General features: G+C 41.9%; 4 protein-coding genes across 8 annotated transcripts in view; 3 read left to right on the forward strand and 1 right to left on the reverse strand.

Annotated features, from left to right (window-relative positions):
* The window catches only part of plekha6 (pleckstrin homology domain containing, family A member 6), a 111,439-nt gene extending 110,092 nt beyond the window's left edge, over nucleotides 1-1,347 (forward strand). For all 4 annotated transcript variants that reach the window (XM_063215387.1, XM_063215386.1, XM_063215384.1 and 1 more), the window contains one exon: nucleotides 1-1,347. This exon is cut by the window's left edge and continues 1,532 nt beyond it. The gene's annotated coding sequence lies outside the window, so the exon portion shown is untranslated.
* A 1,432-nt stretch (nucleotides 1,348-2,779) lies between these two features.
* On the forward strand, nucleotides 2,780-7,084 carry golt1a (golgi transport 1A). Its single transcript, XM_063216455.1, has 5 exons — nucleotides 2,780-3,179; nucleotides 3,574-3,665; nucleotides 4,184-4,362; nucleotides 5,729-5,792; nucleotides 6,711-7,084. Exons 1-5 carry the CDS (start codon nucleotides 2,942-2,944, stop codon nucleotides 6,750-6,752), a joined length of 615 nt encoding a protein of 204 aa, XP_063072525.1. The 5' UTR covers nucleotides 2,780-2,941; the 3' UTR covers nucleotides 6,753-7,084.
* A 12,450-nt stretch (nucleotides 7,085-19,534) lies between these two features.
* csf1a (colony stimulating factor 1a (macrophage)) lies at nucleotides 19,535-30,842 on the reverse strand. 2 transcript variants are annotated; one of them, XM_063216457.1, is made up of 6 exons: nucleotides 30,636-30,842; nucleotides 27,211-27,339; nucleotides 25,448-25,510; nucleotides 24,524-24,658; nucleotides 21,631-21,826; nucleotides 19,535-20,999 (listed from the first exon to the last, which is right to left on the reverse strand). In XM_063216457.1, the coding sequence occupies exons 1-6, from the start codon at nucleotides 30,666-30,668 to the stop codon at nucleotides 20,677-20,679; spliced, it is 879 nt and encodes a 292-aa protein (XP_063072527.1). In that variant the 5' UTR covers nucleotides 30,669-30,842; the 3' UTR covers nucleotides 19,535-20,676. The 2 variants fall into 2 exon arrangements, with proteins under 2 accessions (XP_063072527.1, XP_063072526.1); XM_063216456.1 differs by having other exon boundaries at nucleotides 24,524-24,694.
* Nucleotides 30,843-32,245: 1,403 nt separating this feature from the next.
* optc (opticin) lies at nucleotides 32,246-59,418 on the forward strand. The gene is made up of 8 exons (XM_063216458.1): nucleotides 32,246-32,319; nucleotides 40,721-40,845; nucleotides 46,821-46,988; nucleotides 49,043-49,247; nucleotides 49,491-49,649; nucleotides 49,965-50,167; nucleotides 51,536-51,631; nucleotides 59,141-59,418. The coding sequence occupies exons 3-8, from the start codon at nucleotides 46,821-46,823 to the stop codon at nucleotides 59,300-59,302; spliced, it is 993 nt and encodes a 330-aa protein (XP_063072528.1). The 5' UTR covers nucleotides 32,246-32,319; nucleotides 40,721-40,845; the 3' UTR covers nucleotides 59,303-59,418.
* Nucleotides 59,419-62,253: the final 2,835 nt, after the last annotated feature.

Here is a 62,253-nt window from a genome sequence, read left to right on the forward strand (position 1 = left end):
AGAAAATGTCTGCTAGTGCAAATACGTGTCTGAAGATGGGCCGGCAACTTCAACTGCAGAGACGACATTGATAAATGACCATGGGATGAGGATTGGATTAGAGTGGATACACGTGATATGGGGGAAAGCATCTCAATGAGGCTAAAGCATTTATCACTGTGCCATTACTGGATGGAACTGTGCTTGGGCAAGTCGGATTTTTCTTTTGTTGTTGTTGATGATGTTGATGTTGATACATGAATCCTGTTTGTTACGGATATTACTATTGTATCTATTTTTCTATGTCTATGAACTCCTTTTTGATGTGTTATGATCAGCCAACACTAGTCCTGACCGTTTGAAAACCCAGCTGTCTGCCCATTACCGGTCTTTCTACCTGATTTGTTTACAAGGACAACCTTTTTTGTCATGTCTCAGCCTCCATATCATGTCCCAAGGCATTGCCTCATCGGCTCCCTAAACAAGCCCTGCCATACAAGTTGTTGGCCTATCGACCACTCTTGTGTCTCTGTGGTAGAAGATTGAATTTGTTGTGTAGTTCACGCCACCTGTGTTTTCCTAAAGCGAGGTCTCTACTAAAGTGGGGTTTTTCAGTGCAAAGATCTGGTAGGATTCAGACACACAGAGATGCTGTCTTTCATTTTGCCATTCTTGCGCGGTATCATATCATTATTACAGAATATACAAAACTGTACCTACTACAGGAAGCTGAGCTGACTGTATCAAAAACATCATATTTGAAAGTTAAAAAAAGAGAACGTTTGTACGATAAAGTAAGTTTTATTGATTACGGGAAAAAGACAGACGTGAGTCTAAGCTATATTTTTTATTCTCTTTGAGAAGGTATAAAAAACAAAGGTCAAGAAGATGCAGTAAATATTTTTTTAACCATGGAAATTTGACAAACAAAGAGAAAGGTCAGCGAGTTTAAAAAAATAATCAAGAAGAAAGTAAAGATGTTTCTCATTTTTCTTGTACTGGGAATACTGAATACAGCAGATATTTTTAATTTATTGATTCTAAGAATTTACTGAATGGCTTTGGTCAGAGACAACTGCAAAAAAGCAAACATATTTTTGAGTAATTTGAGGGAAAATTGATGAGTTGAAAAAAGCAAAACATTCACTGAACTGTTTCCACGGTTTGTAGCATTTGAGGCCAAGTTGGACAAAAACTACAAAATGAGTACATTGGTCTGTGTATATATTTATGATCTAGGCTGTATATGTATAAAAAATACATGTTGCTCTTTTTGGGAAAACAAATTGCTTGAACTATGCAAATATGAATACACACGATAAATATGCTTGCTTTAGAAATACCCTCATGCAATAAAGTGAATGTATACTGTAGACAACTTGTGGTTTATTGAGAGAACAGGAATCACAATTACATTTTAAGTGGCATGTGACATATTGTGATATCAATACATCACTAACAAACAGCTTTGATTTATATAACTCAAACAGGCCTGGAACACTTTTGCCTCTTTTCCAATGCCAGTTTTCTGGTAGGTCTACAGCTCCACACAGTGTGACTGGGCCGCGACTTTTTACTATTCGAATAGTGGCAGCTAAGTCGTGCTGTGTTGAGCTGTAGGCCTACCAGAAAACAGTGGAAAGGGGCATTTGTGGATCCCTCTCTCATTCCACACAACTTTCATTCCACATCCTTTTTAGGATCGTTGACTTCCTCATGACGGAAAACACTGATCGTAGTAATCATTACAAATTAAAATCTGCATTGACTTTGTTGTTTTTAATAAACAAATGGATCCTTACCTTGTCTGTTATGTCGATGGCCAAAACTAGTCTTGGTCTGTATCAGACATGTCTATCCAGTGTCTGGTTTGGATCTGGTTGCCACAATAGCCTGACTCTCACCAGACCATCCTGTATGTCCACTCAGCTTTGTGAGCTCGCACAAGGGTCTGGAGGACCTTCGGATTCCATCTGATTGCAAACAAACAAAGCAGAAGAGCCAATCAGGATCGCAGAATTTTCAGAGATATGACTTATTTAAACGCAGTGTAGAAGGGAAAAATAACGCAACAGTTGTTTCAGCAACAATGGCCATTCACATGGACACACTGATTGACATTGATTCTGTAATTCGAACTGTATTTTTGAATCTGTGAGGAGTTACAGTAACAGCTCCGCAATGGCAGGACAAGTGTTTCCTCAATCACGTGTAAGGATTTTTAAAAATAAAACCACCACTGAGGACATCTACACCCACGGTGTAGCTCCAGATGGAGGTCGGTGGAGCAAGGTGGAACCCATTCATCTGACAAGAGTCAGGTTCCACAATAACAACTCTGAGAACTGAAATGCTTCTTCTGTGTCATAACGTAAATCAAACCGTTAGCACAGAGCCCATGTTCTAACCCTCACCAAAATTGTAAAAGCTATGTTTAATCTGTTAAGGCTCTGGGTACTGTCATAGCAATGTTGTTATGATGTAGTTCAGTATTTTCAGCAAAAAGTGACTAGGCCAACCGTCAACCCCATCTGCAGTAAGGCTTCAGCCCATGAGTGAAGTTTGGCTCATAGCCAGTACAGCCAACTACGTCATACTTTATACATGATATTATCAACACATTTGCTTGGATTTGTGTGTAGTCCTTAAAGTAAAAAGGAAAAGTCTTGTTTTACTGCATGCCATACAGTTAAAAGAATTAACTATTGAACAATGCCATGAATGGGCCTACATCCCATGGGGACCCAAGGTCAAGTCCGGCCTAGCTGATTTCCCAGCCCTGCAGTCTCTATACCCCACTCTATTTTTGTCATGATCATCACTGTCCACAGTAAAGTTTAAAAAAAAAAAGAAAAGTAAAGGTAAACTGCACTTAACATAGTTTTCGCATAAAGAATACCAAACACAGTATCTAAAACATGATTGTATCTGATATCAGTGACCCCATTTGCTATTGAATTGTATGTCCTTTAGCCTAAATCCATTGATTGCGATCAGCAACCCAGTGCGTCAACCCAGTGAGTTATCAGGGGTGAAGAGGAGCACTGTATGTGTAGGTTCCTGTGTGGTTAATGTTCACGTGGCGACTGGGATAGTTAAGTTCAAAGGTCAATGCTTAAAGAGTGGTATTACATGCAGCCTGAGGACAGATAGAGTCCAAACACCGGGAAGTACAATGGTCGCAATCACAGAGTTTCAGAGTAAGTCCCCTTTTTATGACAAACTATGTGATATTAACCCTTACCCATGTTTAGGTTACATCCATCGGTCAGCAAATGTAAGCTGTGGATAGTGACAAAGTCAAGTCATTCTAAATGTGTCGAGTTTCTAAAGCATTTCTGCTCACAGTACAGTAGTAGCTATTGTGATACGTATATATTACGTTATCGGCTTGAATGAAAGACTGTTGTCAGTATAGTGGGGTTTTTTTTCATTTTGTAGTCTACCATTTTGACGACAGGAACTCACATACAGTGTTTTGACACATGGTTTAAATGAATGTAAAGCAGCCTAACATAGTTTAATGTGCTCTCTCCGCACGCCTTTGAACCTCCATGGGCTTGTCCATAATGTTGTGACATGGCTCTCTCGAAGAGATCGGAGTTGGGCTGGTGGGCTTTGGAGTGTTTTTTCTCCTCTTCGGTGTCCTGCTGTACTTCGACTCTGTGCTGTTGGCATTTGGAAATGTGAGTCCATCTTTTTTTCCCCTCAGCTATTGTAGCATCTCTACTGACTGCTAAGATTTGATGATGCATTCATTCATTCATTCATTCATTCATTCATTCATTCATTCATTCATTCATTCATTCATTTACTCACATTCTAGTAACTCTTCATTGAGTAAAGCTTATATCTACTGTACATGCACTATGGAATGATGAGCACACAAGTTTAATTCATACACAATGAAATAACTGTTTTTGCCATTATTGCATTATGGCTCTATGTGCCACATATCAGACATTATGGCTACATACTAGTGTAGGCCTGGACTAGTAATCTGGCATACAAGGAATTTCTCAGTGAGCTAACAGTTTTCAGTGGCTGATGCTGTTGAGGTTTTTTTGTATTTTGTTAGAAACCAGCCGACAATTTAGAGCGGTTGCGCAAAAATGCCCGTTTTTTTCTAGTCCAGCCCTACTATTGTACACATACTGTAAACTCACACACTGTGTGTTAATTTCCCATCTCTGGTCATCCCAAGGTGCTATTTCTGGCCGGCTTGGCCTTCATCATCGGCCTAAGGAGAACAGCACATTTCTTCTTCCAGAGACACAAGCTGAGGGCCTCCACGTTCTTCCTGGGCGGGGTGGCTCTGGTGCTGATGCGCTGGCCCATCCTGGGCATGGCTGTGGAGAGCTACGGCTTCATACTGCTCTTCAAGTAAGATCATCATATTATGAGCTAATGATTAGGGATGTAAATAATAATCGAAATGTATCGATTCATGGATCCTACGGCCGACGATTTAATCTAATCCTATCACATTGTGGGGCATTCTGAAGTATCGAAAATAATCTAACTGCTGGCCCCTGTCCAATGCCCTTGCTCAATAACATGATAGAAGTAGAAAAGTAATTGGAAAAAAAATAATCGAATCGAAACGTATCATATTGTATCGTATTGTAGGGAATTCCTAGGTATCGAAAATAATCAAATCCCAGCTTTAAGAAATCGATACCATATCATATCGTCATGGAGGCTGTGCTTTACACCCCTACTAATGATTACAATTATGAGCAGGGACTGGTGCAGGAATAAAGAATTTAATTTGGGTCTAGTACTGTACTGTAACTGTAGTGTAGGTCCCTTGAGTTATTGGCTTACTTCCTGTTAGATTCTTAGAAACTAATCAGATGTGGCCCTGCCATGGCCTATGGTAGGACCGGCAAACAACACGGGTCGGAATCGAACCTGGGTCGCCGGCACAGTAACCCAGGTTCGATTCCGACCCGGGTTATTTGCCGGTCCTTCCCCGTCTCTCTCTCCCCACTCATTTCCTGTCTCTCCTTCACTGTCCTGTCACAAAACAAAGGCACAAAAGCCCTGAAAAATATCTAAAAAAAGAGCATCATATTGTGAGCATAATTATGAGCAGGGGCTGGTGCTGGAAGAAAGTGCTCATGTGACAAAAAATGTTGATTTGGGTCTAGTACAGCTAGTGCACTGTAGGTCCCTTGAGTTATTGGCTTACTTCCTGTTAGATTCTTAGAAACTAATCAGATGTGAGGTAAAAGAAGCGCCAAGATTGTAAAGCATTGCTTTTCTACACATTAGCTGTAGAGAAGACAGTTGTTGCTGGCAGGGACGCTGACAAGGTGGGGAAAAAGGGGTCAGTTCTCCCGGGCCCATGGAGAGTGGGAAGGAACCCAGAATTGAATGTATTACGTGGGAGGTCCCTCAGATGACTTCAGCCCAGGCCAGACCAAAGCTACAGTGGACCTGGTTACTGGTTCTGTATCTGCTAAATGAGTATGTTTTATATCTAACTTCACAATTGTTGTGGTGGTACATCATAGCCACACATAATACAGCTGCAGTGAGCAGGCCCCTTTCAGGCTTACAAACTGAAAATTACCAAATTAAAATATTTGGTATAATAGTGCTTTACTATCCCACCTTATGATAAGGCCCCGACAGATTAGTGTTTTGCCTTGTGACCTTATGTGCAGTTTTTATGTCACTGATTGTGATATTTTATTAGAAATAAATAAACATTAATGAATAATGATGCTATTTGTGTCTGCAGGTCATTCTTCCCTATGGTGTTTGGATTTTTGGGATCTATGATAAATATTCCAATTCTCAGCTCGGTAAGTCAGCTTTCTATTTTTGTTTCACTGTGTAGTTTTTGTTGTGGTGGAGGTATGGTGAAGGTAGACTCAACATATAATGTGTTTAACCTCTGTGATTACTAAATCCACCACCATATGGAGGGAATCACAGCATCCTTTGTACAGTACTGTAAGCTGTTGGAGAAGTTGCACACTTTTATTCAGACACATTCCGAATAGAGGAAGTTGTAACCTTATTAATATGGCAATGGTTTTAATCATTAAAATTAGATCATATGATGCTCTGTGTAAGATTTTCAGTTGTTTATTTCCAGAATTCATGCTACCCATTCACTAATGTTACCGATGCTACCCATTCACTGCCATCAAATTCAAAGTAGTCATTATGACTGGGAAAATTGCGCTTTTCATAGCCTACATGAAAAGGGGGATCTTCTTCATGGTCCGCCATTTTGAATTTCCAGAAATAGGCATTTTTAGCTGCAAAACTTACTATGCTGTACATTGATCAAATTCATAAATATTAGTTCATTGTTTGGTAAATATTCAAGAAAGGTAACAATTTGGCAGTATACGGCACAGTTTCAAAGAGCAGCATAGTTGCAGTAGGCCTACCTTTTTTGACCATTTGACCACAACTGCATGTTGAAATTGACTGAAGTTATCCTTTAATCTTTTTTAGAAGTTCTATGCTTTGCACTCCAAAATGCATTCATACATCCGGACATCTGTCCCTTATTATTAAGGGAGAAATAATCTTCATTCCTCTAGCAAACCAGGAGCGACTGACCAATGTCACATACAAATAAGAGGGACTGTCAAACTGACAAATCAGTGTTAGCCGTATTGTGAGTGGCAATTTGATTGGATTTTTAAAACAATGTAATGGTCTTGCAAATGGAATGATCTTGCATTTATTCTTCTGCATTTCTTCAGTTCTTCAACAGTTTATCAGGGAGCAGTTCGTCTATGGTGTGAGAGCACTACAGTGAACAGTAGGAGTCGGCAGGGGTCAGGTGGAGCCCAGTCCAGATATCAGAAAGGATATGCACGTGCACAGTAAAAATGCAGCGTTAATTCAACACTTTAAGAGTACTCCGGGACCAAATCAACTCTTTAAGTGTGGAATTAACAAAAAAAAATGTTTTTACTGTGTGTTTACTTCGCACATGGACCTGCCAACATCATTGTGGGAGTAAGACTCACCAGACATTTACACAAGACTTTAAGTCAGATACACAAACATTGTATGTATTTATGGTAATCATTTTAAAGTTGTATTTATGAAGTTTGTAAATAAAGAAACCCATTCAAATGCCTTCATGTTCTGCTGTACTGTATTTCTTAGAATGTTTTAGTGAGCCCATTAGATGTTTCAACTCTGTATCTGCAGCAATGCATAATTTGAAAAATGAAAGGCTTGCATGATATATCAATCCATCGCCTCTGCTTTTCTGATCCAGATCATGCGGTCCATGATAGCTAACCCTATTTGACCTCACCAAGTAGCTAAATGTCAGGGCTTATTGCAGCTAGAGTTTCCCACATTTTTTTAGAAGTTTTAAAACACTAAGTACTTGAGCCTATGTAGTAGTACACTAAAAATGTATACATAGGCCTACGATAATTGTATAGGCCTACATAGAGTATTTTGTCTGGCACATGCAAATAAAATGCTTGCACAAAACCCATGTGTGAGGTAAAATAGTGCATGTACATGTAAACTTTAAGTGATGATGTGAGACCTATTTCTGAATATTGCCTGATACTTACTTTGTACTAGTTAGGCCTAAGTACTTCTTAAGAGTTTTTAGGAAACATAGACAATAATGATGGGCTGGACTATGTCAATTAATTTGAGTATAAATTGGAATTATCATTAGAAAGAGAGAGAGAGTGTGCACTATAGGGTTGATGCGAGTTACTCCCATGTGAATCTCCAATGATAACCACCAATGGTGGAGCGAGCATCAAAGAGGTGTCAGTGAAGGCACCATGTGGCCACAGATTCGTTTGAAGTGTGTGCCGGCCCGTCATCCACGCCCACCATGTCCTTTTCCCTGCCACCCACATCCACATGCTATGTACATAGCCCAATGCTTCACCGCCCTACGTCATTCCAGCTACATCCCTATTCAATGGTTAATTCTACTGTATAAGCCTGTATATACAGTAGCATCCATGCCTTTTGATTTATGAAATAGAGAACAGCCATGTTTCACATGAATAACAATTGTACAGCCATGCACACTGACTCAAATATGGTTATGGCGAAGAACAAACAGAGGATCTGTAGCGACGGGCGCTGAGTCTGCCACAGTTACTATTTTATTCATGATGGTTGAGTGTATGCGAGGTGTATGTGACCACACCGATACAACTTGACCTTCCTGCAAATCCCTCCTGTACACTCCATTTATGAATGATCGTGATGAGTATTCATTGGACCAAAATGAAATGCATTGTGATAGTAATTAGGAGCCAAGCAAGAACACGGGACCCTTCCAAAAATCTTTGGATGGAATGTTTCCAATCATCAGCCGGATATGCAAAGGAAATAGAAGGAAGTGTGTGTGTGTGTGTGTGTGTGTGTGTGTGTGCGTGTGCGTGCGTGCGTGCGTGCGTGCGTGCGTGCGTGCGTGCGTGCGTGCGTGCGTGCGTGCGTGCGTGTGTGTGTGCGCGCATGCGTGCGTGCGTGCGTGCGTGTGTGTGTTAGGAGGTGGTGGGAACTGCCATATCATATTGGCCCACCTGTCTGTTCTCAATGGGGAGTTCATGACGCAGACAGCAGTCACATAAGACTTGTGAGCGGGACAGAGGCAATGACAGTGTGAGAAGGGGTCTGCTGCCATAGGTCACCCGACCATCACAGATCAAGGTAAGTCAAATGTGAATCGCCTCTTGCTTTGAGTTAGCAACATCAAGGCAGAGTAGAGCTGAATCCATGATGGCAGGATAGTCCCCATCAGTCACTAGGTTTTACCCAGTGTGTATTTTTTCTTCATGCGTCCCATTCAAATGTTATCTTTGTTATCTATGGATGAATATGGCATATTTGCTAGTTAAATGTATCTATGTACTGCATCAGATGGCAACAATATGGACTGGACACATACTGCCATTCAAGCTTTGTCTACTTCAATGTGGGGATGTGCCAGGATATACTGATTTAAAGGAGGGTGGAAGGAAACCGGACTGTTCTTACTGAAGTTAGAATTGTAATTTTCTTTCCACGTTACTTCAACGCTCATGTGTTTGGCTCTCTAGTAAGATATTGAAATTATGAAAGAGGAAATGAATGCTTGCAGTAAATGAGTACTTGCAGTAAATCAGAAATGAACTACTGTAAGTCCCTGTATAGTATGTTTCAAATCACTCTGTATGTTCATTCCTTACATGTACTGTTCCTTTCATTACATACGTTCATCCATCACATGCCATTAGTCTTATGGTGTAGCTTTAGGTATATCCTTTTTTTACATGAAAATGAACTCAAATCAGAAGCGTCTTTTTAAAAAAAGTTGTTCTTTAAAGTATTCTATTTTACTCTTGTACTCTTGTACTCTTACTCTTGTAGCGACACCATTCAACCAATGGCTTCACAGCAGTACATTTTTGCAGAGCTAATTAAACACTGAGAGTGGCAAAGTAACATCAGAGTGGAACTGGTCCCATAGTACTCTGTAGGTGCTGGATCAAGTGCTGGGGACATGTTACTGTGTATTTGTTGAGAATCCTTACCAGAGCACTACGCTACATCATGACATCGCAGATAGTCTTAAGTAACGACTTGGTCATTGTCATTCTGGTATAGCAACTAACTCGACAGGGGCCTTGCATTAGGAGTTCAGTAAAAGTGAGTGTGAACTGTGTTTCTAAGTGTGGTTGAGGGCTGTGTTCTGCAGTGATGAGCTTAAGCAGATAAGGAGAGAGAGAGCAGGAAGGGCCCTGGTGATCAGATGAACTCTGGAAAAAAACACCTTCAGCCTCAACATGTCATCATGTACGCTACTCTACTCAAACACCCATTCTGAATGAAAAAGAAATGGCTTAAACTTGTTTCAAATTGATTCACTGGCTATACACGTCATACAGATTTGCATGAAGCAATACGAAATAGGCTACTTTTATGTATCACACACACTATAGGCCCTACACATACTGTGCTCATTCTATCTTGTGTTTATGTGCTGCGGTATACACCTTGTAATATTAGATGGAATGTGTATGTGTGCCTTACTCATATAATCAATTGACCATCAATTAACCACGTTGATGTGGCATATATATACAAGACGACTTCTCAAAACCATGTGTAGTATGAAGCCTTTTTGGAAGCTTCATGGGTAGGCTGTGAAAAATAATCTCAAATAAGTTTACTCAGTTCCTCATTCTACACTACACTACAGTATTTTCTGGTCAGAGGGAAAAGGGTGTGGGCTTTGGTCTGGTAGCTTTAATGTAAGCTTTGATGATTTCTTTGATTTTGAGAGAGAGAGAGAGAGAGAGAGAGAGAGAGAAAGAGAAAGAGAGAGAGAGAGAGAGAGAGAGAGAGAGAGAGAGAGAGAGAGAGAGAACACGAAAGACAGAGAGGGAGAGAGGGGGGGGGCACAGATTGTGATTGAGAGATGGAGAGATGGAGTGTGTGCTTACTTGTTATGTCCTATAATTGTATAGCCCTTGGGTAACACTGTACTTCACGGGTATGTGCACATATTCATAAACTACATATAAAGCATTCATGACTCCTTCATGAGACATGACTCAACATTCATAACAACCCTTTCATGAAAGTTGAACGTAGAATGACAAAATATAAAAGTTGAAGTTGAAAAGTTTTTGTTCACATCTGTTTACATCACATCTGAGTTAATGCGCAAGTCAAAGAGAGAACATGGCCATAGAGCACTTTAATTGATTTAGTTTATTGAGTTGTATTTCTTTTGTGCTGATGTAACCATAGATGATGATTTCTGATCTTTGGGTATGTGCAGTCCAAAGGTTTAGGAAGATCATAAGCCAAGGATGAGAAATGATTTTCCACATTGATGAAAGAGTTGTTATGAATGTGTGAGTCATATCTCATGAAACAACCACGAAGGCTTCATGTGCAGTTTAAGACACCTGCTATGAATGTGTTATGTACTTAACCAGCCACCAAGTAAAGTGTTTCCATGGGTGTGCGTGCATGTGTGCGTGCGTGCATGCATGCGTGTGTTTGTGCTTGTGTGCGTGTGTACGTGTGTGAATACTATTTTCAGGTGATTCTCACATCCTGTAACCTGAAGATGCCATATCTCCTCCTGGCGATGCTGATTACTGCCTGCCTTGGTCAGCCTGTACCAGCAGGGGATCTGGAACAACCCCTTTACACTGATGGTAATTTACTGTTTCACTTTTCAGTCATTAATATAAAAATATATTGAGTATGTAATAAAATAAAAATAAATAGCAGTAAATAAGATACGTATATAAAGAAAATGTCTGCTGTCTGGAAGACTTGTATCCATTTACCATAAGCATAAGTACTGCACATCTTTTGGAAGTTGAGAAGGAATGCGCACATCACAGATTAAGGTGCAATTCAGGAGCTGATACAGGTTTTTGACTGAGAGGTCCACACACATAGAATACCTCAATGGTCCAAACATAAACCTGCCATACAAAGAAATACAAAAAAGGATTTCAAGTGTGTGGACCTCTCATTCTAAAACCCACTGCTAATGAAAGTGCCTGGGTGCTCTCATAGTAAGCCTACATAAGGTTAAATGTTTAATGTAACCTTTGTCTTGGGGAACACTTTCAATTTCAAATGCTTTGTATACCGGTGCACAATGGTTTTGACCATATGTAGAAAATTCTGCTGTACTCTAGATTCTATGTACTCTAGAATCTTTTGTTTTGTGTTTCCTGTAAACCCTTCAGCTGAAAAGCAGAACATTCTCAGAATACTGAGGGCCACCATGCTGGGTCGAGAGGCCAGGTCGTCACTGGAGTTTAGTCCATATGTCCTGGAGGGAAAGGAAAATGATGTAGCGGACAATATGCAGATGGCTGGGAGGCTATGGTGGCTCTCTCAGGACACTGGTGGCTCAAAGATGAAGAAGAGGAACAGTTTGTCTTCCTTCAATCTGAACTCATTTGGCCTACGCTATGGTTAAATGAACAGACAGTATCCATGCAAGTCACAATGAGTTTTTACATCACACAAAATGTCAACCGTCAACATCAATCTCACATTACACTCAAAATCAATTTTATTCAAAAATACATCATACTGTACAACGAATTTGACGTGATGTTAGTTCTTTATTTATACTCAAAAATGTGAAACATTTAGTAATATTGTATGCATTAACACAATATAGACTGGATTGTGTACATTGAGCACTTGACTAATTGTACATTGTACAGATATTGACCAAATCATTTTCTTCTCTATTGCTTGCTGCTTATGAACCCTGTTACTAATAAAAGTGTATGTTACTTATGATGTTTGGTTAGTTCATCATGCAATATTGGACATTAAGCCACTGTTTGCTTGCTGATTGTAGTGCAAAACATATACAGTATATGCTTGATGTAGGCCCAACTACTGTGAGGAATGTGTATTCAAGATTACAAAATTACTTTACAGTATCTTGAGAAAAAATGTCCTGGACATACGTACAGGGTACTACCGTGGACTTAATACAATATTTTTTTCTGGATGTTGCTCAATAACAGTGGAGGGTTAGGTGGACATCTTTTCCTCTTCAAAACATGCCGTGCGGGATACAGTGACAGAAGGCCTACACAGTGGCATAGTTTTGAGATTATGTTGACATTTACTGCAAGGACACATTATGGATATGATACTGTATAATAATAACCAAAGGACTTTATTTGAAGGACTACATGTAGTAGGCAGGCCTAAGCAATTGTAGTCCTCTATCACTCATTAATGCACTGAACATGGCCGTTTCATTTGTAGTTACAGTAGCTGACTCATACGGACTATGATTGGCCTTGATGGGTGCAACCTGAACACAGCAGCAGGAAGGTGTCAGATTTGGCTACCAGATACATATCAAAGCCACAGTTCTTGGTTTGAGATGACACAAACCCCCAAACCTAGAGCCCAAGCCTTTATGGGGCCCTAAGGAAATTTGCATCCGGGGCCCCCCATACCACCACCTACTCAGCATCAGATGCTTTATAAGATTAATTTACTTGCACGAGTGAGGGTGAGGGGCTAAGGACGTAGCGTAGGCTGTCTGTAGATCGTGTATTCCTCAGGCACTGCGCTTCTTGGAGCAAACTTTCTCAAACAGAAAGCCATTTAGGAATATCTTAGTTTCGCTTCAAAACTATTACCGCACAAATAGACCAGCCGCGACGCAATTGAAGCGACAGAGAATCGCTTCTGTGCAGCAAGAGCAATACGAGCGATTGAAGCGACTAGAGTTTGTTGGTTGAAAGCAGAACGCAAGCATTCCAGCATTCCCATTGGCTGTGGTTACTGACCTCTATACAGTCATTGGCTGTGGCCCTTGTCGCCGAATGGCGTCATAGCTCATTAGCATAACTTAGCCAGGAGTTCAACTTCAAACTGTCGCTCTCGTCGTGCAAATCGCCTCTAGTCTCCAGAATCGCTTTTGTCGCACGACTCAATATAAAGTCAATTACTTCCGTCGCTCGTCTCACTCTTGTCGCGGCTGGTCTATTCGTGTAGTTACTCTTCGTTATATTTTGTGTTTATTGTAGGATTTTTACAATTAAAATTAAAATAATTTAAACTGAAATATGTGACTGGGAAAAACGGTAGACAGTTCATTTCTTCCTGGAACTTTGCTGCTCCCTGGTGGTGGGTGGGCCCTAAGCCATCGCATAGTTTACTTATGCCTCGGGAAGGCCCAAACCCTGGAGCCATCATGCTCTACTACATGCCAAAGACTTATACTGAAAAAGAAATGGCAGAACTCTGTAATCATTAGAAAAGTATCCTGTGTGAATTGATTATAGAATTTACAAATAAAGTTAGGCCTATCTAAAATCACACCTAGATGTAAAGTAAAATAGACCTAGGAACCTTTGTGCAACAACTCAAACACACTTTCTTTTATGCAGTGGCTCTGTGCATTTCCTTTATTTACCTTTCATTTAAAGTGCTATTCATACTGTTTTTCTTTTTCTTTTTGGTTTTGAAAGACATCATATGCCCAGTGAAACAGTCCTATACGACCACAACGTTGTCTCTTACACTGGTTGATCTTATCTGTTTAAAACCAGAGATGTTTCCATTCCACAAAAGTGAGCAACTGAGCAGGAAACTATTATTTCCTGTCTGACGTTCTCTAACTTCAAAAAGCTCCATCTTGTATGATAGGGAGGACAGGGGTGATGGCTGCACATCTGAGCACACTTGTAAGGTTCATCTGCATTTTGGTAGTAAGAGGTAAGACTTATCATTTCAAGTTTTCTTTTCAAGTATGAATGTAATTATAAAATAGTCATTTTTGTTATTGACTGATGTAGATAATGACACAGGTGATGATTGCTTCCAGGTGCACCATACTCTGCAAACATTTACGCCAATGTAAAAATGAGCTACAGCTACAGCTACGGTACAGCAAATAAAATCCAAGGACATCCTGGACAGAATCTTACAATTCATTTTGACTATGGATATCTTTATGACGTTAATGACCTTTATTTTCAATGGAAAAAAATTGGACAACAGATCCCGCAGGCCAGTGGATCTATCTCTGTGTCTTCAAGAAGAAGCTTCCACATCACTTTATACCATCTCCAATATAGCTATGCCGGGCTATATCGGTGCGAATTACAGTATTCAGTCAGGTCAATGGATTATTTTAATAGGCCTAATTGGAATAATTGGAATTGGAATGGAATTACAACTAAATACATGTATGCAAAAGTGGAAATAGTTGTCAAAGGTAAGTCCTCTTTTATTTACATTGTATCTACAAAGTCATTTTGGGCAATAATCCTGTTGGGGATACAGTATGCTGTGATGTTTTGTGCGATCTTCATACTACTGTAGACACTTTATATTATTATTTTTTGCATAATGCGTGCATAGCCACTATTAGGATTGGTAAGATTTATAGCCTACATATGCCCTGTATATTGTACAATTACAAACGTGCATTAGAAAGACTGCATTAGAAAGATTTATAACCTTTTCATTCTTGTTTTCTTTAGATATAATTATACGAAATGACAGCAGAGTAGAACCTACTCCATCAGTTAAGGAATCCAGTAACAGGTTAACCATTATACCGCCTTCCATGAATTTTTACACAAGTAATATTCAGAGTGTCAGGAGAAGAAGACATTGATTTATTTTCTAATCTAGGCCTGTGTTTTGTCAGGACATGGATATATGCTGTTGCTGGTGTTTCTGTGGTTCTCATCTGCCTGGCTGTTATCCTCGCCATACTGAAGTTGTATAAAGGTCAAATTTTTTTTCAATGCTAATAAGCCAATATAAAGTTGTGTCTGATTTGAAATATCCGATTTGCTCACCACGTGTCAAATGTCACCAACAGGTACTTTACGTCCCCATGCAGAGAGTGGATTCTATGTGGTGCGAAAAACAAGGCAGACTCAAGATACAAACCGAGGTACCACAAATATTTCAACGAATTGAAAGACTGTATACAGTTCAATGTCTACGACTTTGCAGTTCATGGATAATGTGTTTACTTGTAGCTGCCATTAGTCCTACTGGACAAACCCTCCTAATATAAATAATATTCTGTTTCCCTTAAAAGGTAATGCTGCTGCTGAGGAAAACGTTTCCACCACCTCAAGAAATTCGGCTGTATCAGTGAGTGACAATACTACCTTTATTACTTTCGGTAAATGTAATGCAGCTGAACAAAGTGTTAAAAACTATCTCTTATTGTGTTTCATGTTTACATGTTTCATAGCATAGGCCTACATACTGATGTGGTCCACTCGGGTAAAGCGAAGTGGTTAAAATAAAGTTACCAAATTTAGTTAAAAAAAAGAACTGTAAAATAACAGTCACGCATGGATAGGCCTATATATTAAGCCTACATTTTCATCATAGTCCATACTGAGATTCTCATCAGAGTTGTCAAAGAATTACATTCGCACATAGCTGATTGATTCATATAGAATGAATTATGGTGAACAACCTATAATGGTAAAACATTAAGGAAATAAGTGTGTGGGGGTGTGTTATGTATTTGCAGTATTTGTAGTTAGTAATAAAAGTGGAAGCTGGGGGGAGGGGGCATGTTGGGAGGGGGCTGGCTGTCGAAACCAAAATAATGTTGTTGAGAGGAAGTCTGCTAAACTAGCCCAGTATACTGCCGTACACTGCATTTTTCAAAATGTGGTATTTTCTTCCTGGAGGTGTAGACTCTGCTGAAGATAATGCGTTAAGTTAAGGCAGGGGTGGGAACATATGTCTCGAGGGCTGATTACGGCCCTTGAAGCCGTCTTATCCGGCCCCCGACATAATTTTAATGTTTCACAGTTTTTCATGAAATATGACAGGTTTTGTAAAGAAATGTTAGAAATTACATTTGAAATACAATTGAGTTATATTTAGGGGACCCAGTGAAGGTGGTATAGGCTACAGGTGACCGCCTTCAATACAGGCCTAAAGTGCAGGGGGAAATCCTGGTTTGTGTTCATAGTACAGCCCTTGGAGGACTTTATAACATTTGAAGTGGCCCCTCGAAGAAACATGGTTTCCCCCTGGGGCATGGCCCCGTTATAAGTTTGTTGTTACCATAATGGCAATGACCAAGTTCTGATACATTACAAAAGACTATGTTATATGATGGCAGTGTAGAACTACGGAAAGTTGTAGTAAGTTTTTTCAACCAGTAGTAAGTGGTGGACTGGTGCCTATTGTGAGGGTAAAAATGTCTTTACTTACATTACTTATAGTAAATGCCAGAGATATGGACTTGTGACATGACTCGGACTTGCACGCTATTGACTCGACATGAGACTTGACTTGGACTTGAGAGTTTCTAGCTTGCAATGACTTGCAATGACATGACAAGTCTAAATAATATTCCATTTCCTACATTTATATGTGAAAATAGTACATGAAAAAAAGAAAATGAAATGGTTTGCCCTTAATCAGTACAAGTAGGCCTACTCTTTTTTATTAATAACATGACTGGCAAAGGGTAACATATAGCAGTGTGGAGAGGTAATGATTTTATGACCAAAAGTAGTTGTGGCGATTGTGTGTTGCCTACATTTTGACTTGGTAAAAGAAAATAGACTTGGACTTGACTTGGTTTCAGTACAACTTGGACTTGGACTTGACTTGGTCAAATGTGTCTTAAAGGGGTATGCCACTATTTTGGGGCTGGGGCTGGGGTTTATAAAGGTGGTAAAGTGTCTTATTTTTCATGTTAAGCGTTGTCTTGCTTTAAGACAAGTTAAAAGAGGGAATATGTCGCTAAGCTAGTGAAAGTCAATGTATCCGTGTAGCATTGTAGCACGCTACACGGATACATTGACTTTCACTAGCTTAGCGACATATTCCCTCTTTTATTTTTCATGTTAAGCGTTGTCTTGCTTTAAGACAAGTTAAGACACTTAACCACCTTTATAAACCCCAGCCAACGATTTTAACTGTATTAAGCCCCAAAATAGTGGCATACCCCTTTAACTTGTGACTTGACTGACTTGATTGGAAAAAAAAACTTGAGTCTTACTTGTGACTTGTAGATTAGTGACGTGGTCCCATCTCTGGTATTGCTCAATATCTGCTGGTGACGTAAACAAAGCCTGCTATCAGCCTGTCTATGCACAACAATTAGAGTGACGTACACAGTTGACTTGATGTCATCACACACACACACACGCACATGCGCACGCACACGCACACGCACACGCACGCGCGCACGCACACACACACACACACACACACACACACACACACACACACACACACACACACACACACACACACACACACACACACACACACACACACACACACACGTACCATCTCTATTGGTTAGGCAAGATTCTGCCTGAAAAAGCCATGTTGGTAGAACATAGCTGGTAGGAAATATTTGTTTAATTCTTAATAAAAGGCTTGTTGGAGTACTTTTCTCTCAGTGTTGGACTGTACAATTTATATGCATGCACCTTCATATTCCCTCAAGAAGCTGGATGCCATTTACCATTCTACATTGTGGTTTGTACTGTACTGTCTTTTCCAGTTGGTTTATGTTGAGCCTCAGTTTCCGGCACACTCCGAGAGGGCATCAGGAGGGCCAAAGAGAGCCAGCAGTACTGAGTATATCCAGCCTAAATGCTTGAAGGAGGATTACGAAAATGTGGAAGGCCAACCGAATGCAGACAACGAACAGCATACCAGCGATGACGAAAAGGAGGATGATGATACAGGCAATGGGACTGGTAGTGGCAGTGACAGCGACGGTGACAGTGCAACACTGAATTACACTCGCGTGGTCTTCCACAGCAAAAAGGGAAGCACCAATCCTTAGTCAACTGGTAGTAAGCCGAGACATTGGCATATGCACCTTGCTAAATACATTAGTCTTTGTTGTTAGTTTTGTTTTTGTTTTTAATGTTTCTTGTTTTCTCTCTGTTAATATCAAATCATAATAGAATTATATAGGCTACAGCAATTCTGGCCTTCCCCTGATTTTTGTGCACTGCAACACTGCAACTGTTTAACCCCTTAGTGCAAAGCCTCTGTTTTAACCTTATTGCCACCAAAATAGAGTAGAGTATAGTAACATTTATTAATCCTGAAGGAAATGTACGTGTCTAACTTACATACAAACAGATTATTTCACATTAAACATTCAAATATAAAAAGTCACTCAGTGCAATAGTTGTAACTGATTGTTGGAGGAGCGGTGGGAGTGGGGTAAAGATAAGTGTGCAGTATGGGTGGGGGATTTATGCTGTCCAGTCTCGCTCAGTTTGTCTATCTGAGTGGTGTTAAATAGCTGGATGGCCCTGGGGACAAAGGATTTACTCAGTCTGTCAGTCTTGTAGCAGGGAATGGCACGGAACCTGTGGCTGAACAGACTTCTCTGGTTGGCAAAGACTGAGTGCCAGGGGTGATGGTCATTGTCCAGTGTAGAGTCCAATCTGCTCAGTGTTCTCTTCTCAGCTGTGGTACTGAGAGCCTCCAATTCTGTATCCGTACCAACTACAGATGGTCCCAAGATGGTCCAAGTCTTAATGTCCAAGTCTTAATCTGTTACTTAACACTCTGCCTTGTCTTAGCAATGCTGTTATTATGTTGTTGAGTGTTTCCAACAAAGACTGAATAGGCCCCTCGGCGGGCCCATCTGCAGTAAGAGGCTACATGAGAGTATGGCGTCAGCTTGAAACCTCATGCAACTGCAAGCTGCTGCAGAGAGAGAATTTAACTAGCCAATTTAACTTCTGTAAGCTCAAATTCACATAGTATGGTCAAATTCTGAATGATAGCCAGTTGTGTAAAAGGTATCAGCATACCGTTGGCGAATGAATGCATGAATGTCATAACACATACTATTAAACAACAACACGCTAATTGGTACTAAGTAGCTACAGAGTGAATATGTGAGTTTGGATTTTGAGTGTGTTTTACTTGGAGTATTGTATACATGTATGGAAATTTACTTTGTGCTTTGTAATTTAGTTTATGCTCATGTTAGCCAAAACAATTTCAAAGGGGAAAAGGAAACATGTACATGTCATTAGGAAATGAAAAGCATCGACAATAAATGTACATACGTTTTTGTTTTATTTTAAATAAATAAAAGGCTGTATATCTGCCAAGTAGCCTCATGCATTGTTTTGGTGACAGATGCTTTGACCGCAGCAAGTGAATCAATCACATAAATTGCCCATTTATTCTTACTCTTACTTTCTTAGTTATGTTCATGCCAGCATATTAAACAGTGTACATGTCAGTGTCCAATCTTTAAAGCTGTTTTTGCATTGAGGAAGGGGATTTTAACTTCATCTGAAGATCCCTATTAAGGTAACAAAGGCCTACACTCGCCACATTTTTTTCATTTGAAACTAAGAAAAATCGCAAGAAAATATTCTGCTTGCATGTGCTGTTAGCATTACAGAAAATACTAAATCTATTTCTTCCCCATTAACAACAAAATTGTCAGCGGTGTAGCTTCATCATCTATACTTTCCTCCGGACAATCTCCAACCATTTATCTCCTCAACTGATACTCCACTATAATACAGAGGAGAGCCCAGGGCTGGACTGGTCATCTGACATAGCCTACAGGGCATTTTCCCGGTGGGCCGGCATTTCATCAGGGGCTGATGCCTTTTTTTTGCTTTGTTTAAAATGTTCTTTTAGATCAGGGATGGGCAACTTTCATGATAAGGAGGGCCACATTTTTTCATCGCCATCATCAGAGGGCCACATGACCAGGGATCTGACTGCAACTCACATCTCGAGATGCAGTTGGTTTCTCACTGACTGCCGATATTTTGGTTTGATTCGGAAGGGAGTGTTCTCTATCTGTCAACAGCATAATTACAATGGATTAATTCAATTAATAATTCAGTAGTGTTTTGAAAAATCTGGTCATTATTTAGGTATTACAATTTGTCTAAGGGCCACACTGAGTGAGGAGCCGGGCCGCATGTGGCCCCGGGCCTCCAGTTGTCCATCCCTGTCTTAGATACTGGCCCACAATTTAGGTGTGGCCCATCGGTGTATGCTTAGTATACAGTGGACTGAGCCAATCATAATTGTAGAATGGAGGAAGGTCTGGGGGTGAGGGGCTGGGCTATGCCAACAGTGCCCTGGCCGGTTTGTGGTTCCATTTCAGCCCTGAGAGAGTCTCTCTGAGCTCTGGGACACAGCACTGCATGTGAAGGCCTGACCATGGCTGTGAAATTATTCTTTATCAAAGTTATTCATTTTGGTCACCAAGTCTGATGCTGGGCCAGGATCCAGTGTTGGGCCGTGGAGAGGACGGCTGGGAGCTGCACTGTGGCCCTCTTCTCTGCTTGACTGTGAAACATCTGTGTTGACATGGCCACCAATGCTCTCAGTTGAGGGGGACCACACTTCAGCCTGTGCAGTGCTGTGGGTGCCGGTTGGCTGGAAGGGTCTTCCTGGTCCTTCTGCTGTCAACGGTGACAGTGTTGTTGTCTGGTTGTCTGGTTGTTGACTTGCTTGCACAAAGCTTTCCGAAATGGGTGGATAATATGTAGTGCCTGTGACGACAAGAGCAGCAATAATAACATAATTCGACAAGAGCTTTTATTAAGAAAATGAGGACACAAAGCTCTTCTATTAGATGATTTACCACTAAACCTTAACTTATCCTGAACCAACTTTGTTGTATAGGCCCCTGATAATCATAGGAATAATAATACAATCACAACAACGACTACTTTCAATACCAATCATTTACATTGATCAAATTTAGTGGATGAGCTCTCCACTTAGGTATCTGTTGGTGTAATTTATTTTAATTGGTGAACAGCAACTTAGTGCAATAGGAAACTTAAACCTAAAGCAGGTTTATATTAAGAGATTACCTGCAGGATGCCACTTTCAAAAGCAGACACATCTTCCCATGGCTGTCTAACAAAACACACTTTTTACTCCATAGTGCTCCCTGGTGGTCAGGCCTTGTCTTACACTTACAATGATAACCCAGCATTGATAGCGACATGTTTGTTTTGTGCAATTTATTATAACAGTTGAGCAGTAAGAAAGAGGGAAGAAAATCACAATCGTGTCTCAATCCATCTGTCATTTCATAAACACCTTAGCAACATAATAACACAACAAGCCATTCTCACTAATGACAAGTGGCTTATCTACAGTAGGCCTATTTACCTTCTAAATGCAGGTCATCATAATCAGCATACTCAGAGATATCTACGTCCACGGCATACTCTTGCTCACAGTTCCAGTCCGTGGCCTCTCTCTTCTCTGTCATCAATTTCATGTACATCGACAGCACACAGTGGACCTTCCGCAGACTCTCCTGAGGCGATGTGTCGTAGTGGGTGGCAAACTTGTCTGGATTGTCCTGTGGGGAAAATAGTATTAACATCTCAAGGAATTGAAATATACTGTTACCATTTCAGAATTCTGTACTCAAAGTATGTCTTACTTTGTACATGGATGATCCTGAAAATATGACAATAATTAGGAGAATGCATTTTCACCATTGCGATGGTTATTGGAGGAATAGCCATTGCCGTATAAAATGGACATCATACTTGCTTTTGTAACACTGAAGCACCCCCATACCACCTTGCACTGACAATCTGACAATTGTGTAGTTCCCTCTTCTCTAATTTTCCACCCATTGAAACTGCCACGTGTTAGGCCTTTTTTTTTTTTTTTTTTTTTTACTAATTACCTGTAGTTACGTTTGACACAAAATATAAGCCAGTCTGCTGAAACTTCTTATAATAATAATATTATCCTCTTTCCCCTCAGTGGAAAATGTTGTCAATTTCCATTCAGAGGCTGTGTAGCCTACCAGTTAATCATTATGATTGGCCAGTATTTACGGAATTTTGAATGATAGAAGGCCTTGCTCTTTTCCTCTGGGCTCATCTGCCCTCAGCTTGTGTGTAACTCAAGCAGCTGCCAAATATATTTCCTCTGTAAACAGCATTCCTCATAATTACAGCACAGTTAGCACCATTACTGTCATCTGTGCTAGCGCTCCACCTTTGCCTGAATGTTTATCACAGACTGTAACTAAAAATGAAAAACACCCCTATTTGGTTGCCTGCCAGCTGGCCTGTATGCAGGTCTGTTTCTATATTACAACACCCAGCGGGCAGATGCACTTTAATGACCATTCTACATTAATATTCCAGAAAGCAAATAGTCCACTGCAGAGAACTGCCGAGTTTCCTGGAAAATGTAAATGGTACAAATTGTATTGGAATTGTGTAGTCAGCCGAAGCGTGGCCAACGTAATTGTGTTTTCTCATTTAGCGAAGAACACAATATTCCTCTGCGCTTCAAAACATTTCAAAATACCGGTCCTTGTTTGTTCCCATGTTCGCAACCATTTATAGCTCCTTTGTTTTTGCGAGCACCGAGCACTGGCATAGCTTGTCCTGAATTTCCCCCTGGGGATCAATAAAGTTACTCTACTACTCTACTTATAGTGATAAGACACATAGTTCCACTCTTGTCCATTCGTAAGACATTTAGCATTGTATAGGCCTACCTATCTATAGAATCATATCAGACTGTATCAGACTCTAATATCTTTTTTTTAAAGTGCTTTTTGGGACTTTTTGGCCTTTATTATTACAGGACAGTATGAGAATAGACAGGAAATGATTGGGAGAGAGAGATGGGGCAGGGCTGGGAATGACCCCGGCCAGACTCAAACCGGGGTCCCCGTGGGTATGCAAGCCCAAATGTGAGGGGCTTAGTGCGCTGCACCACAGCACGCCCCCAGTAAATCTTATATCTTTTAAGATTAATTCAGGTCAGGGGAGTCGTCCAAGGGATTCATTGTTTAATCAACTAATTACTTCTTAACATCCCCAACAAATACATACATTTTCTGAATAAGAGAAGGGGCATTGTAAATCCATGCAAGCAGACATGAGGTCTGCGGTCACTCTGTTCTGGCACCAACTTTGAGACCTCCGTCCGTCTAACTGTAGGTTAACCTAATTTAGTTCTGAATCTGTCTCTGTTCTGCTCTTCTACTGACTCATCAATTTGTTGACCGTGAAGCGGCAGAGAAATAGCCCGGCCTTTCACCCAAGACCTCACTTCTACAGCTCATACATTAGATCCATAGACTCAAATTCATCTATTCACATTAACCTTTCCGGAGGGAGCCTGTCAGTGTCTGTCTCTGGACAAAAATACTCCAGTGATATCTAATTATTGCCATGCCAATAAACGCAATTTGTAGACATTAAACTAAACTAATCAATTTAACTAGCATGAATGAGTACACCAAGCACGTTAATTTTCATGACGGAATGAAGTCCCACAACAGCAGGTGCTGTGGAGGTGCAGTTGTAAGTAATCTTGAGAAAAGAAAGAAATCACTTGTTGGACTTTGAAGGTTAACTGCATGGTTTATAAGGGTTTCATTTTCATGAAAACACCCCTTGTAGTCTTGATCGGTGAGGGTAGAATTTTGATTAGTGAATGATCTGTCTTTAAACATTCTGATATACATTAAAGTCCTTTACAGTGCAGATTCTGATCCATTCACATCAGCTCATGTAGCCTACTATACATACGCATGTGTGCCTAAACAGTTCAGTTTAAACTAGAGGGTGGTACAAGTCAACAAATAATCATGTTGTTTAGGCACACAGAGTGATATTGGTTGGAAAAAGAATGAAAACATTTGATGCAAAATAGATTGAATAATATACTACTACCAGTAAATGCTGATGTACAGTACATATGGCATAAGAACTATTTCTCCCCATTCAAAGTGTCTCCCCATATCATCAAATATTATTTTCCTGGCGGTGCTTTATCAATAACCAGGCCAAAAAAATCATTCACACCAACCAACCACTTTAAATCAAATCCCTCACATGATCCAGCACATGCCCCATCAGAAGACACTCACATGAGCATGCTCCCAAACAGGCAAACAAACAGTAGACTATATTTATCTGTAAGTGACACACGTCACTCCGGACACATTCAATTAGGCAAAGGTACAGTACAGGACTGCATTAACCCACGTGACGTGAAGATAAAGAAAGGTTTGACCCACCTCTCGCTCCTCGTTGATCTCGGGGATGCATTTCTGGGTGTAGATGTTGAATATGACATTCTCCAACTCTGTAACGTAGCGGCCATTGTCTGAGCTTGAGACGTATTGAAAATGTGTCTTGAGTAAATCCAGGATCTGAGGAAACACAGCTTTGATGTAGCACATGTCACTCTGCAACAGAAAACATGAAAGAACATTTCTTCAACTCATACTGTGTTGAATATTATGACGCTCTAATCAATCAGTTGTGAGCTCTAATCAATCAGTTGAATTTTGAGTTTCTCTCACTGTGAGGGGTCTGATTCCTCGTAGCACTGTCTCTAGGACATAGTATATAACAATAAACAATCAAAATGGTTGATACAAAATATTGTCCCTTTCAGCTGTGTTGTCCCTACAGTCATGCCAATTTTGTCCTGAGGAGTCAGCAAAATTGAAATTAAATTGAATTGAATGGATACAAAACTATACCGATTTTAAAAATGATTGACTCACTAATTAAAGAAACAAAAATATGTATCATCAACTGAAGAATGTACTTTCATACAGCAGACTGAACTATACAGTAGTAACCATCGGTGAACAGGTCCTAGCTGCCCTCTCACTTGCCTGCTCCATTTGCAAGTCAAGTCAAATAGTCTTCTGGATTTATTTTGTGTAGATGGCACAGCCTTGCTCCCTGCATCTGATTCATGTCCTCTCTGTCTGGGTGGTTTAGGGTTGTGCAAACTGTATGACACCAACTGACCTCCAGCATGCTAAGTCTCATAATTTACTCCTACCCTTTACATATTTGCCCTGACGTGATACTGCACTCCTCCTCAGAAACTCTGATAAATACCACGAAAAGTCATTATTTTTAGCTACACTATTTATCTTATTCGTCTTATAAATACAAGGGAAGCCAAATGAAGTGATACCTACCAAATGCTGCTGCTCCATGAAGGCATATTTTATTGAGCAGCCATGTAATAGCTGGTTTTGAATCTGTAGAAAAAGAGACAACAAAACACACGTCATGCAGCAGCAACTAATTCCAACTCTGCAACACTGTCTAAAATAGTAATAATTACTAACTGGGGGACAAACTGTACCAGAAGAGAAAAATCAGAAGGCTCTGTTCATTATTTTAGGTACATGTACAGTACTGTACAGTACAGGACATGGCATCTGGGTAGGTATCTACTGTAGGTCAAATGCAGCTTTGATGTTTGTCGCATGAGGATTAGATTATTAAGTTAAAAAAAAAATGAAATGGCATATCAGAACATAAAAAGCTCAGAATAAGGACAATACAGTAGGCTACAAAATGGGCGATCTGGCGATTTGGGATTCTGTAGAGGAAATTGTAATTGAATCCACGTCATTACACTGCACCTCTGATGTCCAACCGTAGGCCTAATCTTTATTAAATGTGCATGTTAATCCTCCCATTCTTTTAATTACTTTAATCATTCAGGACAGTCTGAATGTGTCCAAATGTACAGCACTCCAAGCAGGAAAAGGTCTGTATTATTGGCACACATATAGGCAGAGATGGGACCAAGTCACTAACTTGCAAGTCGCAAGTAAGTCTCAAGTCGTTTCAGTCAAGTCCGAGTCAAGTCACAAGTTCAGACACATTTGACCAAGTCAAGTCCAAGTCCAAGTCGTACCAAAGCCAAGTCGAGTCCAAGTCCAAGTCTAATTTTTTCCAAGTCACTAACAAGTCACCTTGTATTCTATGGGCAACATTGACAATTACTTTTGGTCATAAATCCATTACCTCTCTAGACTGCCTTGCATGTCCCCCTTTGTCAGTCGCATTCTAAACAAAACTAGTAGGCCTACTGGTATTGTTTAAGGGCAATTCATTTAATATTTCATTTTTTTCATGTAATTTTTTGACATACCAAATGCAAAAAAATAAATACATTTAGACTTGCCATACTATTGCAAGTCATTGCAAGCTAAAACTGTCAAGTCAAGTCAAGTCTCGAGTCAATAGCGTGCAAGTCGAGTCAAGTCACAAGTCATTCCTAATATTGCCAAGTCAAGTCTCAAGTCAAGTCATTTGTGTGCTCAAGTCTGACTCAAGTCCAAGTCACAAGTCCCAAGTCCACATCTCTGTAATATAGGCCTAGTAATTTTAATCAGGTTTGTTTTGTTTTCAGTTGCCATGATACTATACAACTGATATACTGTGCTACATATCTGCTACAGGTCTTACGCAGTAAAAATTGAACTCTACAGAGTTGTAATTAACTTTTAATTTTACTTTATGGTCATTGTAACAATTTCAAAGTAAATTCTGCTCACTACTTGCAATGCAAATATCAACACTGGAATGTGAAAAAAAAATATTGAACACTGGTGGCACCTGGTGTAGATTGGTGATCATCTTTTTGTATAGTTGAAAATATGTCGGCCATTTGCAAAAAGATCCTTAATTATGAAGCACTAACTTGTTTTTAGGCCAAATATACAGTATGGGATCTAATGATGCCAATTGTGTCAGCACAAGAAAGCATGTGACAAGTAAAAAATCTTGTATAAAAATCTTGTATTTTGTAATGGTTAAGAAATTGCTGTGTTGGGGTTGGACGAATCAGGGCCTCATGGTTAGGAACTGTGCAATGTGCAATGTAATGCGCAATGTACAATGTAATGTAATGTTAAAGATATGCCAGTGTGAATATGCACTGTACCAGTTTGGTGAGTGTCAGCAGGTGGCTCTGGCTGACGGAGTACTTGCATGGAGCTGGCGGGGGAGCCTTGGCCAGATGGAAGCCGGTGAGGATGAGGAGGAGGAAGAGGAAGAAGCTGAGACGCCTTGCCTGTGGAAGGACCAACCCAGAGAAAAAGTCATCCTCTATGAGAAGAGTCAAGTGGCCTGCACTGCATCACCACATTTTTCCCACGTCATTTAGGAGAACTAAGTTAAGGGTATGCTGGAGACTTTAATAACTCAACATTCATCATATGTCATTGCTTCCTGAGTCTGAGGTACCTGTACATGTACTGTAGGGATACTAAGACAGTCAAAAAACCAGTGACTGGAGACATTGATAATGGACTAGGTTCGAAACGTCTGTAGCTCCAGCTATCTTCCGACGACTTTGTCTGTAATTTGTCGGCCACAATACACATTTTGAACTTGCAAGCCTTGTGTGCGCCTCATCTTTTTTGACTGTCTTAGTATCGCTATTTTTGGTGAGCAGCCGCACCAAGCGACACACGATTCAAAGCTAAGGCGCAGACGCCAACCTTTTTTGGTTTCCTGACATGTACTGTAGGGCCCAACAGAGTTCAAGCAAAGATGACCTCGATCAGTCAGTGGCCATGTGATCGGAGGGACATCTTGTCACCAGGCCAGGCAGGCAGCCGCTTGGGCCCCCAAGCAAGTGGAAGGTGAAGAACAGCTCACACTTTTAAGTACAGTAAGGTGATTTATTTTCGAGCGTTCGTTTATTTGAATCTTTGGTAACGCTTTATTTTAGGGATACATCTATTAGCACTAATACATACAATGTGCCTGTATAAGTAACTTATAAGGCATGTACAAAGCAAAATCAAACATTTGTTAGGCATGTATTGTATTGTTGTATTGTATTCGCAAATGTCTTGTTCATGCACAATAAGGGATTTATTACCAATTCAACCTTAGTAAGGACCTAGTAGGCCTTAGCGTTTGCTTAGTACATGCCTTACAAGTTACTTATGCAGGCATTAACATTGTATGTATTAGTGCTTATAGATGTATCCCTAAAATAAAGTGTTACCGAATCTTTTGATTGGTGCCACAAGTGACCCAGGAATTGCCTCAACATGTGAGCCATGATCCAGATCCATGATGGATGCCTCCCTCACACACATGCATTGTAACCAGGGCTCTCTTGGCGCATTCCAGTCCCAATCCAAACAAGTAGGAGGTCGCACTTATCCAACCTCCTACTACGAAAAATACTCTGGAATGCCAATCGAAGTGGAAGCACCAACTAGCGAAGTCGGGGGGGGGACTCCCACATCAACAAATCGAAGTGGGATGATAATGGCACCCATGGAGCCGTTATTTAAAATGTCAATAAACAGTGAAACTCCATTTCTCATTTGTGCAGCTGTTCCAAACACAGCCATTTTAACTCAACATATTATTCGTGTTATTTATTACATGATATTGTGTTAACATAAATGTAACATACGACAGAGTAATAGCTATTATGGGTCTTTTGGGGTCGTATCAAAACACTTCGCTAAAGTCAGCTAAACCGCGGCAGTTGCCTTGGTTGTAGAACTCCCTCTTCAACTGTCAGGAACGGGAGCAGAAATATTCAGGTTGGATAAGTACAATCTCCTATTAGATTGGATTGGGACTGGAATGGGCAATCTAAATGAACTGTCTTTCCATCACCAGCCAAAATAGCTAGTGGGAGGTGTGTGTGTGTGTGTGGGGGGGGGGAAGGTTGGAGGTTGGAGAATCATGCATGGGCCATGACTTTTGTCCTCCAATGCTCTATTATCTATTAACTAATCAATATATGTTTTGTTATGTAATTCAATATTTTTTTCATTATGTTTTTTAGTCAATCTCAATTTAAGAGGCCCCAATTTTGGGGGCATAGTGGTTAGTGCCCTAAGCACCTCTTACTCTACTTATGTCTAGTGGCGGCCCTGATGTCAGAACAGGGGCTTCGCCTGAACAGTCTCCTCTCCGTCTGGCCTTAATATGCAATATAATAAACCTAATAAATTAAATAAGACTGAAAGTATGGGTATTATTTCTGCACGGCTTTGTCTGAATGAATTCAACCCGAAAATCGCATGGCGTGTTTTCTTCCCATGCCTCAGAAAACAATAGTGTCAACTGATGGCAAGGAGGAAGGGCTAATTGAGGAGAGATGACAGATAGAGATAGCCTATTTTGATCATGGGCTGTCAAAGATCAATACTGTGGTATGCCAATATCTTTATTGGAGAACATGTGATGTGACGCCACAACTGAATTATTGAATTAACTTTAATATGATTATTCAGTCTCCTCGACAGATATTTGAAACAGTGGCCTGGAGGCGCGTATATCATCCATGACAAGGATAAAAGTAGAAACTACGTATGGAGGGCAGATAGGGACAATAAGTCTTGGGGTTCGGAATGTATGGGCTGTGGATAATCGTCCTAGCAATCACAACAAATACATTATTGTGGTTTATTAGCATGTAAGCTAACGCCGCATTTAAACGTGGCTACATGTTCCTATATTCTCAAGGATAACATCAGCCCATGAACACAATATGGAGCACACCGTGAACATTAATGATATAACTGCCATTAGCAAGTGTACGCTTTTGTACAGCTCTGCACACTGTGGAATAAAGTCAACATAGAAAAAAAATCAAATAACAAAAAACGTAGGGACCTATAGGCCTAAAAGAAATCACAGGTATACCTGAGACCAGATGTGGTATTCCCTTAATATTTTGGGTTTTTTAAGTCCCAGTCACACTGACCCCTGATATACAGTATTATTGACAATCACATTTTATTTTCTTCTTCAAAAGCTCACAAAAACAAAAGCATCCATTAAAATTACAGTAGGTCTACACATCAATTATATATAGACCTTAATGTACCCCCACAGCATGCCTTTTAGTTTAAAACGTACACACAGTTTTGAGTGATGTTTACATATAAATGCACATATTGAGTTTTATGTAAAAATGTTATGTTTAGCTTCATAGCATAAAGTTTAGTTACTTCAAGGAAAAAGATGATACCTGCTATTAGCTACAAATGTAAATAAAGCTAACGAGTAGACTAACTGCATTGGTTTGCTGATTTTTTAGGGTGCTTTAAACTAGAAAAGTGGTTGAGCATGGGCATAACCATTGTAGAGTCAAAATGACAAGCTAGTCTTAAATATTACATCATTTACCATTATATTCTGCAGAAAAGGAAATTATTAATTCAATTTAGGCCTATCTCATAAATGGCAATACATTGATTAAAACACTGCAGGTTCACTTTAACTTTTGGAGTGAAATTATCAACATTTCTAGAGCTAACTAAATATAAAAAGTAAAATCACTGCAGATACAAGGTTTGATGAGTACAAAAAAATACAACGCATACATACCTTTACTTTCCGACCTGGCTTGACTAAGTTCATCTGGATAGTCTATGCAAGCAAAAAATGCCAAACTCCTTTTTCAGATGCATTGGAGATAGATCAATGTCCTGGGTTTTAGGATTTCCTCTGTCATCGAGATAATACAGCATGCAGCATGCCATTCACAGCCACTGAATGTCCTGTGGCGGCATACCTCAGTTGGCTGTCTGTCTTCAGCCCTGCTTTAGATGTGTATGAGGTTTTTTAAAGAGATGAGTATCTCTTTAAAGACCTCCTTGTCTTGAGGCTTACAGGAAATGAGTGACTCAACCACTTGCTCTTGGCTACCATTCAACAGTTCCCAAGAAGGTGGTGTTAGTATGCTTTGGGGGTTTGTCTGGACTTATTCAGATTGATCTCCAGCAGACATATCCAGCCATACTATGCTATTTTTTCACAGTTGTGTTAATTAACCAACTTATATGATATGTGCAAAGTCGGTAGTTGGTTATTTATTGCTGTGCTGCAGTGAACAATATTCATTGCAAACGTTTGAACTGATCTTTCTCGCAGGACTCTCTGTGTTTAGTTCACTGTGCTGTAGGTGGATTAAGAAAATGAGAAAAAAACATAATGGTGCTTTTGTAACTGATCCCTTAATGTGTGTTAATCAAGCCGTATTCTGTTGCTACATGTCTTGTGTGTTTATTCGTTACGCTTTCTGCTCTTATCATGGTGCGTCAGAGGTTGGGGGAGAGGAGAGACGTGCCTTGCACAGGCCAGCCCAGCCCTGCTCAGGACTGCCTTGCCCTGCCCTGCTCTGCACCGCCCTGCCCGGTCTACATCCGAGGGTGCCATGGCAACCCTCCGCTACTCTGTGTGTGTGTGTGTGTGTGTGTGTGTGTGTGTGTGTGTGTGTGTGTGCGTGTGCGTGTGCGTGTGCGCGTGCGTGTGTGTGTGTGTGTGTGTTCGTGTTCGTGTGTCACCACGCATGCATGCCTGTTCAATTGCACATGAAAGTGAAAGTCGGGGAGTGTGTGTACAGTACAAGTTTTTGCATTGCGGTGTGGTGTGGTGTGTGGGATCTAGTTCAAGTTGACACATTTTGGAGTTTGAGGAGGCGTCATTTCACTCGTCCTGGATTCCTGTGCAAAATGTTTACATGGTATGATTCACAATACAGTGCTGATTTTACTGCTTGCTACTACTGCTTTCCCTCACATACCCATACAACATAACACAGAGAACACAAGAAACATACAAAACATAGAAAACATAAAACATAAAAAGACATAAATACACTCCCCATGCCATGCGTAGGGAGTGCACAGTTTTTTTATGGGGACAATAAAGTACTCTAAAGTCTAACTCCACTAAAAGTCCCAGTGTACTGTTGCTTTTACCTTTGCTGACAGCAAAAGTGTTCTTACGGACAATGTATTACCTCCCTGTGCTACGTATCACATGATTTTGTATATAGCTGTAAGAAAAACAGGTAGGCCTACATGGTGGTCTTCCCACAGCTGTGCAATGGCAGTGGTAGAATAAGGTATGAGAGATACTATTACCGTTTCCTGCTGCACTGTGAACTTACTGTATATTTTGTAAATCTCTAAATCATTTCCAGAGTGACCTGCACTCTCTGCAACCCACCATCTGCCCCCGTGTCCCTTTCTCTTGTGCTGCATTTTTGGGACTGACCCTTACACAGGTGAGGCATAAATGCAATTTCATTAAGTGCACTGTATGATATGGTGTGCTTGTCTCATTGAAAAATTGGGACTTTCTTTCTTTCTGTCTTTCTTTCTTTCTTTCTTTCTTTCTTTCTTTCTTTCTTTCTTTCTTTCTATATAATCCTTATTGCGAAAACCCCCTTTTACCGCATCTGATTGCATTAACCGCTTCTCCCCACATCGGTCTCCGCAAGCATTTGGCAGAAATTGCCCTGGCCTGATTCTATTAAGTTCAATCAGTTTGCAAAGGACACTGAGGAGTGACGAAGGGCCGACTATATTTAGACAAGGTCAGCAGAGATCGGAAGGTGAAATGCTAAATACTGTGCCCCAGTCGGTGGGTAGGTATAGTCATAACGTTATGCATCCTTATGTACAGTTGAAGCTGATTTACATGCCCCCATACAATCCTAATGAGGCCTTCTGGGATGCCCAGAGCTGAATAAAGAGATGTGTCCCCTATGTGTCCTCCACACATGCTGCTCCATACAATGTACTGTATTGTAGCAGACATGCTGTGCAGTAACTGTGGGGCTGTGCATATAGTGTACTGTATATGTTAAATTAGATGATTTGACTGCATCTCTCTTTGGTTTCTACTGCTGCAGGTCGTGGTCACAGATTTTCATTCAAATGGGTGGAAAGGCTTTGTGAATTGATTTGAAGTTGGCATCTTGGAAATATAAAAAATAAAATATAGGCTATGATTTGTTTACTTACTGTAGCGTTATTGGATGGTATAGTTTAGTTTAGTTTAGTTTAGTTTAAAACACACAAACACGCACGCACGCACACACACACACACGCACACGCACACGCACACACACACACACACACACACACACACACACACACACACACACACACACACACACACACACAAATACATAAATCATACAGATTATAATGTAAATTTACCATTTTGGACGATCGTGAAAAAGAATGGATAATGTTGTCACAGTTCTCGTACACAGTAGCTTGGTATTATAAGATAAACTTCTTTAAAACTAGTTTGAGTTGGAATGTCTAACATCAAGGCACACCTTGAGAGAGGCTCTTGAGAGATGATATGATTCACAGTAATATAATATTTTAAATGTCAAGGAGCATGCTGAGCGATTCCACTTCAGAGTTCATTAAGAAGCTTCCCTCGTCATTCAATGGTGGAGCAAGCTATCAGTGGAGACCATATAGGGTCATTCCTGCGTACCGCTACTGTAGTCTACATGTAGTTCTTTAACTACAACTGCCTTCCAGACAAGAAAACCTTAAACTGGAGGGAGAGAGAGAGAGAGAGAGAGAGAGAGAGAGAGAGAGAGAGAGAGAGAGAGAGAGAGAGAGAGAGAGAGAGAGTGCTTGTGTGTGTGTGTGCGTGCGTGCGTGCGTGCGTGCATTCACATCCCTCCCCCTCCCTACCTTGACAAGAGATGTCTGTGTGGACTGTGTGGTGCCTGTCAAACAGACGCCAGTAAATTCTCAGACAAAACCAGAAACAGTCAGCTGTTCAGACGGTCTGTTTAAAGAGCAGTAAAAATGTCTGTTGCCAAGACATAGCAAGTGTGTGGTCATAGTCGTAAAAGGTTAATACCATTTGAACATTACTGTGCAATAAGTGGAATTTAGGCATAATATGTGTTTAATTTTACCTGGTAAGATAACGTTTTCCATTTTCCGTAGTATTTTATTAATTTAATCAGACTGAAAGTGTGGTGGTTTTTGGGGTGATGTCTGGCACTAGTTAATAAACTGACACTATGTGTGGTATGTTTGATTAGTAAATATATAGTGTGCAGCATTAAAACAAGTTGTTGTATAGTAGGCCCAACTTGGCCACTTGTGCCTTTACTGACATGAAAACAAAACAGTCCCGGCACGCTCCTAATACAGGAGCTGATGGACGCGGATACATGTAGACTTTAAAGCGTGTCCTGAGGCATGTCTTAACGTAAAAGACAAACAGGTGATGGAGAATGTTAGGCTCAATTGGGATCTATCTATCTATCTATCGATCTATCTATCTAGCTATCTATCAATGATAACAATGGGTGCAGGATGTGGTGAGGCCGGTATATGTTTGGGAAGGCCCCAGCACAAGTTCAGACTCCAAAGTTCTGAGTATGGACTGTTGGATCAATGGGCTGACCCTGGGCCTGCCTATCATTTTGATTCTGACTAAGTCAGTCTGGCAAACATGGCTATTTGTAGTTCATATCCGCCTCCCTTTTTGGAGAAAACGTGAACTTCCCCTCTATAAAATAAGCCAGAGGAAAGAGTGGCCTGATTGGTAGCTTCAACCAGTAGAATATATGGGTTCAATTTTTTTGTTTTCTCCTGACTGCACGAAACTAGCTGCGCACAACTGAACCTCTGATTGTTGGAAACCGCTGTCGGTCAAAACATTTGTTCACATGGTTGGCTGCCAGTGTCTTGCCCCTCCTCACAACACTGTTCAATAAACAAAACAAAAAACATCTATAAGGAAGCATGTATAAAGGCAGGTTGAAGGCCCTGGGAAAACAAAGTGCCAGACCATCACGCACTGAATTTTGTAGTCACAATAGCCAGGTTATTGGAAGATGACTGGTGCAGAGATAGACAGAGGTCACAAAGGGTGCTATTCAGGAATATATAAAAAAAATGCTCGACAGAAAAGCTAACTGAAAGTAACCAAGTGACTTTTACTCAAATTACATTTTAAAAGAAGCAATTTTTTACTTTCACTCAAGTAGAGTTTTGAAGAGGTAATTTTACTTTTACTTTGAGTAGAATTTGAACCAAGTAATGGTACTTTACTTAAAGGGGCTCCAGGTAGGATGAAAAGTTTAACTAATCACGGCCCCAAGTCAGCCGATGTGCGAGTCATTAGTAAGTGAACGATGGCTCTCGAGACCACTTTCACGTCTGCTGTTAGAAAACCACACATGGTCCGAACAAGTGTCGTGGTAAACACTTTTCATTTGAAACATCGCTTTACATACCGTATTCATATTTGTATCAACTGCTGGCATTCCGTGATGAAAAACAGTCTCACAGCGAGTTTATTTAAACTGAATTTTTCCATTACTGTGTAGATTTTGAGAGAGGCATGCCACGGGCACCGCACAAACAATGTCATCCTACATTGTGCCCCTTTAATTACATTTTTTCATAACTCTGTCCACCTCTGCGAAGAACTACTGATGAGGTGAAAAAGATGAAAAGAGTTCCGTGCCAGCCAGTCATAAGGACTGAAAACGTCTTTGTGCCCGACACGTAGCTGGACCAGGAGAGGGCCCTAGTGTTACTGTACTGTACAATAGGACTGATAGATTGAAGGATGTGTGCCAGCCAGTCTAGGGGGACTTAAAACGGGATGGCGTCCAACACGGTGCTGGGCCAGGGGAAGGCCTCAGTGGTAAAACACTGAGGATACGGATGAAAAGATAGAAGGAATTTTTATTTTTAGTTGCTTGCAATACTGCGTAGGAAACAATAAGGTTGTGAGGATTAGTCCTCACTATGCAAGACCACCTGGTGTATGTACTGACGTGTTAAAAGATGGGAGGGCACCCTCGATGACCGAAGATCGATTGGTTGACGAAGTAAGAGAGTATAAAGTCGCCAAATTCCACTCCAGGGAGGGGTCCCCATGTCTCCTAGTATGGGCCCACAGGCAGCAAACGGGCCCGCCCCTATGCTCCCATTATATCCTCAGGTGCTAGCCTGAAGGAATGAAACAGACCAAGAAACCGAGACAAAATGCAGAGACGTGTTCCGTGAGAACCTCAGAGCAAAGCAAAAACCACAAGGTCGCTACATAGCGTTGATGTACGAGATGGTGGGTCTCTGACGACGGACGCAATACCCGTAGTTGGGGCACTGCAGTAAGGGGAACGCGCCCAAAGCTGGAGGCCCAATCAGCAGGGGTGAGACTCCCCGCCGGTTCCGCTGAGTGCAAGTGAAACCATGCGCCCGAAAGCCTACCAGCTTTCCTGACTGTACCTGGTAGGGGTCCCTCCTGTTGAGGCAGGATGGGGTCTAGGTGTGACTGATAACATGCTAATGAAAGAGCTGCTACAGTAGGGGGTTGGGAACCACAGACTGGAGTCTCTATTTTTATAACTGTACTGTACGTATTGTGTCCTTCGATGGGGCCAAGCTCTAGTCTAAATTACTAGTTTGAATGGATGTATCTTGATGTTACCTCAGTGTGAAGCTTGGGTGTGGGCGGGAGGCTCCGTGCTGGGTCGTGTAGGGTTGGGGTGGGCTTGCGCTTGGGTCCATGCTTGGGCCTGTTGGGGCTGGCGAGAGCCTTAACATCATGGTAATATGATGCTGGTTGCTTTTCAGCGTAAATAGCTTGGAAGTTCCAACAAATTGCTGGAATAACTGTCTAGGCAAAAAATAAAATTATAGGTAGCTGCCACACACCCTGAGCTCCCCTGATGTGTCCGGGGTCGACTTTGGTGAACTCGAGTATGGCAGGATCATCTGGGGACGTAGCCCACTCAAACAACCGTTCCTGGATAGGGATGTTAATTCTGTCCCACTAAGACAGGCACTGCACACTGCACACAACGAAATTGCATTTATGCCTCACCTGTGCAAGGGGGCAGCCCTCAGTGGCGCCCCATGGGGAGCAGTGCGGTGGGACGGTACCATGCTCAGGGTACCTCAGTCATGGAGGAGGATGGGGGAGAGCACTGGTTGATTACTCCCCCCACCAACCTGGCGGGTCGGGAGTCGAACCGGCAACCTCTGAGATGCAAGTCTGACGCCCTAACCGCTCACCAGAGATTTGCTGGAAGCATGTCTTAACGTAAAAGACAAAGAGGTGACAGCAAGGTAGGCGCCTTCCCTTAACCCCTTAGTGCAGAGCCTATGTTATAAACTTCCTGTCACCAACATTGTAATGGCTATGACTTTATCTGTTACTTAGGGCTCTCTGTACTGTCATAGAAATGTTGTTATTACGATGTAGTTGAGTATTTTCAGCACATAGTCAATAGATCCGCCGACGACCCCATCTGCACTAAGAGGCTACGAAAGTGTACTTCAATCAAACCTGCCAAACTAGGACATGAAGTTCTGATCACATCATCACACACACACAGACGGAAAGACAGACAGACAGAGAGCTTTGTTGTACAAGTACGGAAAGACAGACACACACAGAACAGAACGTTGTTGCACAATTATTAAAGAAAACCTATATAACATGGAATGAACGACAGCACCTACACTCACACAGACACACATATACAAGGAGACCTCATAAGTGCCTAGGCATAAGATGGGACAACTTATTTGTGCATTTATGATGGAAATGTACATGTGTAACACCAGGTTCAAACACCAGTAAAGTTGTTGACACCATTGAAGAGACATGAGACAGTTTCACAGTAATATTGAGGGTTTTATTACAAGCAAAATACATCGCAAACAAAGGAGGGTTGGAGGGATGGCTGTTAACCAGCAGGGTAATACTGTACACAGAAACACAGCAATGCGGTAAACCACTACAAATGCACTCAATAAATAGTTTGTGAAAAGGTACAAGGCACTGCAAACGGACCAGGCTAACTAAACACTACAAATCGGCCTGTGGTGAACAGCCAAACCCTCACTACAACCAGTGGCCCAATGCACAAAGCTTAAAACCTCAGCAATTATACATTAAGTTACAATTAACATGATCTTTATTAAGTTTAACAATCAATATCTAAAAAAGGGTTAAAATCACTTTCACTAAAATCAAACCTATGCTGGGCCACTGGCTGAAGTAGTTGGTGGCGCACGGTGTCCCACTACAGGTTGGCCACCCTGCATGAGACAGAAATCAAAAGCAAATGAAATAAAGCATACACACCCACTCATACACCAATCACACATTGAAACTGTACTAACACATGCACTCACAACCATCAATGAAACCATGCCACCAGGTTGCATAGCCTAGCTACTGGAGATCAAGTAAGTTACATAAATAAGTCAGTTACATCTCACAGACACACTTACACTCAATCACTCACATGCACACCAAAAACAACCACCTGTGCGCCACCAACCTTACCCCCTGCACAAAGGAGACCAGAGCCAGCCAGCACTACCAACTTCCTGTTTATATTGGGAAGCCATCTTGTCAAGTTGGGCACTTCCTGTCTCTCAGCGCCACAGCTCCCCCTCTGTCCTGGCCCAGTCATCACACCCACCCACAACATAATTCATTCCGTTACACCCCCCTCCACTTTTACACAGCCTGTCCTCAGGCTGGCCTCAAACATGCTCTCAGAGGTGGTCGTCACCATATCGGTGCTGTGGATCCAGGCACACCTGCTGCTGGAGTCGAGGGTCCAGGACCAGGTCCATCTGCTGCTGCCGCTTCTTCTACGGGAGCCTGTTAGAGGACAAGGTCAAAGCAACATTCTATGCAAACCCCTTTTTTTCCACTCCCCATTTCAGGTTCAGCATAAACAGGCGTGTCAATGTTGTGGCTGTTACCACCACCGAAAATCCAAGGAGTCCTTGACTTATACGTTTTTTGATGCTGCCCTGCCCCACCAGTCACCTCACGAATACTTGTCACCGTTGCAACGCGTCAACCTGCCAGATGGTCATCGCCCACAAGGCCCTTTGGTGAGGTGAAGCGATGCTCTTTCTCCACCGGTGTTCATGGGTGTTTGCTTCTTGACTTCAGAGGGAGCACAGTTTCCAGCAACGTCCAACTGTAGCACTCCATACCACAGATGCAGGACCACGTTGCCATTGGCTGCCCTCAGCTGTGGCCAGGAGGTTGGAGGCTTCAGCCATTGGCCAATTCTCCCAAAAAGCTCTCCCAACCCTGTCCTGGCACCACGATACCTGGGAGCCAGTATCCAGTCAGCATGACACACACCATCCATACACACCTGGAGCATTCACCACCACCACCACAAGGGGCAGACTTGTTCTTCAAGGGGCATTCTTCATTGCTCAACAATAGCATGGCTCTCTTCCTCCTATCCGGCCTGACGTTCTTCCCCGTCTTCACATCTCGGGTTGTAGGCAGGTCATCGACCATCTTTTGCCGGCACTCCTGTACACAGAGTGCCGAGATTCACACTCTCTTCCGAGTGTTGCCTCAAACTGAAGAGCAAGTGAGTGACTGGGGCAGAGGCAGGGCTGGCATCTAGGCAGTTGAGTTCCCCATCTACGCAGATCATTTTTCAATCACGTTAGTCAGGTACAGTATACTTACTAAAACACATTTCATTGCTTAAAATTGTCAACAGGGTGTCACAGAAATAAATATGGCACAGAAATAAAATCTCTTGGTCTCAAACCTCCCTCATTCCGATTTAAGACATCTTCAATGATGTAACAACTTTAGAATACTGGTGCTGCAGACTACGCCAAAGATGTAACACCAGGTTCAAACACCAGTAAAGTTGTTGACACCATTGAAGAGCCATGAGACAGTTTCACAATAATATTGAGGGTTTTATTACAAGCAAAATACATCGCAAACAAAGGAGGGTTGGAGGGATGGCTGTTAACCAGCAGGGTAATACTGTACACAGAAACACAGCAATGCGGTAAACCACTACAAATGCACTCAATAAATAGTTTGTGAAAAGGTACAAGGCACTGCAAACGGACCAGGCTAACTAAACACTACAAATCGGCCTGTGGTGAACAGCCAAACCCTCACTACAACCAGTGGCCCAATGCACAAAGCTTAAAACCTCAGCAATTATACATTAAGTTACAATTAACATGATCTTTATTAAGTTTAACAATCAATATCTAAAAAAGGGTTAAAATCACTTTCACTAAAATCAAACCTATGCTGGGCCGCTGGCTGAAGTAGTTGGTGGCGCACGGTGTCCCACTACAGGTTGGCCACCCTGCATGAGACAGAAATCAAAAGCAAATGAAATAAAGCATACACACCCACTCATACACCAATCACACATTGAAACTGTACTAACACATGCACTCACAACCATCAATGAAACCATGCCACCAGGTTGCATAGCCTAGCTACTGGAGATCAAGTAAGTTACATAAATAAGTCAGTTACATCTCACAGACACACTTACACTCAATCACTCACATGCACACCAAAAACAACCACCTGTGCGCCACCAACCTTACCCCCTGCACAAAGGAGACCAGAGAGAGCCAACACTACCAACTTCCTGTTTATATTGGGAAGCCATCTTGTCAAGTTGGGCACTTCCTGTCTCAGCGCCACAGCTCCCCCTCTGTCCTGGCCCAGTCATCACACCCACCCACAACATAATTCATTCCGTTACACATGCATAAAGTGCATGACAAACATGGAAACTGCAAAGTCATGGTGAAATGTAAACATGCATCCATTAAAGCATTAGGACTGTTTGCCTTTATTTCTGACAGGAAAGTGGAGGAGAGACAGGAAATGAGTGGGGAGAGAGAGACGGGGAAGGATCGGCAAATGACCCGGTCCGGAACCGAACCCGGGTCGCCGGCGTAGTAACACAGTGCCCTACCGCTAGGCCACGGTAGGGCCCCATTACTGTAAAGCATTATCTGCATGGATGTGTTCGGCTGAGGCAATGGAACATGGTAGAAGGGCCTGAGAGGATGAAAAGAGAGAGAAGTCAGGCCCTCCTGTCACTGGCTTTGGGTGTGCTACTCGAAGCTCCTCAGGGCAGGTGTCTGGGTTGCAACTCTATGTTGTGTGTTAACTTGTCTGCATTTTAAGGTGGCTGTTTGCAGAGACTTTTCATCAACGCGTATGTATTAATTGTATTGACATGATGTACTATAGGTGCACTCTCTGTTGTACATCTTGAGCAAATAAATCAACAACATTGTTTAGATCTGATCTGTTTGGACAACTTTTGTTCTGATTTGATACGACTGGACCTGATTGATGTGTCCACCCTCTGAGGAGGTCAGAGGAGACCATTTTAATGTGGCTTTCTTCCACAAAAGCATCAAAGTAAAAAAGGTCACAAGTGTGTTGCAAAGTTGTCCAAATAGCATAGGAATAGTCACCATTAGAAGATTAAGTTTGCCTCTGGCTTTTCCTTCACAAGTTTTGTAAGCATGCTCTGACTTAATTATTTCAAATGTCTGTTTCCGGTTTGGTTTTGCAACTCTCTTGAGATTTCCAAGGTTACGCAACCTCAGTGACTGCAGTGTTGTGTAATTGTTTTGGTAGACATTAGACAACGATGACTTGACAGTGGGCGATTGTACATCCACTGTAGATGTAAACATTAAACATGTCTTCTGGAAATTCCCCACAAGAGTTAAATATGTTGGGACATATTGTGCATTTTCTGTACATACAAAAGCAGATTTGCTTAATTTTACACCACTTCCAGAACAGCTGTTGGGCCTATTACTGCATATGTCATGAAAATATGACAAGATGTTCATGACAATTGATACAAGCTTGGTGAAGATGAGGAGATGAGAGGGACGCATACCCAAACATCAATCTACTGCCTCATCATCCTTTGCTCAATGTGGGCAAAATCAGGGCCGTAACGAGACATTTTCAAATACAGATGTCAAATACTGTGTACTGCACACTGTACATTTAGAATGCTTCAAACTCTTCAGTCAAACTCTTACGTTTGTTGCATTGTTGAGGATGCATTCAGAATGTACTCTCCTTGCTATGTGCATCCATGACTCACGCAGACTATTGCAAGGCTTCCTAATATTCTGATAATAGAGTCAGGATATTTGAACTCATGATTAAAAAAATATGGCTTGTGTTTGAGGGAAATAATTGGTGTGGAGTCGCGAATGCTTCTCCTGCCAGGATAGCGCTTGCGGTTGGAGTGTCAGTGGTTGAAGGGTTAAAGTCACGCCAGTTGGAACTTAGATGTATCAAAAATATATGGCCATTTTTATTTTCACCACGAAATAATGAAAACGTGCACGAGGGCAACAGAAAATGATCATAAACTGAAGATGTCTCAAACATGAAAATAATGCGAAATCAAAATAAAGTGGTTCCAAACAGCTACTCAATACAAACTCTGCTGTCTCTGGTTTACAGCAGGTTTTACATGACACATTTTGAAGACAGCTTCTGCCAGTAATCACTTCTGCTTCTCTGTTCCTAACTCCACCAAACCCCAACTGACACTGGGTTTTAGTACACCCTTCAATACGGGCAAACAATTATTCAATCAATCTAGACCGTCTCAGAATCAGCTGCAGGTTAACGCAATGCAATTAACGTAACAAAAACACAAAAACAGTTGCCCTCTGCACACATCCCACAACCCAAGCTCAGACACAAAATACAGTTGCCACAAATGAAATGTATGAAAATAAAATACATTTAAACATCCCGCCAAACAATCTTTTCCCCAAAGTCACAGATGGAAATTGTCCTGCTGAAGCGGTGCACGCTTCCGCCTCGCAGTGAGACTTTGACGTGCATGCGGGCCCAACCGTACCTCGGTCATTTTGTGAAGTATTCACGAAAAAAATAACTTTAAACTTCGTGGTGCATTCACGTTATTGCCCGTTTTTCGTGGTTGGGCAACGCTTCCGCTGCCTATTCATTTGAATTGCCCGACTGCTGCCTAGCGACCCACTAGTTTGACGCCCTTTCGGTACCGTCACATGGTAATCAAACATTTCAAACAAGCAATTTAGGGTTAGGGTTAGGTTTAGGGTTAAGGTTAGGGTTAGGGTTAGGGTTAGGGTTAGGTTTAGGTTTAGGGTTAAGGTTAGGGTTAGGGTTAGGGTTAGGTTTAGGGTTAAGGTTAGGGTTAGGTTTAGGTTTAGGGTCGTATGACATAAGGCGTAAGTACCGAAAGGGCGTCGAATTAGTGAGTCCCGAGTGTATCAGCGGTGTTCTGTCATTACCCCCTCCCCGCCCCTGCAGACGCTTGGATAACCATAGCAACAACACACGCTGAAAATACCAACCACGAGTCGCTAGGCAGCAGTCGGGCAATTCAAATGAATAGGCAGCGGAAGCGTGGCCCAACCACGAAAAACGGGCAATAACGTGAATGCACCACGAAGTTTTAAGTTATTTTTTTCGTGAACACTTCACAAAATGACCGAGATAGGGCTCTCCGCGATGCACATTGAAGAAAGTTCAGTTCAACATAACACAATGTCCCATGTCAATATCAGTGCACGAAATATTAAAAGCATTTTAGGATTTTAGGCTTGCCAGTGTAGTGAGAAAGTGGAGGAACTCTCCTTCTCACAACTGGGAATAGGGGTTGGCGTATACAGACTGAATTTACCATTGTTGATAATAGATCGATATTGATCATAGAAATTTAGCATTTCTGAAAGAAATACAGAGGACATGACCTCTGAGTCCTCAATGGTAGTTACGTCCATGGGCAAAATATGACACTATTTCACCTGAAGCTATGGATTCCTCATTTCAATTATTGCCCAAATATCTCACACTTGACCAGCTTTTGACCAATTATTTCACTATTTTTTATGTTCAACGATATCAATGCCTTGCATGTCATCTCCGCTTACAGTATAGGCCAGATTCGTAACTGAAGAGGGGCTGGCAGGAATACAGTTGAATATATTCTTAATTAAGTCTAGGCCTATAGTAGATTATCAGGCTAAGAAATCTAATTTGTATCCTACCAATTCTGGTGTACTGTATTGCAGGAGAGAGTAATGTTTGTCTGTGAGAAGAGAGACAAGAGAGGAGGCCTGAGCCTTGTCTTCTGTCTTCTGGTTAGCAGTAAACTTTAAGTCTCTGTGGGCATGCCGTTGGCAAGTGCCTGGGAAACTGACTTAGCCTCGAGGTCAACACATCTACGCAATCATCTCCAACATCGCATAGCTGATCCCACAACAGCACTGTGTTTTCCAGTCATTGGCGCATCAGGAATGTTAATTAGTCTTGGCCAATGAAGACTTAGAAAACAACATGTCAGAGAATGTAGGCATGCTGCGTATGAAAGATGACAAATGAGATTCATAACGGGTTGCAAAAGAGCTCGAAACTTACAAACTGACAACTAACAACTAACAAACTGAAACCAGTCATTTCCGGTTGGCAAAGCAATTAGCTGTGCAAGTGACACACTCTTAATGTTACAGGATCAGAGAAATGTGGCTGTTTGCCAGAGAAAGAAGTTGTTATGTGCCCATTAATCTTCCTGACTAGCAACCTGTGAGAATTTGTTCAGAGGCAGAGAAGGGAAAGGCCGAGGTGAGAGTGGATTGATGAATGGAAGTAGATTGCATTAGTCACAGCTGAGCGAGCTCAGTCATAGTCTGCCTCTCTGAGGTCATACGCCCACCACCCTAACACCTACACACCCACCCAGGGGCGCTGGCAGTTTTGACCAGGCCCGGGACAAATTCATCTGAAAGCAGGCGCCTCTCAGTTCATACAATGCAATGGGGACCCAATTCTGGGGCCCCCCTCTCCCTGGGCCCAAGGACACTAAACCCATTTGTTTCCCCTGTCAGTGGGCCTGACCCTACACACACACAACCAAGCCCCTTTTTTCCACCTTTGCCTTTCTTCTCGCCGCCACTCTGTCCTGCCCCAAACCCCAAACCCCCGGCCCCAAACCTGGACTGATGACCGACAGCTTTGCCGGTGACGGTGTGTGGGGGTGTCTTGTGAGGCTCTGAGACTGCACTAACAGGGCTCCCTCCAAAGCTCTCTTGCTCTCCCCCTCTCTCTCTCTCTCTACTTCTCGCCCTGGCTCTCTCTGCCCTGTTCACCCAGGAGTGGACTAATTTACCACACTCACTCAACACATTGACAACAAAACAGACACACAAGGTACGTTTTCTTATCTTATTTCTATTTCCTTTAGCAATGAGACAGGGTTTTGATAGTAATTTTCACGTTTGGGTGTTTGAATTGTGGGCTAGTTGGCTGTTTCACTAATACTAGAATATGCAACAACTTGGGAAAAAAAAAGAGAAGCAAGACAATGGTCAGCACCAGAGCAAGTCTAATTTCGTGGTGCAATTGCTTGGTATGCTTTGTGTACAAAAAAGAAAATGTGAAATTGAGCTACTGCACAGTTTGCCAAGAACAAGTAGTTTAGGTTACATGACTGATATGCAGAGGATGCAGGTAAAGTAGTCTTACTAGTTGTCCTACTCGGCCATACAATTCCTAAATGAAGTTGTGCATCAACTTTGTTTCCAACTGATTTAGCCTTTGGCATTCTGTGGTCCTGGGTCTCGCTGTCATAGGCCAGCTACTACTAGGCCGACTCTAACTGGGGTCTCTTTGCCTCTCGCACGTTTGTGTCAGCCTCCATGGCAAACATTCTTCCTGGAGTCTTCAAAACAGTCCCAATAATAGCTCCTTTAGTTCAATTTAAAGAGGGTCCAAAGGGTCAGCCCTTTGGGTTCTCTCAAGACTATTTTTTGACGTCATTTTGGACAATGATATTGAATTTAAAAAAAGAGAAGTGTTTATGTTTCATCTGGACTGCAAGAATTACGATGAGAAAGTGCTCCGAGGCAGGTTGGCTTTAACTAAATAATGTTAATGTAACGTCAACTCAGACATCTTCTCCCATGCGCTTATACGACTGTGTGCAGAGAGGCTTAGGTCAGAGGTCGGGTAAACAATGGAGCAACTGTCCAACTTTAGCAACGCATTGGCTTCAGACCCCAAACACGGCATTCCTTGGAATCCTTCCTTTAAATGTCTGTCCACTAGTGTTCACAGCTGTACCTCGCCAGTTTAAAAAAGAACTCGAAACTGAGGCATTCTGCCCTACAAAGGCAAAGTGCAGTAACTACAGCAAACATTAAAAAATGCCTTCAAAGCCTTGGTATTAGGTTGGATATTAGCTATTGTAGTTACTGTACATTTGACAAAGCAACATCTCTAAAACGGGACACATTTGCCTCCTTATTTGTGGAGCAGCATTATTTACTTAAAATGCATTGTGAAAGCCAGACCCCTTTTTTTAACCCCTTAGGGCAGAGCCTATGATAAAACCTTACTCTCACCAAAATTGTAATATGTCTTCATCTCACCTCCATGCTAGCAGTTAACATTGAGTCCTATGGGACCAGCTGGCGGATAACTGGTCTCATAGGACTCAATGTTAACTGGTAGCTTGGTGATAAACTTTGTACTGCCGTACTCAGAAAATGGTTGAAAGTACAGGAGTAGTAAAGGTAAAACCCAATCATTTAGCTCAAGGAGAGGTGTAAAATAAGCTTATTTCCAAAAATGGGACAGTATCACTTTAAGGCCCTCAGTAATGTCATGGCAATGTTGTTATAATGTAGTTGAGTATTTACAGCAAGTGAACAGGCCCGCCAGTGACCCCATCTGCACCAAGAGGCTGCTGTGTTGTAATGTGAAAGCGACTCTAATGGTTTCAATTTGTCAGGTTTTCTCCATACATTTTCACTTAGCCTATGTGTAATGCAAATTCACACCCTCTCCACAGCTCCAACTGCCCATATTGATGGTGGTAGCATCAGTTGATTTTCCTCTACCGAGGTAACTGCTCTCTTTTGCCTACAGATGGCGTTGAAGGCTGCTTTCCTCACAGCCCTGTGCCTGATCACAGTCAGCAAAGGTGCCCCACCACTGGAACCAGACTACGACCTGGAGAGCTACGACGGGGAGCCCGACCCCTGGGATCTCAATAACTATTCGGAAGGCTATGACTACGACGACGTCGATGAAGAGGTGAAGAGAGTGTGGTTGGCGCCATACTTAATTTGGCCAGTCAAACTGTTTCTCAGTTGGAACTCAAATGTGGAACAACTTATCAAAAGTAATACAAACACAAACTGAGTTTAAAACATTTAAGAGACAACTGAAACACTGGCTGAGGGAAAACCAAATATGTAATCATGACAACACACAATAGATAACACACACACAGCATATAAAGGTCACTCTCATCATATTTTTTTTCTGCACATGCTTTTAATGTTAGGAAGTATGTTTTAAGATAGCATAATTGTAATTGTATACTGTATATTTTGTATAATTATATAGTCTAGGTGACATATATTTTATTAGAATAGCTAGCCTGACCAGGGACTGAGGTTGCAAATTAGCTACCTAGCTACAAACCTTTTATGTACTCACATCTGCAAGCTGTTTCATGGCCTTGCCATGTCATGTTTGTAATAATGTGCACTGCATTGTCCCTGACAAATAAACTGCAAATAAATAAGTAAATAAACGATGTTTTGAATCATCCAATCACAGGCTGTGAAGACATACAGGAAACAGGCCTCTTAATTCACTTTTACAGGCCAAAGCCCGAGGCAATTTCACTCTGCTATGTTGCCAAGTCTGATGGCTCGTGTTAAAATGTGATACTGTCAGTCTCATTGCTACAGTGCCGAAGGGTATCTGTAGTGTCCCTCACAAGTATAGAAGATCCAAAACTTCAGACAGGCTATAAGGCTATAAACCTTCTATTGAAAGGGTGTGCATGACAAGTGTGTGCATGTCGTTGAGACAAAAGGGTCTCTGAAAAAGGAGTTCATTTGAAATCCAATTTAATGCATGCCTAATGTCTCCATAGAGTAGCAATAATGGTGCCATGAATTGTGTCTCTCTCTTTCATTTAATTTACTTTACTTTACTTTACTTTACTTTACTTTATTTCTTCAGGACATTGCACATTAATGAACATATGAAGAGTTCAGATGCAAAACCCCCTAACTCCATTCCTGAAGATCAGCACTTCTATATTTTTAGAGAACCCCATTGTGGGTCTGGTTTACATCTATCTACTTGATAATACATATAAATAGTTATATTACATAAATAAAATAAAAAATATGCAATTTTGATAGCTTTGTATTGAATAAAAATGAATTAAGATTATTTTCTGAAATGGCACTTAGGGGGTTTTGCATCTGAACTCTTCATATACATACATGTACATATATGTAAATATGCCAGATTGTAGCCCAAGGGCTAATTTCCATCTGGTGTCCAATAGGCAGGCTAGATGTTTACAAGATATAGAATTTAAAATAAAACAGACTGTTAGTAACAAAAGAAATAAAACCCACTACAGAAGCAAAAGGCATGCATGTAAATAAAAGGAAAAGAGAAAAGAAAAAGGTCCCAAAATAGGGCCATGTGTTATGTGAGTGTGTGTGTGCGTGTGTGCGTGTACACTGTGTAGAGGCTCAGACCATCAGTGTGAACATGTTTGTTGGGCTCGAAGCCACTTTTTATACTCCATCTTAAAGGTGGCTAAAGAGGGACATTCCCTTATATGCAGTGGAATAGAGTTCCATAATGTGCCGCCTTTAGTAGATAATGCATTTTGACTGAAAGAGGTTTTCCTGAAAGGAATCTCTACATCTTTATTGACCACTGCTCGAGTTACTCGTGTTTGACGATATTTTATAAAATCCTGTAGCATTGTATGTAGCATCCTACTCATGCTGAGTGCAGAGCATTGACATAGCATAAACGAGCAACACAATGCTTAAACATCTCTTTTTTCATGTATTTTATGAGCCACAAATAAAAAGTAACATCTAAATGAACCTGCAAACTGCAAGTACAGGCCTATTTATGCAGCCTACCAGTCAGCCAGACATTGCACAATAACCAGTCACACATGGAACATTTCAGAGAATGTAAATATTTACAGTAGCTCTTAGGACGGGTATGATCCTGTCAATGGAAGTGCTGCATTATGTGCTGCATTTTGCGTTCTACTACCCCTCAATGGCTGTCTCTTCTCTGTTGTTTGTGCGCTGCAGATCGAAGTGGGTACAGTGGCCCCCCCTCCTGCTCCCACTCCAGAGCCACCTGCTGTCATGCCTGGCACAGAGGGGGAGGTGGCGGGGGAGGTGGAGGAGGAGGAGGTGGAGGAGGCAACTCAGCCTGGCCTCCCCACCGCCGCTCCCACTCCCCCCGTACTGGATTTCACCGGCCCCGGATTATTTGGCCCGGAAACTGGATTAGGTGAATTAATCATTTAACTTTTTTTGCATTTGTACTCTCATCACGTTAATCCCTTTCCGTTCCGCTCCCTTGGTGTTTCTAAACAGCAGACAAACAGAGTTGAAGTCTCGGGGAATGGGACAAGGTTAAAATAGCTGAATAAAAAAAGGCTATGGTTGGAGGGATGTGTAAACAGCAGCATAATATTTGAAAAAAGAAATACCCTTACAATGTGCCCTTTACAGAATGTCTTTTCTTCCACAGACATGCCCACTTGTTTGCTGTGCGTGTGCATCAGTGGTAGCGTCTACTGCGATGATGCGGAGTTGGAGCAGATTCCTCCTCTACCAAAGCGCACCACCCACTTCTACGCACGCTTTAACAAGATCCAACGCGTTCACAACAGGGACTTCATCAACTTAAGTAATGCCACTTGCACTGAAATCACAAACATCAACTTTGCCCAACACAAAACTCACAATGAGGAAATTGGAGAAGGTCAACAAGCTATGACTTGACTTGAAAGCTGCATAAACAATTGAATTCCAGAAATACTACAAAAAAAGTAAAAAATAATATATAATAATACAATAATTATACAATAATAATAATGAAAAATATGAAAAATACAGATTTGCCCCTCATACAGTAACACACAGCTTTGATATCTTTTTGTTTGTTTGTTGGAGAAACGCTCACTTGTCATGCCATAAGCTGTTTTCTTTTACATTTCCTCAGACCAGCTGAAGCGCATCGACTTGTCAGGGAACCAAATCTCTGTTCTTGAGGAGGATGCGTTCCGCTCCCTTCCCCAGCTGCAGGAGCTGATCCTGGCTGACAATCAGCTCCAGACACTACCAGAGCTCCCGCACACCCTGCGGCATCTGGACGTCACCAGCAACCAGCTGAGAAGCACTGGACTACACAGTGAAGCCTTTAAGGTCAGTCAGGATAAATCTGCTATGGCTGTCATTCAGTGTCTATTAAACTGTACCTTGTGGCATTGGGAGATTGAGATTGTCCTTGATACATACTACTACCTACAGTAACTGTGACACCAGTATGTACAGTAGGTCTGTGGATAGAGTGTGTTCAGGCATGGACTGGTAATCTGGCATAGAGGGCATGTCCTGGTAGGCCAACAGTTCTCAGAGGTCAAAGCTTGTTTTCATATAGACTGGCACACTATTTATAGGGGTCTATGCATAAATGCCCAAGCCTTTTTATGTTTCCAGTCCAGTTTTATCCATGTTTTATGTTTTAAGTCCGGAGTCATTGCAGGAGTTTTTCAGACTCACAATGTAGTCACTGATTTGTTGCTGTTTTGTTGTTATTTTGTTTGTTTGTTTGTTTTTGGTGGTGGTGGTGGTGGGGGGGCGGGGTGTTAAAACATTGCTATTGCTGAATTGTAGTCACTGATTCGTTGCTGTTTTGTTGTTGTTGGTGGGGTTTTTTTTTTTTGGGGGGGGGGGGGGGGACATTGCTGCGTCGAGATTGCTCAGCATGCTTTTGCACTGATTTTTTGATTCCTGACTGACAGCTGTCACAGAGACACGTGTGTCTACATCGTGTGTCTACATCACCCTCATCTACCTCATACATGCTGAGAATAGCTTACTCCAAAACGTGCCCTGCCCCTCTGTGATGATACTGGTACAGAGACAGACATCCCACCGTTGCTTCTTCATGCGCAATAAATTTGATTTGGACGGCTGAGCCGAATCTCTGCAAATCAGAAATGACAATTGTGATTTGGAAACCAGACATCCTCCCTAGTAACCCCTGGCCAAACAATATTTATGAAGCAGACCATCCCATTCTTGATTTGCTTTAAGTCTAATCATGTAACTGAGTTTGGCTCTGTGATGGCTGAATATCTCTGTCTCTGTTTCTGTTCCTCTCTGGGCCTCTCTGTTTCTCTGTCTCCCTGTCTCTCTGTCTCTCTGTCTGTGTCTGTGTCTGTGTCTGCCTTTCTGTCTCTATGTCTCTCTGACTATCTCTCTGTTTCTCTGTCTCTGTCTCTGTCGCTGTCTGCCTGCCTGCCTGCCTGCATCTCTCTCTCTCTCTCTCTCTCTCTCTCTCTCTCTCTCTCTCTCTCTCTCTCTCTCTCTCTCTGCACTTTTGTGCTTCTGTATTCCAAGAATTTGTAATAAAGGTGTGTTGAAAATCCCCAAAAAATATCTCTCTCTCTCTCTCTCTCTCTCTCTCTCTCTCTCTCTCTCTCTCTCTCTCTCTCTCTCTCTCTCTCTCTCTCTCTCTCTCTCTCTCTCTCTCTCTCTCTCTCTCTCTCTCTCTCTCCCCCTTCACAGGATCTGAGTAGCCTACAGTTCCTGCATCTGTCAAGGAACCACTTAGACTATGTCCCCGTGCCACTGCCGGAGAGCTTACGAGTCCTGCATCTTCAGGTGAGCCATCCAAAATCCTGACACACATATTAACGCATGACTCACAGTGATGGACCCAGAGAGATAATCCCCATAGTTTGTCGTGCCCAAGCGTTGTTTTTTTTTAAATAATCTGTCATGAGATTTTTGTGCATGATGCCTGGCCAATTTTTCCATGCACCATTTTTTCCCCCTGTTGTCTTTTTATCAGGTACTGTGGAAAAGATTTAATTAGACTTCTCCCGAGAGCTGTGAAGTAGGCTGACAGATAAGATGCTATCAAAGTGTGAATCTGTCATGCGGTGGCTTTCATGGTTGGGGAAAACAGGCATGTAGATGAAATTAGGCGAACAGGAATGAGCCACATCTCACGTCTCATTAAACCGACTGTCTCTGCAGCACAATTGGTGAAGGCTTTCTTCCTTTTTTATTTGTTTGCCTTTTATTCCTGTCTCAAGTTGGTGTGAGAATAGCAGCTGTAGAGTTTTTTTTTCAGTGTAGGCATTACATAAAGATCCATCCATCCATCCAGTCATCCAGTTCAATAATTCATTCATTCATTCATTCATTCATCTATTCATTCATTTAGGGTCCAAATACAATACGATTAGGCCTATACTTGATTGTCAGTTACACTGAAATTCATTTTGCATTCACTCGTTTAACACTCGACACAGCGTTATACTACATTTACTGTTACCAGAATGGCAATGACCAAGTCGTAGTGCATTAAGGCCATATGTTATGTAAGGGTTAACGTTCGGCGAGAAGGTCGCTACCGTGGAATAGCAGCACGACAGAGAGAATCTTTAGACCCCGACGCGGAGCGGAGTTAACCCGCTTATCATATGGATATACTCAGGCCCGTTGCGTTAGGGTACGCAATGTAGGCAGTTGCCTAGGGCCCCCGAGTAGGTGGGGCCCCCAAGGACGACAGGTTATGGACCCAACAGCAACGAAGATTTGAAATAGCTTTATAATAAGGCAATGCCATCTTTATGAAGGGCTCTGCTGCGAGGGAAGCAACAGCGCCTCCCTAATGCCCCCTGCTCGAGGGGGCCCCCTTCCAATAGGTTTGCATCAGCGACAGCGACGTGAAAATGTCAATTGCCAAAAGGTGCAACGACAAATGTAGTCAAAGTACCCCCATCTCGAGGGGGCCCCCCTTCCAATTTGTTCAACCGTCAAATCCAGCGCAAATACAAACTGAAGATGACGCTACATAATCTCTCACTGGATGTTGCGCATATTTTTTGGCTCAAGACAGTTGCTTTTAAAATAAAAGTTAATCTTGAAGGCGACATATTAGGCTACTCTCTGTACTGCAACCAAACTGTCCCAGGCCAGTTGACATCGCACAGACAGCGAGATGCTTCATTTAGGCTACAGTGTTATGTTTTCAAAAACATCCGTGAAGCATTATCCATGTGCTGTAACAAGCACTGGGCAAACGTCGATTGTTCAATAACGCACCTTTTTTCGACACGGAACTGTTTTGAATGTGGACAAACGCAAGAAGAAACGAATGAACAATGTGTATATGCATATGCATATGACCAATATTTCGGATAACACGAGTCACACTGCACTGGGATAGCTACATTGTAGCCCACTTTCTTGCTATTATATGGATTAGGCTACACATTGGAATTTGGGACCATGATTCTGGAAACTTGTGGATTACAGTGAGATAGTGGGGTAGTATTAGGCGCAGTCATTTCAAGTTGGTGTTAAAGTTTGGTTTTCACTTCCAAGTTGAAGTTTAGAGTCTATAGAACAATTTGATTCGAGTGTCAAACACACAGATAACAAAATGGCCTGCGGGGGGCGCTCCAAAATATATAAACTGCTATATCTTTTGATTATTTAAACCAAATTTAACAAATGAGGTATGTATGGATTCAGCATGAAGAGGAGAAACCGGTGAGGTAAGTATTCGGTTACCAAATCAAAGACACACTATGTAATAAACACACTTTTAGCCAATGGACAGCAAAATCCAGTCTTTTTTAAGATAATGGGTGGAAATGCCCTCAAAGTTACAATGAAACATAATTTATTGTTACAAGCTATTGTAAATAAAGCCTGGGTTATCACTTAATTTGATGTGTTCAGAATATCCCTGAAGCACACAGATACTTAGGATACCTATACAAAAATATTGCTGCATAAAGCCTATGTCATACTTAGCACCCAACTTGCAACTCTGAGTTTATGAATTTAGGATCATGAGTACCAGCTTTTTTTTTAATCGAGCCATCATTTTATTCACAAAGCTTAATATCTAAAAGAAAGTAAATCAATAATAATAGTAATAATAATAATAATAATAATAATAATAGCCTAATAATAATAATGATAGGGATAATGGTGATGATGATATATACTATGAGGAACAAACAGAAGACCATAGGGCTAATATTTATCCCAATACTCCACTCTACAATAACTATGACAGAGAACAGATACAATAACAGTCAGTGGTCAGTCTTAGAAATTGTATGTGCACTTGCACAGACATTGTGCACTTTAACTCTGCCTTCATGCACTTGCACCAAGATCTGACAGGTCTATTTGTACAAGTACTAGTACAGCTGCACTTCACCTCTAGTTGGAATACATCTTTGGCAACGGCATCTTTGGTAGTGTAGTCCAAATCTGGGAACTGTCCATTTGTTACCAGATTGGCAGGCATTTCTGGCAAATGCAGATAATAAGACAGAGCGTTTTTTATTCCTGTCAACTGTGCTGGTAACAAATGGACAGTTCCCAGATGACAGAGATGTCTTCATAACAGCAGATGATTGTGTCTTCAATGTATGACATAGTCCGAATAGTATTATTCAGTATGCTTGCCAAAGGCCTCTGCTTGCCCCCTTGCTGCAAGCATACTAATTGTTGTCCGACAGTTTATTATTTAGTATGCTTGCGGGAAAGCATACTAATTGTTCATCGACAGTTTATTATTATTATACATTTTTCCATTCACCTCTATTCATTAGTATGGTGGCTTTGAATCGTTGCAACGTTAGAAATAGACACGGTTTGAGTGCCAAAACGAACAGCTCGAAAAGGGTTCAAGGTGGTGTATTTTTCGCTGGCCTACCCCCTTTCATTTGTTCACCAGACTCGTTTTCCTCAGTTTTCTCTCTGTTTTCCCCCTCATTGAATGGTCAAGATGATGATGTCACAAACTGTGGCAGTTAGAGTGAGAGGTGACCTGTCCTGGGGTTTTTAATAGAATAAAATAAACCGCTTCACCTTTCGACTAGGTAAAGGCATTGTCAGAGAGGTCTTGGCTCTGAATACAAACTGTGTTAAGATCATTAGCCAACTCTTAAAAATGTTTGAGAGAGAGCAGTTTTAAAATCCCTATGATGTGACCCCATTCACTTAGAAAAAATGTGTGAACAGCTCAGCGCATAGGCTAGAAAAGTGATCTCAGCTTTGACATGAAGAACAGGGTTATGCCATTTGTGTGTCAATATCATTTGACAACTTGCAAAACTTTTGGAGATAAGGCTGCACATATTACTCAGCTATTGACTGCCAAACTGTCACCTTTAGAATCTTCATTCATACACGCACACATGCAGCCTTGTAGAACCTGGACAACCGTGGCCTATATGCTTCTGTGGCCACTCTATACATTAAGCGGCCTACTGGATATCGGGTGTTGGTCTGTCAGAGGGTTGCAGGTTTGAATCCAACCCTTACCTCTCCCTACCCACCCATTGCTGAAAGGCACCTGAAGCATCTCCATACATGCACGCGCACGCACGCACGCACGCACGCACACACACACGCACACACGCACACACACACACAGAGCTCTATCTCTTTCCCTCGTGTTTCTGTGCGTGTATATGACAACCCTGTATGTGTGTGTGTGTGTGCAGGAGCCGCAAGCATACTAGAGCATACATAGCATTGTCTCTCCGGAAATGCAGTCTTAATAACTTTGTATTTGCTTGCTTAATAACTTTGTATTTGCTTGTGATGTTGGCTTGATTATGTCCTCTTTTGAAAGTCGCTTTGGTTATAAAGCGTCTGCCAAATGCAATGTAATGTAATGTAATGTAATAATAACAATAATAATAATAATGATTTATTTTCTTCTAGATATATTTTTTTGTGATGTTATATGTTAATAGAATATGGCTCGATTGAAAAAAGATGGTACTCATGATCCTAAATTCATAAACTCAAAGTTGCAAGCTGGGTCGTAAATATCACATAGGCTTTATGCAGCCATATTTGCATATAGGTATCCTAGGTATCTTTGTGCTTCAGGGATATTCTGAACAAATCAAGTTGAATGATATCCCAGGCTATATTTACAATAGCTTGTATCAACAAACTATGTTTCATTGCAACTTTGAGGGCATTTCCACCCTTTATCTTAAAAAAAACTGAATTTTGCTGTCCATGGGCTAAAAGTGTGTTTATTACATAGTGTGTCTTCAATCTGGTGACCAAATACTTAGCTCACCAGTTTCTCCTCTTAATGCTGAATCCATACATACCTCATATGTTAAATTTGGTTAAACTAATCAAAAGTTATAGCAGTTTATATATTTTAGAGCGCCCCCCGCAGGCCATTTTGTTATCTGTGTGTTTGACACTCGAACTCAAATTGTTCTATAGACCCTAAACTTCAACTTGGAAGTGAAAACCAAACTTTAACAATAATTTGAAATGACTGAGAAAAATTGCACATGCCTACGACCCCACTAAGAGGTTGGGATACATTCTGCGGTCAAGACAACTCAAGGTAAGGGCACCGGAGTAAGGCTATTGGTCCCCTATAATTGACACAGCTGTCAACCACGGAGTAACGTAGGTGGTTGTTCAGTGATCCTTGGTCGCTATAGAGTAGCCTATTTGTGTGTGCTGCGGTATTACTAACAACTTTGGATTGTATTTTCAAATGCGTGGTGGATGGATGCAATACGAAAAAAAAATCTCGTCGGGGAGACCCCCCCTGGCTTGGTTAGAATTCTTGCTACCAATATCTCATCCCCCCAAACCCCACTGTGCCTGCTCATTCGTTTTTCAGCCTTGAGTTTCTGGACTAGGCCTATTGTTTTATGAGTCAATAGTTGGTTTTGCACAAATGGAGCACCCTTGGTTAGATTTTAAAAGTGGTTGGAAAGATTAGACCTTTCTTTATTTGTGATTGGCAATGCAGATCATGATTTTCGTGGTAGGGTCAAAAAATCTGATTGGGCCATATAGGCATACTCTCATGTGAGACAGGCCAGGTTAAACTGAATTCAATTAGCCTACTTCATGAGCGGAGCCTACTGAATGGAATGGGCTATATTTGCCCAGGTCTTTCTTCATAAAGTTTCATAAAATGAACTTTAGGGACTAGTTATCATACTAGATTGCATTTCCTCACAGGAAATGCTGGTGTATGCTTGCTCTTTATGCATTCATTGCCCTTCATGCATGTGTTGCCCTGCCACAACACTGTCTATAAGGTGACTTCTTGTTTGTTCCATTAGATTTCTATGGTTTCTGTGACATTGTGTTGTAATGGTAGGCTATGTGACAATGACTAAAGTGCCATCCAAAAATTGTCTGGCCCCTCCGAAACCCGAAACAGAAGTTCTGGCGCCGTGGCTACCCTGAAAAAAAAAAACGCCCTAGGGCCCCGACAACCCCTTTGCCTAGGGCCCCCAAAATCCTAGAAACGGGCCTGGATATACTTAAATGATTCACACATGGCGGGGACATTTCTTTAGGCCTATTTAATGTTAAGTCTATTATAGTTTTTAATGTCAAAAGATTGTTGCTGCGCAAAACAAAACAGTGCCGTTGTGGAACACCGCTAGGCAACAGCTAGGTAGCCAGGACAACAGGTGTTGTCTATCACAGCAGCTGATTAGAGTCTTGTTGAAAAGTCGCTTTAGCAGTGAAAAGTCTTGTTGCCATTGACAGCGGTCTGTTATAGACCAACCCGTCCGTTATCGAAAAATAACAGACGTGCGAACGTTGGGGAGCCCCGTTGAAATGAATGGAGCATTAGACCGATGACGTCACACCATATAATAAGTCATTGTATTGTAGTCCTATGGTACTTAACATTCAATGACTATTACAGCGTGCCACTGGAGTTACGGCGTGCATTAAGGGGCTACGACAGGACATACACATGACATCACATCACAAGACTATTGCACAACTGACAAAAAAAACAAAGGACACAGGCCTATGACATACATGCATATACATTACATACAACCCACATAACTTGAAGATATTACCAACATGGAGTGATAACACTATGTGTATATGTGCATATGACCCCATTGTTTCCTCTTATTATGATTATGTGTGTGTGTGTGTGTGTGTGTGTGTGTGTTGTGCACCTTAAAAATATCAACAGCACTGGGTTTGTTTAACCTTGAATTGTGGGGAGGGGATCTAATTTTTTACTGTTTGATTTACTTGATTAATGTATTATTACTCATATTATTACTATTATTTACTTTAATTTATTTATTATACTTCATGATATACTTCATGAATATAGACTTTATTTGACTACTTCTTTTTGGTTACTTCTATAGGCCTACTTCAAACTACGCAGTGTTGTTGCTCCACCCACAATTTCGTTGACTTCATTGACAATGACAATAAACTCCTTGAATCCTTGAATCCTATATATTTTTTTCCTGGCTTATGTGTTTGCTGTTTGTATTTGGCCAAGACACAGACAGACATTCGTAATCAGCCTAACTAAATCATTACCGGCTCGTGTTTCATTTCTGTTTGTTTGTGTCTGCATGACTAACGTCAGACCCTCGGCTCACATTGAGATAGCGCTAACCGCTAACTGCCTGACCTGCCTTGAACTGCAACTGCATGCAGCCATCTAGCCCCGAGGTCATGCTATTGATTCAGGAGATAGTCATCTGGTGCAGATGTCCCAAGGAGATTACACGTCTGAGAGCTTGTCACACATGTGCACCTGTGTTTGCGCACAGAGGCTATGACATACACAGAGGTGTATGAACACACAGATGATGCATGTACAAGCACGCAAACACACTCACCGTTGCGTGTGTACACATGCACGTGCGCACAGACTCACATGCATACACATATATATACACACGCACATGCACACACACACACATACCAGGTTACCCTTATTTTGGTGTGTCATTGTGAGTAGTGCTGTAGCCTATCAAAGTGAGCTTTGAAATCATTATGACAGGTGCTTATGACAGGCTTATGACAGGTGCATGTGTTGTTATTATGCTGTCTATCCACTGAGCTTTCTCTCCCTCTCTGTCCCTCCATCTCCATGTCTAACCCCCAACCGCTCCCTCTGTAAATATTTCAGGGAGCCATTTCTGTCAATATCACCTACATGTAGTTCTACAAATAGCCTACTTGAATAAATAAACTGTCCACCCCTTCTTGTGGCCATGTGAGCCTTTTGAATAATCATATATTTAGTACTTACCACCTCTCTCTCTTTCTCTCTCTCTCTCTCTCTCTCTCTCTCTCTCTCAGAACAACAACATCCAGACGCTCCACCAAGACACGTTCTGCAACAGCCACAACGTGCACTACGTACGACAAGCGCTGGAGGACATTCGACTAGATGGCAACCCCCTGCGCGTCAGTCTCTACCCTCGGGCCTACATGTGTTTGCCACGCCTTCCAGTTGGCTAATTACTATTGAAAGGGCCAGTCCACATGAGCAACATTGTTATACACCACTTCATTGGTGCCACTATGGATATATTTTGTAGATGTCCTTTGTATTGTATTTCATTAAAAAATACAATAATGCCTATCGGTGTCCTGTGTGTGACTGCTGCATTTGTGCAGTGTGTTGGCTAGAACAGTGGTTTTCAAAGGGGGTGCTGGGGACCCCTGGGGGGCGAAGGGGTGCCAGGGGGACCGCAGCAGGTTGGTGGGAAGAGTAGGCTATAGCACAACAAAAAATAATTGAATGAACTTAATAACTAACATAAAACAAAGTAAAATCAAATAAAAAAGTAAACAAAATTCCTGTTTGTTAAGAACAACATTCTAATAATCTATTGCTACAATTTACAACATTACTACCAATATAGTTACTATTTTATGTACAGTTGGGCACTACTCACAGACCTAGATTATGGTTGTGAAAGGGGGTAGACAGAAAAAAAATAGTGTGGCATGACTCACGAAAGGGGGCCTTAGATGAAATCTACCGGTTGCCTATATGGGGGGCCTTGTCGTTAAGTTAAGTCTGGGAACCCCTGGGCTAGAATACAGTAACTGCAAGATGGTTTTTGCAATACCTACAGTCCACCACATGTTGGCAGACTTCTCCTATTTATAGCAGAAGGCGTAGTGAGGACACAGCTTCTGCTAAGAATCTCAGCACCCTCTGTTTTGTAAGAGTCAATTTCTTCATCACTGTGAGTGTGCAATACACTGTAGATAGACTAAGATCAAAATGAAAGAAAAGTGTACTTTGCAGAATTTGCAATCCCAGAGTTGATTTCTGTAGACCAACGTGTGTCCTTTATCTTTGTATCTGTGTCTGTATGTGCGCGTGGGCGTGGGCATGGATGTAGGGGTGTGTGGGTGTGCGCGTGTGTGAGTGTGGGTGTGGGTATGGGTGTGTGTGTGTGTGTGCACAACACAAGAGAAAGTGTGAATGTTTGAACAAGTGAAGACTTTCACACACATCTTGGTGAACTTTGTTTGATACTCTCTCTTAATTGCAAGAGGCGGAAATGAGGACTGTTAATCCTATTGGTTTCTTCCAAGAACCGGACTTGATTGCTGAAGATATTTTCTTCGGGTGATGTGCGTCTAAATCTTCTTGGACCATGCTTAGCAGAAGGGTTAAATCTGTCTCATGACATCACTGCATGTTGTCATCCAAACAGGGGATTAGTGATGCTCTGATTTCGAGAGTTAAATAAAGAATCATTCTCAGAGGGCATCCAGGGTCAGCTGAATAGCCTAATCAGACACATTAACAACAACAGATTCAAGGATGTCCAAACTAATAGTGACAAACGGGATGTCTGTTCCTTTCCTCATATTGATGTGATATTAATTTCCTGAAAGTGATTGTACAAGGCCGATTTTCATCTCTTGATGAAAGTGTGACTTTCAGATGGAGAGGGGGGAGGGGGGGGGCAGAGAGAGACAGAGAGGGGGGGGGGCAAGAGAAAAAAGGATAGAGATGGGGGGAAGTGAATGAGGAAAGGGGAGGGGAGGAGGGCCGTGGTGCTGATGGAGTTGATGGTGATGGAGAGAGGGAGGGAGAGGAGAAGAGTGGTGCTGCTGGTGGTTGATGGAGGAGAGGGGACGGAGGGCGAGTAGAAAGAGAATGAATGGAGTGAGTGAAGGAGGGGAGGAGAGCAATGGTGCTGCTGGTGATGGAGAGGGGAGGGGGAGTAGAAAAAGGATGGAGGGAGGGAGTGAAGGAGGGGAGGAGAGTCGTGGAGCTAGTGAAGAAGAGGAGCGGAAGAGAGGGGAGGAGGAGTAGAAAGAGGATGGAGGGAAGGAGTGAAGGAGGGGAGGAGAGCGGTGGAGCTATTGAAGGAGAGGAGGGGAGGGGGAGTAGAAAGAGAATGGAGGTAGGGAGCGAAGGAGGTAAGGAGAGTGGTGGAGCAAGTGAAGGAGAGGAGCGGAGGAGAGGGGAGGGGGAGTAGAAAGAGGATGGAAGGAGGAGAGTGGTGGTGAAGGAGAGGAGAGGACGGGAGGGGAGGGAAGGGGAGGGGAGGGGGAGTAGAAAGAGGGATTAAGACAGAGAGTATCAAGCTGGGGCCAGGCAGAGGATCAGTGGGATGGCTCCCTCCTCTCATCTTTTCTATTCCATCTCTTTTGACAAACTCTCTCTCTCTCTCTCTCTCTCTCTCTCTCTCTCTCTCTCTCTCTCTCTCTCTCTCTCTCTCTCTCTCTCTCTCTCTCTCTCTCTATTTCCCTCTCTTTTTTCTCTCTCTCTCTTTCTCTCTCTGTCTCTCTCTCTTTCTCTCTCTCTTTCTCTCTCTTTCTCTCTGCCAGGCCTCTCCGTCCCATGGCATTCTCTTGCCTCTGTTCTCCTTCCAGCACTCGCCTGTTTATTTGCTCACTTTACACAGCACGCATATTCACCCTCCTTAGTCTCTCTCTCTCTCTCTCTCTCTCTCTCTCTCTCTCTCTCTCTCTCTCTCTCTCTCTCTCTCTCTCTCTCTCTCTCTCTCTGTACTTGTCTGTCCTTCTCCCCATTTCGTACACTTACGCACACTGTTTGAAAAAGGAAAAAAGCACACATCGACACACACACACACACACACACACACACACACACACACACACACACACACACACACACACACACACACACACACACACACACACACACACACACACACACACACACACACACACACACATTTGACTTCATGACTCACCTGATGAATAAAAATGTGAGAATATTCACACCGCCCCAGCCCACCACCACCACCCATCTACATTCGTCCGCCCCCCTCTCCTCTCCATCCTCTCTTCTTTTCCTGCTCTACAAATCAAGGAGGGCGGAGAGATGTGGGGGTGGCGGTGGAGAAGTGGTGTGGATGTGGGAATGGGCAACATGGCATCATACCAGGGTGTTAAGATAACATGCCAACTTGAGC

Source organism: Engraulis encrasicolus, chromosome 14 (assembly GCF_034702125.1).
Source record: "Engraulis encrasicolus isolate BLACKSEA-1 chromosome 14, IST_EnEncr_1.0, whole genome shotgun sequence".
In the NCBI taxonomy this organism is placed as follows: domain Eukaryota; kingdom Metazoa; phylum Chordata; class Actinopteri; order Clupeiformes; family Engraulidae; genus Engraulis; species Engraulis encrasicolus.

Excerpts from the sequence above, each read along its gene's own strand:
- optc (XM_063216458.1), top strand. The coding sequence starts at position 46,821 with ATGGCGTTGAAGGCTGCTTTCCTCACAGCCCTGTGCCTGATCACAGTC. Across the intron at positions 46,989-49,042 it reads ACGACGACGTCGATGAAGAG|ATCGAAGTGGGTACAGTGGC; the intron begins GTGAAGAGAGTG and ends TGTGCGCTGCAG. Across the intron at positions 49,650-49,964 it reads CAGGGACTTCATCAACTTAA|ACCAGCTGAAGCGCATCGAC; the intron begins GTAATGCCACTT and ends ACATTTCCTCAG.
- csf1a (XM_063216456.1), bottom strand. The coding sequence starts at position 30,668 with ATGAACTTAGTCAAGCCAGGTCGGAAAGTAAAG. Across the intron at positions 27,340-30,635 it reads AGCCAGGTCGGAAAGTAAAG|GCAAGGCGTCTCAGCTTCTT; the intron begins GTATGTATGCGT and ends GTCCTTCCACAG. Across the intron at positions 24,695-25,447 it reads TCATGGAGCAGCAGCATTTG|AGTGACATGTGCTACATCAA; the intron begins GTAGGTATCACT and ends TTTCTGTTGCAG.
- golt1a (XM_063216455.1), top strand. The coding sequence starts at position 2,942 with ATGTCCTTTAGCCTAAATCCATTGATTGCGATCAGCAACCCAGTGCGT. Across the intron at positions 4,363-5,728 it reads GGCTTCATACTGCTCTTCAA|GTCATTCTTCCCTATGGTGT; the intron begins GTAAGATCATCA and ends TTGTGTCTGCAG. Across the intron at positions 5,793-6,710 it reads ATATTCCAATTCTCAGCTCG|TTCTTCAACAGTTTATCAGG; the intron begins GTAAGTCAGCTT and ends GCATTTCTTCAG.